General features: G+C 38.6%; 1 protein-coding gene and 1 pseudogene across 1 annotated transcript; both read left to right on the plus strand.

Moving 5' to 3' along the window:
- The first annotated feature begins 22,392 nt into the window (after positions 1 to 22,392).
- On the plus strand, positions 22,393 to 55,927 carry GC (GC vitamin D binding protein). The gene is made up of 13 exons (XM_011225364.3): positions 22,393 to 22,595; positions 34,203 to 34,272; positions 34,841 to 34,973; positions 37,237 to 37,448; positions 38,572 to 38,704; positions 39,217 to 39,311; positions 42,562 to 42,691; positions 43,580 to 43,782; positions 44,518 to 44,647; positions 45,106 to 45,203; positions 47,026 to 47,158; positions 52,671 to 52,727; positions 55,174 to 55,927. Exons 1-12 carry the CDS (start codon positions 22,538 to 22,540, stop codon positions 52,698 to 52,700), a joined length of 1,425 nt encoding a protein of 474 aa, XP_011223666.1. The 5' UTR covers positions 22,393 to 22,537; the 3' UTR covers positions 52,701 to 52,727; positions 55,174 to 55,927.
- Positions 30,394 to 34,193, plus strand: LOC117804427 (annotated as a pseudogene).
- Positions 55,928 to 72,089: the final 16,162 nt, after the last annotated feature.

Raw genomic sequence — 72,089 nt, forward strand, 5'->3', positions numbered from 1 at the left:
GTTGCCGTCTAGTTTCACCTCCAAGTAGTGTACTACCACAGTAATAGCTGGAATAGAAAGTGTGCTGAAAGATGGGCAGTCATCCAAGAGAGTCAGTCTACCACTTACACCACTCAGATCTACTTGTGCCCTTTATCAAATCCAATAGGTCACAGAGAAACAACCTACTGTCCTCACTGCTGTAACTCATCTCAAGACTAACACTGATATGTGTCTTCACCACACATTTTAGATTTCCCAAATCTTTGGGCAACAGTCCAGGAGCTCCAGATTTCTTATGCAGTGAGATAATGTAGGCCTCTGTGAGAAGTCAAAGCCTTCAGCTACTTCATGTGGTTCACCCATGATTGCCGCAATTACCAATCTACAGTCATGACTAGGCATAGAACCACCAAGATGCTTTCCTGGATTTTAGATGTACTTCTTGCCCCCAGTTTATAACATTTCTATTATGATAGAGATCTTCAAGATCAACCACTCCCACCCATACAGTAACTCCTTTAAAGGTTCAACAGCATTAAGAGTTAAAATGAGCCAACAGTAGTGGGGCTTCAGGTAATTTGAACCCTCACCTCTGATAGAAATATTTTCCTGGTGGGATCCAGGACCTCTATTCTAGCAGAGCCAAGGGACAGAAGCACAAATTCCCAAAGAGGGACACTTGGGGGGGAATATAAAGCGGGGGTCAACCCTCCCTGTAAACTTTGGTTCCCATTTCTATATGTTTTAGTTGTTGAGGATACAGCTTCATATATCACCGTCTGTAAACCACTGTTTTAGTGTGTATAGTGTATTCTGAAGGACAACCCACAAACCAGTGCTGTGCTGTGAGCTGGCTGCTTCTCAACGTCCTCTTTTGCTCTGGGCCCCATTCAAATCTAGCAAACTTTCAAGTCACTAATAAATGAATCAAAAAGTTTCCCAACTGCATAATATACCACTTTGAAAATTCAGAGGCTTACCGATTACAAAGTATTTTTTACAGGACTCTGAATGAACACTTTACTTGTAGACAGGCTCCTGAACCCTCCCAGAGTCTCTCTCTCATCCTCTGCCACTCTGGACATTAGAGTACATCCTAATTTCTATTTAACATATCCAATTAGCCTGATGTCAATAATATTAGTGAACTAGCATAATATTCCACAGAATATAAACATCGTCCTCAGACTATAGTATTATGAAGAACAGGAGAGTTAACATAACCCTGGGACCAGATAGTGATTATACAGTGACTACAAGAGATACAGCTCTCTGAATTCTGCCTTTCTGAAGTCTGGGCTTTCTGGATTTCACAGTGTGGTTTGAATTGATAAGTGGCAAAACAGAGCCCATCATTCTGTTTTTCAAAGTTTTCAAAGCAGTTAACAAAAAACAGCCAACTCTGTAATTATCACCACAATATTAATCAACACTGTTACCATATAAGCCAATGACTTATCTCCAGTATTCTTCTCAATCCATCATCAAAGTCTTAATTATACCAATGTTACTCCGCATGCCAGGGGTCATATCACCCTACCACACGGTGATCAGAGAATTACTTCTAGAGTCCCATCTTGAGATCTGCTAAAAATTAAAAAAATAAGTAAATTTATTTTAAATGCTAGAGTTATTTAGAGTACCAACTATTCTAGCCTGGGCTTCCCCTATAAGCAGAGACTGAGACAGGGCTTGCATATACGTATTTTATTTTGGGATATGCTCAGCCTCAAGAATGGTTCCCTCTGAGAAACCATTTAGATCCCTAAAATTCTCTGCCTGTGGATAGAAAAGAGTAACATTTATCTACCAACTCCTATCCCCATTGTCTTGCCTATCTCATGGGATGATAACTACCTCGTCCTCCCAGCTCTGAACATTCATCGCAATGACCGAGGATTTTCACAGGTGACCCATGCAGGTATGCTGGAGAAGAGCAGAGGTGGAAAATGAAGTCTCCAATGTAGCTGAAATGAGGTGTTGTCAGGCTATACCCATCCACACCAACTTTTTACAGCAATGTCTGAGGTGGTGGGGGGTGGTGGGAATGGGCTGAGAGGGTATGAGGTAAGGCACAAGCAGAGGCTGCCGCGTTCCTGGTAGGAAAGAAAGTCTGGAAATCCTGGTAGACACCAGTGTGGCGTACACAGACCCCATTAAATACATATTTAGGAGCACCGTCTGGCACTCCATGAGGCCAAGGACAGGATGTGTCTTACCTCTCACAGTAAGTGCTCAAATATCTGTCGAGTAAATGGCTAAAAGAATAAGTGAACGATGCTGCTTATCACTGCATTGTTAATGGAAGAACACTTGAAAGCACATCATCTTACCTCCTATATGTATAGAGGACTCCTCTTCAGTAACAGTGCACTGAAACTTTTGATAATGCTTCATAAAATACATACTATCAGGCACTCAGTATCCATCATGTCTTAATAGCAAACAGAGCTCTACAAAAAGCAGACTCACGTTTCTACAGGTTAAGTCAATCCATACTTACAGAACATAAGAAATTAAATGACTCCGTGACTGTCCTTTAACCCAAGTTAGCATGAAAGGTATTTGAAACGAAGTAGAGCTTCAGGTAGCTCACCAAAGTATGCATACGTAGTCAGGTTTTATTTTGGTTTTGAGAAATGTGTTCTGCTCTCTCCAGTAGCAAAGTGATGTGCTTGACTACCATAACCCAAGTGCCACATAGCTTTCTCCAGATCCCTACCTCATATGCACATTTTTAGGTGTTTTGTGGATTTACAGACAGGGAGACAGAAAGAGGAAAATAATAAGGTTTCAGCTTGCTCTCAATTGATTATAAAGAGCTGCCTTTCACGTCGAAATATTTCACAATTCATTTCATTTTGCAAATGATTTGAGTTGCCATTTCCATTACTATGCTCCGATTTCTCCCTTTTAAGACAAAAGCCTGCCCATCTAAGATGGCCAGTTATGATGAAACTATGGCCATAAAGAATTTTTCATGAGAATAGTACTAAAGGCTTAAGTTCTGAGCCAGGGACCCCAAAATACTGCCAATTTATACTATTATGGCTTCCAACTTCAAGTATGCAGACCCTTTTTAACTATCAAAAAAGGTATCAATATCTTCTGCTATACTACTCTTAATTCGGTTAAGTGAAATTGCATTTCGATAGTCAGACAAGTGGTAATATGATTGAAAGTAGCAGTAGTAGTAAGTCACTGCTTGCTTGTTGATAGTAGAGCACTGGTTGAGGGGTGACTCTGGGTCAAAATACTTGACTTGATCATCAGAGTCTGCTTACTAGAAAACTCTCTAAAACACAATTTTCTGATCTATAAAAAAGAATGAGGACTTACTTCATCTACTGTCATAAAGATTAAATGAGGAAATTGATGTAAACGCTTCCGCATAGCATTTGAGGGGAGAGGGTGCTAACAGTAAGAGAAAAGTTAAGCTCACTTCATGTTAACATTTTTAGTAGCATGCATATGAACCTACTTTTTTTTTCTTTTACAATGATATTGATCACTCCCCCCCAAAAAAATTGTGAGAATCACTTTTATTAATTAATCTAGCCAGGCCAGGTTACTGAGCAATGAACAATGAGACCACATAGCTGCAGTATAGAGATATTACTAGTAAGTGTCTATACAGTCTTGAAAATTTCTTGGTTAGCTCATTGGGAAGTTGTTTAAATGCCAATAGATTGTATTGGCATTTGACAACTTCAGAGTAAATTTAAGAATGACCCAAAACATGAGTTGATAATTAAAAGGAAAATTGTCTTTGAGAATAATCCTCACCACTTCTCCAGTTATACTACAAATCAGTAATCTTAGTAAGAACTCCAGATTCCTTATTTGTGAAGTTAACACACAATGTTCTGCCTACCAATGCATAGAACAACCCTTCTTTTAGATAACTCTGAAAATGTCAGTTTCTTAAATATTGTACACATCATAGATAGTACATTATGAAGGCTATACAACAGATGAAAGAAGGAAGTTAATAGCAAGAGAAAATGGTTAAGTGTTTTCTCTTACTAGCAGCATGCTCTCATCTCTCCAAGAAAGAGGAGTTGCTTGTTGTTTATACACTTTGTGGTAATTCCCTGTTGTTCTGTATGCTGCACAATCCCTGTGTGATTTTTTTGTTGCCCATAGCTGTTCTACTTTTTATTTCTGTGATTAAGTTAGAAATATTTTTTATTGACTTCAAGGTAAAAATGAACATAGCAGAATCTCAAGTTTAATTCTCCTTGGCATTCAGTGACTTTTTTAATAAAAAAGATACGAAGCTTTAAACAACAAATGGTATTAGGATGGGCTGCTCATTATAAAACAAATTTTCTTGGGCTATAGTGGCTCAAACATCCTTAAAGTTATATACTTGTATCTACTAGAAGACTGCATACCAGAATAGATATGCCACACACAATTTTTATTTCTTTAGCCCAACACAGGGCTTGAACTCACAACCCTGAGATCATGACCTGAGCTGCAATCAAGATTCAGACACTTAACTGAGCCACTCAGGCACCCTGCCACAAACAATTTAAAAGGACATGGGCTCCCCAGGTTTCTCCCAGTGTAAATTATCTGCATGAAGAGGGTTCACTAAAAACTTTTACATCAGAAAACAATTATCACTATCTAACACGTAACTATTTATTAAAATGTAATTATCTTTTCTATCCCACTAGAATTACATTCCATGAAGGCAAATATTTTTGTCTGTATTTTATCTTACCCTGTTTAGAACAGTGCCTGGATCAATAAAAGTTTCTTTGAATGAAGTAATGTGTTACTAATGCTAGTCAAATTACTATAATTAACAATATAAGAGTATGTTAGGAGTAATAGGCTACTATTATGCCACATGACTACAGGTTAAAAAGGTGGGGTTTTTTTTTATTTCTTCCTTTGACTTGTTATATCAGTCAACGTTTGTAGAATCAAAAACTTAAACACTCCTTATAAATTAGCCATGATTGAAAAAATGATGTAGTCTAAAAAAACAGAAGTTATATTATGTGTTTTGAATTCAAATGTTTAGGTTTGGTCAGATGTCTTAATTTTTCCATTTTAGCTGTTATCATTCAACTTGTATTATTGTATTAATCAAGGTTATTAAAGCTTGCACACAACTCTTTGTCTGTAACAACCAAAGTTCACACTCTTTGCACTGTTTAAGGGATTGCTTACTCCATCAAGAGAAAGCCATCTATCTTATCCACCAATGGTGATGATCTGGACTAATTCAATTAGCAAGAAACTCTCTGGTCTGGAGTCAAGTTTTGTATTTTAACCTCAAAGAATTTCAAGTACCATTGGTACTCTGAGCCTCAGCTTTCTTTTTTGTAAAGTTATTTATAATCTGACTACCAATGCATAAACTGCTGTCCAGAGCAAACGAAATAAGATATATAGGAAAGTGATTTACAACCTGTAACGCAATTGAAGTATACGATATGGCTGGTGTCAGCACTTATCTATACTCACTCATATGTCAAAGGTTGGTTTGTTTGTTTGTTTTTTAAGAGCTATGATTTTACACCAAATTTTATTTGGGGGAATGGAGTCCTGATATCTGAAGGGAACAAAAAAATAGAATAACAGAAATAGCCAGTGTTTGTATCCTGCATATTCCTTTATGTTTAACTGGACTCCTTTTTCAGAGCACATCTCACAAAGAATTCACATGGCAGTACTTTGAATAAAGCAGAACAGAAATAGGTAATTTATCACCATTCATTACATGTTAACCTGTTGAAAGTCTCCATATTTGAATCAGGAGGGAACTTTCTGATAGGTAATCAGATGCCTAAAAAAACAAAACAAAACAGATTGGTTCAGAAATAGAATGAGAATAAATTTCTGTTACTAGAAAACTTTTCTTTGCTAGTGCCTTTTATCCTCAACCAAATTAGAGTTTAGGTATGACATCAAACTAAGTTCATCAGATCCTTCTATCTTAGTCCCACATTTGAGGATTCCAAATGGTGGTTTCACTAAACTGGGCTGCAATTTGGCTGCTATCCAATCAATTCAATCAAAAGGATGTCTGAACAGCACTAATTAAACTCTGGGATATCAAGAATGAGAAAAGCAATGTGAAACAACTTGACGGTTCTGTACGGTTTGATTTTTTAATTCCCTATAACATCGCAAGTGCTAATTAGACTATGCTAAGGGTCTTGTTTTTCTGTTAAAGAACATATTGACCTAACCTAATCAGTGTAGGCACGGCTGTATGCAGAATGCCAATATGACCTTGCATGTGAATAATGCTAGAAAGTAAATAACATATATATATAGCTCAAACTTCAAACAAACATTAATTGCAACATTTAAAAGCACTAGAGAACCTAAGACTTTTGAAACAGTGAAGTGCTCATTGGAAGAGGTAAGAGTGAAAAATAATTAAGTATGTGTAGCTATCACAATAAAGGCTTATATCCAATACTTAGTCAAGACAAATAAAATCTACTTTCCAAAGAAAGGCATTATTCAAGACTACAATAAAATCAATTAGTTCAAAAAAATATTTTGCTCACTTCTACAAAGTTAAAAATTAAGTTGGTATTTTCAAACAGTTTTTCTAATACTAAGATTAATTTTCATCTCAAAATCAACTTTGAGAACAGGTAAAAAGAAGAAACTACCATGAAGTTATAGGAAAGTTGAATACAAATATCTAAAAATTAAAGACTAATCATTTAAAAATATGACAGTGATATTCTTAAATAGTTATTGTCAACACTTATAGGCAAAACTCTTATATTTTAGGTATTTGTAACTCTGTTTATGTGTAAAGAGCATTTCCTCTTCCAGGTAGGAAGGAATAACAGGAAAATCAAATACCACACTAGAGTTCCTGCTCTAAGAAACCATTAATGACTTACCTGCTTTCAGGCATTAGACAATAGTTAAGTTTGAATCCCTCTGAATGAGGAACCTCAGAAGGTAAGCCCCAAGGTTTCTCTGGCTCTCTATTTGTAGAAAATGTGCTGACCTCAACTGTAACAAGCTGCAATCCATGCAGAGCACAGTGGTCCCACTGAACTGAGGAATTTGCAGCATAGGGAATGGGGGTGGTGGAGGAGAATACGCATGGAGGCAGGAAATGTGCTCAGGAGACTATGAGCTTCCCCATATGATCTAGGACAAAGACTGGGCTGTTCATGCACAGGGCAAACACATATAAGCCTTGCTTATAATTTTTCTTTTTGATAATATCAGCTTTATTAAAATAAAATTCACACACCATGCAGTTCATCCATTTAAAATATTAGTTTATCCACAGATACATGCAATCATCAGCACAGTCAATTTTAGAACCTTTTCATCACCTCAAAAAGAAACACTGGGATGCCTGGATGGCTCAGCTGGTTGAGCGACCAACTCTTGGTTTCAGCTCAGGTCATGATCTTGGGGTCGAGGGATCAAGCCCAGCCTCAGGCACTACACTCAGAGGAGAATCTGCTTGAGATTCTCTTAAGATCTGCTTAAGATTCACTCCCCTCCATTTGTGTACATGTGCACTTTCTAAAATAAGTAAATCTTAAAAAAAAAAAGGAAAGAAAGAAATGTTCTACCCTTTAGCTATCACCCCACTGATTCCCCCATTTCCCTAAACCTAGGCAACCACTAAGCTATTTTGTCTCCATAGTTTTGCTTATTCTGAATATTTCTCATGAATACAATCATGTAATAGGTGGTCATTTAGCATAATGGTTTCAAGGTTCATCCACGTTAAGCATGTATCCATACTTCATTCCCAGTATTCCATATGGATATATCACATTTTGTTTATCATCAGCTGATGGGCAATTGGGTTGTTTCCACCATTGAGTTATTTGTACCATTTGGCTATTATGAGTTGTGCTGCTATAAACGTTTAAAAGTTTTTGTGTAGACGTAAGTTTTCATTTCTCTTGGGAAGAAATCTAGGAGTGGAACTCCTGGGTCACATAGTAACTATGTTTAACCATTTGAGGAATTCCCAGACCATTTTTCAAAGTGGCTGCACCATTTTATATCCCCCACAAGGAGTTGATGAGGGTTTTAATTTCTCCACATTCTCAACAATTATCCAACTTTGAGATTGTAGTCATCCAAGTGGATATGAAGTGATGCCTTACTGTGGTTTTGGTTTGCATTTCCCTGATGACTAATGAAGTCAAGCATCTTTGATGTGCTTATTGGCAGCTTATATGCTTTCCTTGGAAAAATGTCTGTTCAGATTCTTTATCTGCTCCCCCTCCCCTTTTAAAACTCAGTTGTCTTTTTGTTGTTGAGTTGTAAGAGTTCTTTCTATATATTTTGGATACAAGATCCTTATCAGATATGATTTGCAAATATTTTCTCCTACTCTAAGGGTTGTCTTTTCAAGCTCTTGGTAAAAACCCTTGCACTACAAATGACATCAGTTTGGATGAAGTCCGTCTATCTGTTTTCTCTTTTGTTGTTTATCATTCTGGTGTCATTTCTAGGAATCCATTATCATGAAGATTACCCCCATACTTTCTCCTAAGACATTAATAGTGAAATAGAACTGAGCACTCAGTGGAGGGAACAGGCATCAGCCCTGGGTCTCCTTGGTGTGTCTCTCTTGTCCTTGAGCTCCCGCCCACAAGCCAAAGCAAGGGCAGTTAGGGTTCAAGTTTCCTCAGTGATGCCATGCCCAAGTTTGAATCTATATTCCATGAGTGGGAGCTGAGCAGAAAAGGGGCACTTACTTTTCAGCCATACCTGGAGCTTAGCCTCAGTAACAGGCAGATAAAGGTAGGAGGAGAAATGCTGACATCCTGGCCGTCTGGTGGGGAGCCCTACCAACTGAGAGATGGGGGGAAAGGGAGCCCTATGTACTTAGTTATACTCGTCTTCCTGACCTGGGTGTGAAGAGTGAGTGGGTCTTATTTCAAATACCACAGACTGTCACTTTCCTTACAAACTTTAGATTGCCTTGGGGAAAAAAAGTTTCTTCATTTGTTATATACCCTTAGAACCATTTCCAGAGACTTTCACTAGTTTCCATGGGGGAGCAAGTCCATGGTGTTCCTCATACTGTCATACCAAAGGAACTACAAGATTTCTTCTTTGGGGTGATGAAAATGTTCTAAAATTGGATATGGTGATCGTTGCCTGACTATACTAAAAACAATTCAATCTTATACCTTAATCAGATGAACATTATGGAATTTAGATTACATCTCAGTAATTTTGCCATTAAAAAAGAATATATGAGGCTTACCAAACTGTGGCTAGAGAAGGGAAAAGAGAATAAAGGTCGAGCAGTGCTAGAACCTTCCAGGTCCCACACCCTGCTAGTGTAAAGACTTCATCGCCACCTTTTTAAACATCAAAACACCCAGAGAAGAGCTAAAAAGACTACCCTCTAGATATACAGACCTCGCTGGAGAGTAAGATCTACTCCAGATCCACCTGCAGAGCCTAATGTCCAAGTCCTTACAAGAGCGATAAAAGACAGAGTTTGGAGGGGTTCAGTCCCTCCAAATTATAGGGGCTTGGGAAACACTTTGTGCTTTTCACTCATCCACCCTAAGAAAAGACAAGATTAAGCTCACACAGGTTTAAGATGAAGTTAGCCAGTAATTGAAGTGCCAACTGAAAAAAAAAGGTCAGACTTTATAGGAATATAATGGAATGCAGGGTATTAATTTTGGGGGGTTTTTTGTCCAGTATGTAGTGAAAAAGTTACTACATATGGAAAGAAACAGAAAAATGTCGCTGATAATCCAGATAAAAATCAGTCAATAGAAACCAACTCTGAGATGGCCCACACATACCACTTAGTATACAAAGACTACAAAGCAGCTTATATTAATATGAAGGAAGATTTAAAGAATATGCTTAAAGAATTAAAAGCAAACATGGTCTTAAGTAAACAGAGGAACTTGGTAGCAAAATAGAAACTATAAAAAGAAATTTTAAAACTGAAAAAAGGGGCGCCTGGGTGGCTCAGTCGTTAAGTGTCTGCCTTCGGCTCAGGGCGTGATCCCGGCGTTTATGGGATTGACCCCACATCGGACTCCTCCGCTGGGAGCCTGCTTCTTCCTCTCCCACTCCCCCTGCTTGTGTTCCCTCTCTCGCTGGCTGTCTCTCTCTATGTCAAATAAATAAATAAATCTCTAAAAAAAAAAACTGAAAAAAATGCTAAATTCTTTAAATGAGATTGTAGATAAAAGAGTAATGAGCCTGAGGCTAATGAATTAGAATTATCCAAACTGAGGAGGAGAGAGAACAAAGGTTAAAAAAGCTGAATAGAACCTCGGGGACATATGCTCTGGGATAACATCGGATACTCTAATACACCACTAGGAGCATGTGCAATTATAGTCCCAGAGAAAAGAGTAAGGCAGAACAGTCCTTCAAAAATAATGGTCAAACATTCCACAAATTTGATGAACAACATTGATTTGAAGATATAAGTTCAATGAAACTTTAAGATAGATTTAAAAAGAACCACACAGGGGACGCCTGGGTGGCTCAGTGGGCTAAGCATCTGCCTTCAACTCAGGTAATGATCCCAGGGGCCTGGCAAGGAGCTCCATGTGGGGCTCCCTGCTTAGCGGGGTGTCTCCTTCTCCCCTCCCTCTGTCTCCAGCTTCCAGCTCATGCTCAAGCTCTGGCTCTCTGTTTCAAATAAATAAAATCTTAAAAAAAAAAAAAAGAAAGAAAGAAAAAGAAAAGAACCACACTGTGTGCAAAGGCTAGTGAAAACTAAAGGCAAAGTTCCAATGCTAAAAGCAAACAGACACACCATATACCAGATAGCAGCAAAAACTACTGCTGACTACTTATAAGAAGTTAATGAGAAAACATGTTTAAAGTGCTAAATAAGGCAAGAATAACTTCTAAAGAAAGGCTTATAAAACATGATCAAATATAAAGTATGACAAAAATAGTTAAAAAAAGGTGGTATGGGTAAATGGTATTATACTGGGTAACATTCTAAATGTATGAAATGGAAAGTGAAAATATGAAATGAGAAGTTGGAAAGTGGGAAATAAGAACTATCAGATGATAAATGGGAAGTGTGAAGTGTCAGATGTAAAACCAATAAGCTTTGATATATTAAAGATAATGTTAGTCCTAGAGCAACCACTGAAAAATAAAATAGCTAAGAAGCTTAATGATAAAAATATTAAACTGACATGAAAGAGGCAAGAACAGAACAAATATCAAAGAGAAAAATGAAAAATCCATTCAAGCACATAAAACAAATAAGATGGTAGATTCAAACTCAATCATGTCAATAACAAATGAACTAAACACCCCAATTAAAAGGAAAATATGTCTTAATTTTTTTTAAAAAAGTATGTAACTAAATGCCTTTCTCAAGAGAGTCACTTTAAGTACAAAGACAATAGTTTCCAAGTAAAAACATGGAAAAAGATAAACCATGTAAAGAGTAAGTATAAGAAAGATGTCATGGGGGCGCCTGGGTGGCACAGCGGTTAAGCGTCTGCCTCCGGCTCAGGGCGTGATCCCGGCGTTATGGGATCGAGCCCCACATCAGTCTCCTCTGTTATGAGCCTGCTTCTTCCTCTCCCACTCCCCCTGTTTGTGTTCCCACTCCCCCTGCTTGTGTTCCCTCTCTCGCTGGCTGTCTCTATCTCTGTCAAATAAATAAATAAAATCTTTAAAAAAAAAAAGATGTCATGGCTATATTAATATGAGACAAAAGAGACTTCAAGACAAAGTATTACATAAAGAAGGACATACTGAGAAAGGGGTAATTTATCAGAAGTAATAATTATAAGTCTACATAGAAAAGTTCTCAGAACTGAAGATAGTAACACCCTTGATTTCTTGCCTGCATTTTGGGGCTCATGTGCCCTTTCCATTATTGAAAGTCAACAATCATATCATTCCAATCTCTGCTTTCCTCCTCACATCTCTTCCTAATCTTTTCTAACCTTCTGCCTTATTCTTCCATGTTTAAGGAACTTTTGTGATTCCGTTGGGCCCACCCAGATAATCCAGAAAAATCTACTTATTTTACAGTAATCTGATTCACAACTTCAAAATCCCCTTCCCATGCAGCATAACCTGTTCACAGGTTCCAAGGATTAGGATGTGAGCATCGTGGTGGTGGGGAGGTAGAGAAAGGAGCATTATAAGCATACTGTGTTTTATTTTATTTACTTTTAGATTTTATTTATTGGACAGAGAGAGCATGCAAGCACAAGCAGGGGGAGCAGGAAAGGGGGAAGCAAGCTCCCCACTGAGCAGGGAGCCTGACAATACCGGGCTCCATCCCAGGTCCCCGGGAACAGAACCTGAGCCAAAAGCAGATGCTTAACTAACTGAGCCACCCAGGCACGCACCCCCACCATACATTGTTTTATTAAGCTTTATTTTACTGAGCTTCATGGATGCTGTTTTTGGTTTTCTGTAAACACAAATTGAAGGTTTGTGGCAACCCTGCATCTAGCAACTCTATCAGTCCCATTTTTCAAATGGCATTTTCTCACTTTGTGTCTCTGTGCCATATTTTGGTATTTCTCATAATCACTAATTTCAAACTTTTTCATTATCATTATATTTGCTATGGTGAGCCATGATCAGTGATTACAACCTGCTGAAAGCTCAGATGATTAACATTTTTTAGCAATAAAGTATGTTTTAGTTAAGGTATGTACATTTTTTAGACATAATGCTATTCTACACTTAACAGACTACACTATAATGTAAAATTACTCTTCTATGCTTTTGGAAAAAGTCATTTGACTTGTCTTATTGTGATATTTCCTTTATTGAGATGTGGGTCTGGAAACAAACCCATAATGTCTCAGAGGTATGCCTACATTCTGCCTATTATAATTAGTTTCTGAAAAGTTTCCTATTTCTCGACATTACAGCCCCCCTAAAAAGAAATTCATGAAAACCAATATAATCTAATAGATTCTACTTGGGGAAATACATTATCTTTTAATTGTTACAATATGATCATGGAAACGTTAAGCCTGTGTAATCCAATTTAAATATGAATTTCATTTAGTCAAATTGCCAGCCTTGCCTCTTTAGAGTCCTGCTTATTAGAGAATGCCTAGAAGGCAACATTAGAATCCCTTAATGAACATGCTATGAATATTGACATGTATTCTATTTTTGAAGACTTCATTCTTAGAAAGCATTTAAAAATGTGGAAAAGAAATATGTACATTTGGGACACATCAATTTGTACTGTTTATGATGTATATTTTACTATAAAAGGGCTTATTTTCTTTTTCATTTTTTTAAAAAGATTTCTTTTTTTTTTTTATGTTACGTTAGTCACCATATAGTACATCATTAGTTTTTGATGTAGTGTTCCATGATTCATTGTTTGCTTATAACACCTAGGGCTCCATGCAATACGTGCCCTCCTTAATACCCGTCACCGGGCTAACACATCCCCCACCCCTCCCCCCTCTAAAACCCTCAGTTTGTTTCCCAGTGTCCATAGTCTCTCATGGTTTGTCTCCCCCTCTGATTTCCCCCCTTCATTTTTCCCTTCCTTCTTCTAATGTCCTCCACGCTATTCCTTACATTCCACAAATAAGTGAAACTATACGATAATTGACTTTCTCTGCTTGACTTATTTCACTTAGCATAATCTCCTCCAGTTCCATCCATGTTGATGCAAATGGTGGGTAATCATCCTTTCTGATGGCTGAGTAATATTCCATTGTATATATATATGGACCACATCTTCTTTATCCATTCGTCTATTGAAGGGCATCTCGGTTCCTTCCACAGTTTGGCTATTGTGGACATTGCTGCTATGAACATTGGGGTGCATGTGCCCCTTTTCACTACATCTGTACCTTTGGGGTAAATACCCAGTAATGTAATTGCTGGGTCATAGGGTAGCTCTATTTTTAGCTTTTTGAGGAACCTCCACACTGTTTTCCAAAGTGGCCGTGCCAACTTGCATTCCCACCAACAGTTTAAGAGGGTTCCCCTGTCTCCACAACCTCTCCAACATTTGTTGTTTCTTGCCTTGTCAATTTTTGCCATTCTTACTGGTGTAATGTGGTATCTCAATGTGGTTTTGATTTGAATTTCCCTGATGGCTAATGACGTTGAAAACTTTTTCATGTGTCTGTTAGCCACTCGTACGTCTTCAGAGAAGTTTCTGTTCATGTCTTCTGCCCATTTTTTGACTTGATTGTTTTTTGGGTGTTGAGTTTGAGAAGTTCTTTATAGATCATGGATACCCGCCTTTTATCTGTAGCGTTATTTGCAAACATCTTCTCCCATTCTGTGGGTTGCCTCTTTGTTTTGTTGACTGTTTCCTTTGCAGAGCAGAATCTTTCTATCTTGATGAAGTCCCAAAAGTTCATATTCATTTTTGTTTCCCTTGCCTTTGGAGACATGTCTTGAAAGAAGTTGCTGTGGCCGATGTCAAAGAGGTTACTGCCTATGTTCTCCTCTATGATTTTGATGGGTTCCTATCTTACATTGAGGTCTTTCATCCATTTACAGTTTACCTTTGTGTATGGTGTAAGAGAATGGCCGAGTTTCATCCTTCTGTATATAGCTGTCTAATTTTCCTAGCACCATTTACCGAAGAGACCATCTTCTTTCCATTGGCTGGCAGTTCCCTAGTTAGAACTATAGCCAAAGCAGTGGTGACCACTGAATTGCTCATTCCTCCGAGTAAAAGAGGCACACAGAGTTGTAGCTACTTGTCTAAGGTTGAGGCAATCTCATATGAACCTTGTTCCTAGATTTTAAATTCCATTTTCTTTATCTTTGCTTTTCCATGCAGAGGACAAAATTGATTACTTCTAAATAAGCATTTCTCTTAAATATCTGATGTTCTCTTCAGTGAGGTTATTTCTTTATGAACACTGTTCTTGAGAAAGTTATGATTATTTGCCAATGTATATAAGACTTCTTAAACTACAGACTTAGTAGACGGAACCATGGTAGAAGTTAATTTATCTCTAATTTCAACACAAATTTTCCTTTTAAAATAAATGAAGCCATCTTGCTTAATAACCCATATGTATTTGTGAGATTTTCTAACTCCTGTACTTGTAGAATATATAAGAGCCTCTTGTTTAAAATACAAAATGAGTCATTTGTAGATTTGCATGAAAGTGTAAGTAAAATTTAGACGATTTGACTTGTTCATATTTTACCTGTATTTCAATGAGCAAAAACAAATTATAGAGTTCTATCATAGTCTTTAATTTTAAACACAGGGTTGGCAACCTCACTAGATATTTAAATTGCTCCATTGCACTATTATTGAGGATTTACAATGGTGAGTTTCTGTGCTAGCTGTTGTGAACACTTAGATGAACAAGTCTCAGCAGAGTAAGAGCACTGTGGGTGAACAGAGCACAGTGCAGGAAGACTCAGTGCAGCCTGGAAATTCATGTCTCTTCTGTACTCCAGAGTAGTAGATCCATGTGCCTACTCAGAGTTCCTCCTAACACAGCATCTTCCCCAAACTATCTCCTCCAGTGTATCCTATCATAGAAAATGGCATTAATAGTCACTTACTTGCTTAGGCCAGAAACCTGGGAGCTCACCTCTGTCTTTTTCTCCCTTCCAACATCTAGTCAATCACCCCTGATTCTGTCTCCTAAATAGAGTCTCCTCATCCTGTTGCCAGTACCACAGGCCAAGCAATGGTCATCCTTTGCCTGGACTCCTGAAGAAGCTTCAAACTGGCCTCCCTGTATCTACTCTGATCTCTTCTGCATTCTCCACATACTCGCCACTCAACACATTTGCTAGTTTTCATCATCTGCCTTCCTAACTAGACTAGAAGGTCCATGAGGACCATAGAGGTCTGCAAGCCATGGTAACACCAATAGCTTTGCATGATACCTGGCAAAAAGTGGTATGAATTAAATATATGTTAAATAAGTGAAAGGCTTCTTCTACCGAAAACTGAGAGAGCAGACACAAAATAGAGTAAGAGCTCTTTCAAGGAAAAACATGGAAACAAAGATCTTTGGAGACCCAGCAATGCCATGTGTCCAGTGAACCACAAGCAGTTCAGCTGTACCAAATGTTATTATGTAAGGCAAAGAGAACCTTCCAGAAGTGCATAAGATGTAGTCATGAACTTTAAACACAGGCAATTAACTAAGGTTTATGAGTAGGGAGGCAATAATATGGTCTCATGTACATTTTAGACAAAAGATAGCAACAGAAGGAAGATTGGTCTAACATATGTTATTTAGAAAGCCTTTAATTGCAAATGAGGGAACTGCAGCCTGAATAAAGTTAGATAAAAAGAGAAATTATAAGAATATTGGGATTTCTCACGGAAGTCAAGAACAGAAAAATGGTTGGGCTATAGAGAATACCCTGCAGGAAAAACAGAGAGCTTCCCCCCTAAGATCAGGTACAAAACAAGGATGCCCACTCTCACCACTTTTGTTCAACAACGTACTGGAAGTCCCAGTCACAGCAATCAGACAACAAAAAGAAATAAAAGGCATCCAAACCAGCGAGGAAGAAGTAAAACTTTCACTATTCACAGATGACACCATACTACATATAGAAAACCTGAAAGACTCCACCAAAAAAAAAAAAAAAACTAGAACTGATAAATTCAGCCAAGTCACAGGATAAAAATCAATGAACAGAAATCTGCTGCATTTCTATACACCAATAATGAAGCAGCAGAGAAGTTAAGAAAATCCCACTTACAACTGCAACAAAAACTATAATATACCTAGGAATAAACCTAAACAAAACAATGACAGACCCGTACTCTGAAAACTATAAAACACTGATGAAAGAAATCAAAGAGGACATAAAGAAATGGAGAAACATTCCACGTTCACGGATTGAAAGATTCTTGTCAAAATGTCTAGGCTACCCAAAGCAATTCACACATTTAATGCAATCCCTATCAAAATTCCATCAGCACTTTTCACAGAGATAGAACAAACAATCCCAAAGTTTGTGTAGAACCACAAAAGAACCAGAATAGCCAGAGTCGTTTTTAAAAAGAAAAGCCAAGCTGGACATATCAATTCTAGACTTCAAGTTACATTACAAAGCTATAGTGTTCAAAACAGTATGGTACTGGCACAAACAGACACATAGATCAATGGAAAAGATAGAAAACCCAGAAATAAGTCCACAATTATATGGTCAATTAATCTTTGACAAAGCAGGAAAGAATATCCAATGGGAAAAACAGTCTCTTCAACAAATGGTGTCAGGAAAACTGGACAGCTACATGCAAAAGAATGAAACTGGACCACTTTTCCTATACAAAAACTTAAAACAGATTAAAGACCTAAATGTGAGACCCAAAACCATAAAAATCCTAGAAAAGAGCACAGGCAGAAATGTCTCTGATATTAGCCATAGCAACATTTTCCCAGATATGGTTCCCGAGGCAAAGAAAATAAAAACAAAAGTAAGCTGTTGGGATCATCGAAAAAAAAAAGCTTTTGCACAGAAAAGGAAACAATCAATGAAACTAAAAGGCAACCCTCTGAATGGGAGAAAATATTTGCAAATGACACATCCAATAAAGAGTGAGTATCCAAAATATATAAAGAACTTATAAAACTCAACACCAAAAAAATAAAAATAAAAAATGGGCAGAAGACATGAACAGGCATTTCTCCAAAGAAGACCTACAGATGGCCACCAGACACATGATGAGTAATGTTGAGCGTCTGTTTCATCAGGGAAATGCAAATCAAAATTACAATGAGATATCACCTTACACCTGTCAGAAGGTGTAAAATAAAAAACACAAGAAACAACAGGTGTTGGCAAGGATGTGGAGAAAAAGGAACGCTCTTGCACTGTTGGTGGGAATGCAAACTGGTGCAGCCACTGTGGAAAACAGTATGGAGTTTCCTTGAAAAGTTAAAAATAGAACTACCCTACAATCCTGTAATTCCACCAGTGGATATTTACTCCCAAAATACAAAAACACTAATTCAAAAGGATACATGTACCCCTATGTTTATAGCAGCATTATTTACAATAGCTGGATTATGGAAGCAGCCCAAGAATCCATGGACAGATGGATAAAGAAGATGTGATGTATACATTTGAATATTATTCAGCCATAAAAAAGAATGAAATCTTGCCATTTGTAAGGAAATGGGTAGAGCTACAGAGTATAATGCTAAGCAAAATAAGTCAATCAGAGAAAGACAAATATCCTATGATTTCATTCATATGTGGAATTTAAGAAACAAGCAAAGTGGGGGGCGCCTGGGTGGCTCAGTCGTTAAGCGTCTGCCTTTGGCTCAGGGCATGATCCCAGGGTCCTGGGATCGAGCCCCACATCAGGCTCTTCCACTGCGAGTCTGCTTCTTCCTCTCCCACTCCCCCTGCTTGTGTTCCCTCTCTCGCTGGCTGTCTCGCTCTCTGTCAAATAAATAAAACAAGAAAGAAGAAAAGAAAAGAAAAGAAAAGAAAAGAAAAGAAAAGAAAAGAAGAAAAGAAAAGAAAAAAGAAAGAAAGAAAGAAAGAAACAAGCAAAGGGGGGGGGGAAGAAGACAAACCAAGAAACAGACTTTTAACTATAAAGAATAAACTGATAGTCACCAGAGGGACAGTGGGTAGGGTGGTGGGTGAAATAGGTGATGGGGATTAAGGAGTGCATTTCTGGAGATGGGCACTGGGTAATGTATGGAAGTGTTGAATCACTATATTGTACACTTGAAGCTAATATAACATTACATATTAACGATACTGGAATTAAAAGAATTAGGGGGAAAAAAAGTACCAGAGGTGGCCTGGATGGCTCAGTCAGTTAAACTTCTGATTTTGGCTCAGGTCATGATCTCAGGGTCCTGGAACTGAGCCCCACGTCCGGCTCCCCACTCAGTGGGGAGTCTGCTTCTCCTTCTCCCTTTGCCCCTCCCCCTGCTCATGAGCTCTCTCAAATAAATAAAATCTTGGGGGGAAAAAAAAGAGTTCCCTGCAACGTAGATCATGTTCTATTCCTGCTCTGCACATCAACTTTAAGGATAATACATACTTTATGCTACAAACATCCATCTCATCAAGTCATTCGTCAGGGCAAGGTACTGACTCTGCACTTCAATAGCATAAAGAGAATCTGAATGAGAAGAACATTCTGGCAAATGAAATCATTTTGAAGGTAATTTCTACTGTTACACTATAATGGAAGAGTTTCTAAGCAGCCTATAGCAGCATGGAAGTGTTCAAAATACAGCTTTGGTAAAGAGTATATGTTCTAAGAGTTACTAAAAGAAGAAAAACATAATAGGGAAAGAACTAGAGATGGGTTTTGTCTCACAATTTTGCCTAGAACCAGCCCTGCTTAGGTAAAAAACCTACATTTCTTCTAAAGTCAATGGCAAGATAAAGAGAAGACTACTTCAATTCTTTGGGTTTTTTTTTTTAAGATTTTATTTTTAAGTAATCTGTACACCCAACATGGGGCAGGAAATTGCAACCCTGAAATCCAGAGTTGCATGCTCTATCCACTGAGCCAGCCAAGAGCCCCAACTATTTCAATTCTTCACAGGCAAAACAACTCCTGTAAAATTCTACTGCTTAAATATTTAATAAAGAATTCTTTTTGAAAATCAATTTCAATAAGAAATTTAAGTTGCCATCACTGCAACCGTAACACTTCAGAGGTACCAGTCATTGCAACATGAGACTTCTCATTTCAGCCAGTTAGGATTATTTCTTCCCAAATTTCAAGCCATTGTAAGCAATCAACATTTGAAAGATTAAGGAAACTTACAGAAATACGATGGAGCAAAGTTTCATATATTTAGCTATTAGCATGTGAGAGCTAATTTTCAGTTAGAAAAAGATACTCGGGGCGCCTGGGTGGCACAGCGGTTAAGCGTCTGCCTTCGGCTCAGGGCATGATCCCAGCATTGTGGGATCGAGCCCCACATCAGGCTCCTCTGCTATGAGCCTGCTTCTTCCTCTCCCACTCCCCCTGCTTGTGTTCCCTCTCTCGCTGGCTGTCTCTATCTCTGTCAAATAAATAAATAAATAAATCTTTAAAAAAAAAAAAAAAAAGAAAAAGATACTCAACCAAGAGAATGCATTTGGCAGCTTGTGTAGAGATTTCTCAAGAGGACACCTCAATGAGATGTTGCAATTCTTGCTACATGTAGTTTGTCATTAAACAGAAATGGTAGAGGCTATTGCAAAAGCAGAGATAAAGTTATTTTTTTTTCAAGTGCAAGAACAGGCTGATCTTAAACCCTGTAGCAAATTTAATGGGAAACAATATACTCTAGCTTTGAATGAACTGATCAAAAGAGGACTAAAATACTGTTAAATTAAAAACTATAGGAGTACATATGTTGTGTTATCTTAAAAATGGAAACTAATCTGTCAGTTATTCTGAGCTCTGGGTTTCTTTATTTTTAAACTCTTTGGCCCTCATTTGGAGTTGATGTCCAAATAATTTACAACAAGACTAAAACATTTTTTAATTAACTTACAAAGTAAACTCCTAGTTTAGCCACAGGAAAAGTTTAGAAGATTTTTAGTAGACAGAAAGTTAATCTTTGAAGAGTATAGAGCTGGTTCTTAAACAGCAAGACTATCTTCCCATACAGCCTCTAGCAAGGTTTATTGTATCTTTTCATCTCCTTTACCACATAGATTTCCATTGGCCTTAGAGAGGTAACTAAACAGAAGCAAAGCAGGGATCTTTTTCCAACTAACTGGGCTCCATTTTCTGAAACTAAAACCCCACTATTTTCAAGACAGATGGAGGATCAGACTAAAAATCTAACCTCTTATTGTAGTTTACTAAGATTTGGATGGAATCTGCCCGTGCAATTAATCCTTAGCTGCTAAATAGATACTGAAATTCTACAGCATTTGTCTGTGATGGTCCTAAATCCAGGATACAGGGCTGGCTTTAAAATATTCCACTGAGCTCCAGTGATCTTCTTGGTTTGGAAAGCCAGTGAAGAAAGTGAACTAGAATAGGAGTAATAACTAACATTAACAACAGTAATAGATAACGTCAATGTCATCATGTGTTTGATATTACAGTAAACCCTGTGCATGTATTATCTTCATCAAGCTCACAATTTCGTGACAACAGTACTTGCGTTATCACCACTTTGCAAAGGAGAAAAATAAGGCTTAGACAAAACTTCCCAAGGTTACAGGCCCAATAAGCGCTGAGTAAGGATTTGGTTTCAGAGCTTGTGTACCAATCCTGACTTGACCCTGTTTCTGGAAAAGAGGGCTACTGCAAGACCCAGGCACTGACCCGATTCCAATGATGGGATGAAGGATAACTGTGCCTCTCTGGGAAAGTTACAAAACCTATCTGGAACTTGGTTCCTTCGTCTGTAAAATGCTCCCTCTTCTGCATTCCACAAGACCACTGTGAGCTCTCAAGTTATACTATCCCAAAATATACTAATTTTATAGAATTCATAGAAATATTTTTTAAAAATTTGAGAGAGAGAGAGAGAGAGAGAGAACACAAGCCAGGGGGAAGGGCAGAGGAGGAGGGAGAAGCAGACTCCCCACTGAGCAGGGACCTAACCCTTCCCCACCCCGCCATAGGGCTCAATCCCAAGACCCTGAGATCATGACCTGAGTCTAAGGCAGATACAACCAACCGAAGGACCCAGGCACGCCCACAGAAAGAACTTTAAAGAGCTCTGGGGAGTCCAAGATTTGCAACTAGCTTTTGTAATTTGGGGCAAGTCATTTACTACCACCACCCTAGTTATTTGCCTCACTTCAAGGGTTATTTTTAATATGTACTAAAATAGGGGCGCCTGGGTGGCTTTAGTCAGTTCAGTGTCTGACTTCAGCTCAGGTCATCATCTTGGGGTTCTGGGACAGAGTCCCGCATTTGGGTTCCTCACTCAGTGGAGAGTCTGTTTCCCCCTCTCCCTCTGCCCTTCTCCCTCTCATGCTCACTCTGTCTCTCTCATAAATAAATATCTTTAAAAATACATATTACAATATGTCAGTGTTTCAAAAAGTGTAATATAGCCCATGAAGTACTATCCCACCATCTTCAGTAAAATTTTGGAACATTAAGATTATGGAACTAGGCAACTGTAATAAGTTGGCTTCTCACCCCCTTGTACCTTAGGACTTCAAAATATCTAGTCTTCGATATTTTAGGGTAATCTTTATTTGTAGTAAATTTGAAGAAAGAAAAGCAGACCAATAGAGAGAAACCTCCAGGTTTCCATTTATATATGAGAAGGATAGGGAGGGTCCAGAGACACATAACCCTATAAGATGGGGGTGGGGGGAGAAGGGATATGTGCCAATTAATACATCAAGTAAATTTTAGAAAAAAGCAGCAGTGGGGGAAAAAAAAGTCGTATGTATTCCCTCTTTTGCAGTTTGGCAAAGTTAATGATTAAAATCTCCTACATTTTCCCCCAGAGTGTCTATTTGCCTTGATTGATATTATTTTATCTCTTGTGGGCCAAGGATGACCGCCCTTGATTCTGTGTAGAGATTAATAATTGATGAGTTCACAGTCAGGAATCTTAGTAAAAGGAAATTGGTTACTTTGGGCTGCTACTTTGTCAAGTACAGGAGACGGGGTGCTGCAGAACTTGCCGGCAGAAAAATGAAGAGGACCCTGGTTCTTCTGCTTGCTGTAGCATTTGTGCATGCTCTAGAAAGAGGTAAGACCTTCCAGGGGTGCGATCATTTATAAGAACTCTTACTAGTCTTATTTTCCATTATTATTTTTAAAAGTTCTACAAAAGGTGAAGAACAGAGTGTTGGTAAGCATGTTGGGGAGTAAGGGCAGAATCAAAGAGGCACCAATCTGAGCTCAAATGGGGCATATAGCATTGAATTGGAATGGTCAAGAAATCAAGAACCTCATAAAATAAAAAATTCATAATTTTTCAATTACCCTTCACTGCTTTTTTGAAAACCAACGTCTGGAGAGAATCACTTGAAATTATAAATTTTTTAGTTGTTAAAAGATAACGCAAATGGAATCTATGATCCATCACTGAGCATTTTCCCCACCCAGATTTCAAAGATTTATTGTCTTTGAGAGCATAATATACCATATCAATGATGCATGAAGTCAGCTAAGATCCTTGATCCTCTTCCAGGAATTCTGTGTATGTGTAATATTTGAAAATGCACCATAGTTTTTAAAAGATCCCACATGAAAGAATTTAGTAGACATGAAACATGACTATCAAATAATTAAGCTATATTTTTCATTAATATTCTTCAAATGATATCTTCATCTCTGAGCAATGTTTAAAACCTTTTGCAATGGTACAAGCTAAAATATGTGAAGCATACAACTTCATGAGAAGTTCCCAAGCTGCAAAATTCATAATCTGTCCCAAGAAACCCTGACAGCTTACTCCTTTGCCCAAGGCTTCCTTGGGGAAGATCTGAACCTGAAAAATCCTACTGAAATATATTCAGATCAAGATCTTCAAAACACAGAGGATCCAGGAGTGGCTAGGTACTAGGATTATGTGCGGACGCCATAGTTTGGGGCAGGAGTCATTTGGAACTGCTGACTCAGGAAGTGTATATTGGCTTCACCACAAAGGATTACAAATGTCCTCTGGAAAACAGTATTTGGCACCCTCTGTCTTAACATCATTCAGCACCGTCTCACGCTCTGGTGAAATGGATGCTAAAAACTACAATTCAGCTTCCTTAAAAGTCTGAACTTCCCAATCAACTTCAGTCAGATTACCTAGGTGCCACAGGCCAGATGATATCCCAAGATATAAAATACATTTGTAAGTAATACATGTCCAATATTTGGGAACAGTAGTCCTGACACATTAGTCCTCTATTCCATAGTACATGAGCAGGACCCAAATGACCAAGCCAACGATTTACCTGGAAGCTAGGTGTACAATCTCCTGGAATAAAGCTACAAAGCACAGAGATTAAAGGATTTGAGGGGAGGCTTGTGTGGTAGGGGAGGGGTTTGGGTTGCAGTTCTCTCTGCCTGTTGTAGTTCTAGGGAGCGGACCAACAATCCACAGCATGTATCTAGAACACCTTTTTGAAAGTGTTTTTCATTCAAGACTCCTCTTGGAGAAAAGTTTTTTATGGCTAAATACATGGGTGTTATGTGCAAATAATGAATCATGGAACATTGCATCAAAAACTGGGGATGTACTGTATGGTGACTAATATAACAAAATAAAAATTATTAAAAAAAAAGAAATAAGCCATACATCAGTCCTTCTTGGTCAGTTTATAATCAAGGTCTTTGTTATCCTAAAGATTCTGAGAAGTCATATAAGAAAGAAATCTTATTTAGCCCAGTTTCCCAAACACATGGGCTCATTCCTAAAATGCCTTTGGGGAAGAAAGTGTTCTTTGGGAAACGTCAGGTTTAAGATGGATACTGTTACAGCTCAACATGAATATCGGCTCTAGTCAGGCCAGTCTTCTCCTATCAAATGGCACTGGAGATTCAGTTCACAAGCCCTTGGGTACATCTTGGGAGAGAAGGGCTTTACCACATATGCCAATCTGAATGGAGTCATAAGGAAACACCCACTTTAGTTACCCCATGAGGCAAGAAGTCAGTGTGTGCCGATTGCCTCTCCACTCAGCTTCTTTACTCAGAACTGAAATCGAAAGTGTATCTTTCCCTGTTTGCAGGAAAGCAGCAGGAAGGCTGCTGACACAGCTACAGGATTACTGAGGAAATAATGCTGCAGGAAATAAACTTCTGCATTTTGTATGAGCTCTGGCAATAACAGGATATTTATTATGATTTTTTTTTTTTTTGCTTTAAGCAGCTCATTCTCAGCATATGTATTGTCACTAGACGGGATATCAAATAGCAGGAAGACAGTAAGTCCTTTGGTTGGTGGGTAAGCTGCATGTTTTCCTTCTCCCACTTGCCTGTCAGAACAGCCCTAGACAATATGGGTTATCCCTACCTCTCCACTCACCACTGAATCACTGTTTCTCTTCTCTACAAGTTGCCCCTTCCTCAGCAGCCAAACCAAAAACAAATTGTCCTAAGTTTTATTCAGGGACATAGCTGTACAGAAAGCAGGAGAAGTGGATATCTTCCCTATTTTCTCAGAGAGGTCTTTACATCCTCTCTGCAAAACCTATATAATGGTTGTTGAGGGGGTGACCTAGGATAGGAGACCTACCTGATGAGAAGGCAGCCATGCAAAGATCTAGAAGCGTGTTTCAAGCTGAAGGAATGGAAGTGTAAAAGTCCTAGGAACAAGCACGGCCTGATTCAAGTTCATAAAGCAGCCAGGGGTCAAAGCACAAAAAAGGCTTAGCCAGGAAGGAGGAGGAGGAGCTGAAGTCAGGGAGGTAACTAACTTCATCATCAAAGGCAATGTTAAGCTCCCTAGAAATCAACAGCAATGTGACACTGCACTGTTGTAAGTTGTAACACCAGGTATGCACTCATCACCATGTGTACAGTGTACGGATAAGTGTGCATGCTTTTAAAGGCCGTGAGATTAATCTATGAGTAAGAGATGAAGAATCTTTAAGAGGCATTGATCACCCTTCTCCCTGGGTATCTATGGCCACTTAGCCTCTTTATTCTGCCCACAGCTACCCTGCTCTGTTTTTGCCCAGTTGACTCTGCTTCAGCCAGAGACCTCCACACTCTCCCACATAGTACCTGTTCTGCACCCAGGGGCTTACACTACCTCCCCCCTCCTCTTAGAACACTGATCCCCCTGATATCCACGTGGCTCCCTTCCTCACCTCCTCCACGTGTCTGCTCCAAGTTCATGTACAGAAGAGGCTTCCCTGACCAACCTATCTCAAAAAGCGCTGATCACTTCATTTTTCTCTATCCCCTTACCCTGCTTTTCTTTTTAGTACTCATCACCTTACTCAGTCACCAGCTGTTCATTTGTTTATTATAACAAGTGTAAAATGTAGACCCTAAACTCCATGAGATCATTTTTTCCTTAATTCCCAGTTTTAGAATACTACGTGCCATGTAGTATGTGTTCAACAGATTTTTTGCGTAAAGTCACGAAGTTAGGATTGTTAGAGTACCAATCTCAGAAGGTAGTTTTGAGTATTTAAGGAAAATGAAATTTCAATTAGAATACCTAACAGACATCCTGGAAGTAGTAAACTCTGTAAGATAACTATAAAAATAAGATTTATGAAGTATCCACTGTGAAACATTGGTTTTAGAATCTATGCACTGAATAAAATAGACAATATTCACAATGTTCCCCCATGTTCAAGATCTTTTGAATAGATTTATTTCATCACTATAACACCCTGATCAACTCAGTACTCTTATCACCATTTTAAAAGTGAGAGTATCTGTAGGATGGAGAGGTAAATAGCTTATCTAAGAAAACTAAGCTAGTAAGTAGCAGAATGAGATTTTTACAGAGATGAGTTAGGTTTACAAAAAGAGTGCTCACAATGATGGCTTTGGTGCCTCTCACGGGACAGATACCTGAACAATCTTTCACTAATCTAAGAACAAGAGAGAAATCCAGTTCACTAGCACAAGTTTAGAGGGAATTAAATAAATTCTTGCTGCCTACTATGGTCATCCGTAACTGATCCAAACTCTAGCTCATCCATACTCCACGGATCTGGCTCTGTCTTCTAATTTCCCTATTTTTCCCAGTACTTTGGAATCGTTTATGTCCAATCCCATAGAGACTTCCTGGATTTTATTGTATCCATTTTTGCTATCTATAGTCAATCATTTCCACATTCTACCAATTTCAGACCCAAAATACACAGCCTTATACAGAACTTTCTACTACAGAAAGCTCCTCCATATTCCCTTTTGCTTCTCTCCTTTACCCTCCTACATGTATCTAGCTCAAGGCCTGTGAACACTAACTCATATCTACTACATTTCCACATACTGTCTTTGCCCAGACCCTTGTTTCCCTTCACCTGACTCTTGAATGGCCTCCTAATCAAATCCCTACCTCCCATATCTCCCCAATCAATTCATTTTAAGATACAATACAAAACCTGATAATCTGGTAACTGGAATCCAAAAGGTGAACTACATAAAAGTCAGGATCACTATGAGAGGTTAATGAACTGATGAGCTTTAGTGGGTACAAGTGGTGCTGGGATTCCAGGGTTCAGGCTGTCTGGTACAAACCCATTCCAGTTCTGGTCTCTGTTTAGAGCCACCTGATGGTGACTTGAGACTTAAATAGGAATATATGGTAAGCAGAATAAGGGCCTTCCAAAAAGGTCTACATCCTAAGGTCCAGAACCTGTGAATAGGGTAGGTTACATTGCAAAAGGGAATTAAGGTTGCAGATAAAAGAAGGAATCATTTGGCTTTCAAACAGAAAAATAATGCCAGGTTATCTGGGTGGGGTCAATGTAATCACAAGGTGCTTTAAGGTAGAAGAGAATCAGATCAGAGTCAGAGAAAGGTATGACTAAGGAAAAAAAGATATAAAAATTGCTTGCTTTGAAGATGGAGAGGGCCTGGACCCAAGAAATGTAGGCTGCCTCTAGAAGCTGGAAGAGGCAAGGAAACAGATGATCTCCTTGAGCCTCCAGGAAGAACAGTCCTCCTGACACTTTGATTTTAGCCCAAAGAGACCTCTGCCAACACTATAAGGTAGTAAATTTGTATTGACTAAACCATTAAATTTGTGGTAATTTTTTACAGTAGCAATAGAAGTCTAGTACAGTAGGTTTCTGGGTCCTGTGACAAGTTGAAACTTCCCAGAGAAAAGGAGCACTGAGCCAAGGCATCTCAGTGTTGACAGGCTACCATTTTATTTGCCACATCCAGTGAGAGCTGGCCAGGAGATGACTGAGGTACATGTTAACTCATTTCTCTGCTCTCTGGGAGTTTTCTATTTTTACCTTCACTTCCATAGTCTTACCAGAAAGTAATTTAACCTACCACCTGCAAGAAGGACTGGAACAAATCACAGGATATCCACATCGAAGGTTATAAAATATCTGGTAATGTAGATCATTGGATTTTGTTATAAAAAGTGGCTAACACGGGGTGTTTATCACATTAGGCAGGAGAGGTGCTAAGCATTTTTACTTAGATTAACATAGTTCATAGGACAGCCTTATGAAAAAGGTACTACTGACTATCTTCAAGATTATTCTTCCTTGAATTCCCCTACAGGAATATATTTCAAGGGATACCCCATTACCTAAAAAGTAAAACTTTGGCTCTCAAGCATGTGTTAAAGTCCACATTTCAGTTTCCTTTTTGGACTACTCATTTTTTCCCAAATACTATTTGTGATTTTCTAACTTCAGATCTCTCTTCGAGTTGTTCTCGCCACTTAAAATACATCTCCCAATTGATTTACTCCTTTTAAAATCCTGCCCATTATTCATGATCCACTTCAAGTAATAGTTTCTTTCAGGAGGTTTTCTAAAAACCCTCTTCATTATGAGGTTTTGTAATGCTTTGTTTCAATCTCCCCTATGGCAATGAGCACTATTGGTGTTATGTGCTTATCTCTACTATCAGACTTCAGTTCCTTAGGTATTGGTGGCTTCAGAGTTTCTTGCATAGCACCTTTTTATTCTTATATTGCTTAAAAACTAAGTCCCACAATGCATTCTAAATTTCTAAGTCAAGATGTGGTAGATATCACTCTCATACATCCCAAAGGTAGGAGAATGAAAGTTGCTCCCTGATCTTCACCCCTGCAAAATCATTTGTAGATAACAAGATGCCCAACCTATGAAGGGAAGGTGAGGAGGGGGTGAGATATATGAAGAATGCCTCTTTTGAGACTTTGGTGGGTGTAGCATCTATATAGGTGACAGCCCAAGGTGAACACCCAAGGATGTTAAATTTGAATGAGTCTATGAGGTCATTCTCTACTGCAATTGTAGTTTTTGGGCAAGTGACTCCCTGTATCTCCTACTGCTTTTTTAATTTTCAAAGTCTAAAATGAAGCTTTACTTGTTCCTCTGATGGCATCCTTGGAGGTACATTTAATTTCCTCTAGATGGATTAATATATAAGTTTATGTGTATGTGTGTGTGTATGTAAATATAAATCTATAAATGGATTGAATTTCTCTCTATTGACTCAAACCCAGAAAACTGCATACCTATCTCCAATAATTATCAATATGAAAAACCAGATCAATGCTTTATGATGAAAAATGTCAGTAGAAAGAAGAACCATAAAAAGCCTGAAAAATGAAATAAAGTATTATTTTGCCACTTTTTCATTGACAGTGTTTTCGGTAATAAATCAATTTTCTTTAGCTCCAAAAATTGGGCAGCTTCCTAAGCCAGTCCAGCAGTGTTCAATTTCTCAAGTAAAACCACTACCCTGAAATCAACATCTAATCTGACTAGTTTGAATAAACACTACAAACCGTATTTTTAAGTTAAACCACACACACACACACACACACACACACACACACACACACACTACAAATACACTGACCTTTTCTGACAGATGAGTCTATCGATGTACAATAGAAATGAAAATGGCAAAGGAATGAAATTACCAAAAATACAGAATGCCCAACAAACTCTGAAAGCCCATGATTCTCCAGAACAAAATAGGAAAATAGCAATGTAATGCAGTTTCTAGCATTCTATGTAAGCATTTGTTCAATTCAATGTTATTTAGGATACAGCCATCACTCCTGGTATACAAACAGCTTTTATAAGGGACCAAAATGGTTTTAGAGAAATATTCTAACAGTAGTTAAAGCATTCAAAATACACTTTTTAACCAAGATGGTAGTATCTTATTGTCTATCCCCACTAGATTGAAAGTTCCATGAAGACAGAAATAGGTCTATTTTGCTCTCCATTATATATTCAATACTGAACCCAATACCTGGTACAGAGTAGGTCTTCAAAACTTACCTGTTGCATGTATGAATATTATTCACTGTATTGAGAGAGAGGAGGTACATGGGGCAATAAACATTTCCTGAAAATAAGTTTTCAAAAGTCTAGAATTAGATAGGACTTAGCAGAATATTTCACAATACAGATAGAAATGGGACAGGCTATTGCAAAAAGCAAAACTGTTAATGAAATTTGTAAACATTTAGTGCCAAGGGGTCACTTGATGTGAAAGTGATTTCACCAGAGTCACTGAGAATATGCCAATATTTACTGGGGCTATATCAAAGTTCAGATTGCCTTCTTTATAACCACATAGAACATTAAAGAACAGACTATGTCATTTATAATTTATTCTAGATAGGATTTAATTATATGAATCAAAGGGAGTTCAACTGGTATGAAAACATTTAGCAGTACTCCATGGAATAACGAATCAATTTGTAATGATCACATTGCAAATTAACTTCAGTATTTGTTTTTTAGACCATGAGAAAATGATTAACCTATTTGCTTATGCTTAGAAGCTATAGATCTCTGTAGATAAATAAGTGAAAAAAATTTTATTCAGAAACATATTTTGAGTAATCTACCTGAAAGATACATAGTACAACAGCTTCCTCCACAGGTTATTTAAGAGCTTTTTACCCTTATATTTTAATTCTAGACTTTCTCAATGACTCTTTGAGCTGTTTTCCTTGCTTCTGTCAAGCCCAAGCCTGAATTTTCAGCAAAAATGGTTCCCAAACCATTTTAAGGCCTTAGTTGGTCGAGTTTCCCCATGTTGTCATTGTTATTTTGCATTCTAATTAAAGCAGTACCCAACACCTGTGGAACTAGTGCATTTTAGTGCAAACACTAGTTGATTTAATTAAAGCTATTGACCAGGGGATAGTCTGTGGTATCTACTTATACTACATTCACACATACTCTCATTCCCATAACACTGAAACTTCCTTTTTGGTGAAGTAAGAAATCTGAATCTGGAAGGCTAGAAACAAAGTATTTCTTTAAATGTTCATCAGAGGTGCACCATTTGAATACAGGCTCTCACTTTTCACGTTATTGAGTGTTTGCAACCAAAGTAACAAAAATGACCTCTATTTTTATAGGGAAAGTTTATTAAACAGAGTTAGCTCCTCTGCATTAAAAAGAAAAGTTCTTATTGGAGCTATTTTTTTGTGGTTTAAAACACAGTAAGCCTTTGGGGGGGGGGGGCTCCATATAATTTCTTACTATTTCTTGAAGGAATTATTTCATAAAACTTAGGATGTGATCTCAGATCATGAGGATATAATCTTGTACTAAATTCAGGAATCTTTAATACTCATGATTATTGAAATTCCACTTGATTGTTTCTAGGGCAAAACAAACTCACCTCTTCAGAAAGCAGCATCATTTATTAGTCACGGCTATAATAAAGCTCTCGCCCACTGAACTAACATCTACTGCCAGCTATTTCTCCTAGTTGTACCTTAGGAACAACATAAAACAATTCTATGAACACCCTAATGGTACATTCTTCACTATAGGAGGACAGCTCCCCCCTCAATTCTTTCCCCCATGCCCTAGTCGCTGTTCTCATTGAATACCGTTAATCATTAATGGAAGTTTTAAGCACTGTTTTGACCTTCTGAAACTATGACGGTATCCAACCTTGTAAACCAGTCAATACATTTCAGAAGATATACGAGATGTGAAGGTCCTCTGCTGTAACAGGTTCACTGCAAGTAGCTTTATATACTCCAGCTAATTTTATCAATCCTACTGTCTTATCCTGATTTCCAAGATAACATAAGATTTGAGCATGCTGTTTCTTTCCCATCCTTTAGGATTTTGATGGAAGTTGTAATAAGGGGCTCAAACAATGGGCTGCTTAGGAATGTCCTTGTTGGCTGAGACCTAGAGCTAAAGCTGGGAGACTGAGAAAATGCAGACCACCGGGGCACTACTCATTTCTCCGGCTCTGATCCACAGTTGTACAAGGGATATAATCAGGCCTGTGTCTGCCTTCCTCTTGAGCAGGCCAGAGATCCCATCTAAAGAGCCATCCTACAGCAGCTCTCCACGCCAGGTGGCCTGATGGGAGTTCCAGACCAGTGTCGTCTCCTGGGACATTGACACAGCAGCCAAGTTTATCAGTGTTGGGGTTGCCACAGTTGGTGTGGCTGGTTCAAGGGCTGCATTGGGACAGTGTTTGGCAGCTTGATCATTGGCTATGCCAGGAACCTGTCTCTCAAACAGCAGCTCTTCTCCCATGCCATTTTGGGCTTTGCCCTGTCCGAGGCTATGGGGCTCTTCTGTTTGATGGCTGCCTTCCTCATCCTCTTCGCCATGTAAGGTTCCATAAGGGTCACCTGCCCATCCCTGCTGCTTCGACTTCAGTCCATGCCTGGTGCTGGAGAGTGCTAAGCTTTACCATTAAACACGATGTTTCTCTTTAAAAAAAAAAGGAATATCTTTGCCCCTCAATTCTGACTCTTCCCCCTGCAGTTCATACTTTGAGCAGTCCCCCTGAAAGATACAGGGCAACAGCTTCCTCTACAGAAGGTTTTTGCCATTAAGCCTAACACATCCTAAAGAGAACCTGCTCGGAAAAAAAAAAAAAAGCAAGATTGAGAACAAAAACTTCTCCCCAGCCTGTATCCAAGTGCCACCACCTCCACTCCAAAACATCCAAAACCACTTTCTACCCTGGCTTCCTTATGTTCATGCTTTCAAAGCTGTAACTGAGAGACAAGGACATGTAGGAGGGTCAAAGTCATGATAGAAGTTGCCATTGTAACACCAGAGTGGGTTGCTCAATATTTAAAATTCAGGAGGAAAACAAAACACAAACTTACTAAACCTTAACACACTTAGAAACTGGGCCATTTATATACTTCTTACATTTTCCCCCCAAAAGCTGTATCATGAAATGTTGGACTGTTTCCTAGACTTACTTGCATAAACGAGGCATCAGGAAATAACCCCATGGATGGCTTCCACGCATCCAGCCTACTGTATTATGCAGTGGAGATGTTGAAAAGTGGGTCTTAATCAGTCAAGAACTCATCTTCTCCTGTGGGAACGAGCTCTTCCCAACCATCCGAATGGACCTAAGAGTAGGTTCGATGATTTTTCTGTTCACTCATAGAGGTCCTTTGGTCCTTTTGAACCTCAGAATAACTACCTCCTAAAAGTCTGGTTTAATAGTCAAACATTTGTAAGTTCTTTTGAAGTTGAAGCTACTCTCCCCAGAGCAGTCCTGTTTCAGTCCTGTTGCCTATGGCGGCAACAAGAGACATGTACACTTTTCTTCTCTGCCTGTTCTCTCCTCCTTCCTCCCATTCTCTAGACTGTTTTTTTAACCTGTTCCAAGGTTAACATAGGGAAGGGAGAAGCTAGCAGGAGGGGTAAGCAGCAGGAACATTAATTCAATGGACAGTTTTGTGAGACACTGCTTCCACTGGTTATGGGAGATATTCCAAGTTGACATTTTTTCTTTATGGGTTCTATGGAGTGCTCTTTCCCATCATTTCTGGGATCTCTTACATCCAACCAGCACCTTAAGACTTTTCAAGTTGTCCCCTCTGCACAGAGATGTCCACTGTTGGCAGCCCATTGCCCTGTTGATAGCTTATCCCCACCCCCAAAATTAAGACAACTCCAGGCCGCCTTGCTCTCCTGCTTGATCTACATCAGGTCCACAGGTCACAGTACAGCTTCCCACTGAAAGCCCTTTCCTTTGTTGCCCCAGGCCATATTCACCAGGCCCTCTCTCCCTCTAGCATTCTCTAGTCTGAATCAGACACCTGTATCGTGCCCCAAACTCCAGGAGTCACCTATCAAGGTCTGAGTGTTTTCCTTTAAGCCTTTCCCTGTGCTTGAAATGAGGGGAAGCACTGGCCACTCATTCCTCCAAACCCACCACACAAATTATTTTTTGAGAAAGTGCTCAAATTTCCATTTTCCCCCCTCAGCTGAGTTCCTAGCATTCCTGGATAGAATTTGGAAGTGGATAATGGAGTTATGGTGGCAACACCACCTCACATAACTCCGTAAAGTCCTGCATTTGTGGGGCTAGTTCTCCACTACATATGTATGTAGACATACTCTCCATTTATTTTTTTTGTTCTTTTTTCTTTCAATGCCTTTGGTGAAATGGAGACAAAGAAGGGAAGGATGAAAGTTCCATCTTAGCATTAATGTAAAGGGTCCCACAAGGATTGCCGTATCAATAGGTTCTGACATCATTTGACTGATGTGCTTTTAGTATCAGTGCATTTGTTTATAGCAGACCATAAAATTCACTGTAAGAAAACAGCTAGTAAGGCATCCAAAGATGAAATTGTATATAGAGAAAAATGCTACTTTCACCTTAGATGAATCCTGCAGAACGCATACACATATAACATAACATTCATTAAAAAGGAAAAGATACAGGTTTTTCTGTTTCTGGTCCCTAGGCCGAGATTATGAGAAGGATAAAGTTTGCAAGGAACTTGCCAATCTGGGAAAAGAGGACTTCACATCTTTGTAAGTATGAGGTACTCCCTCATGCTCCTGGTTACTGGACCTTGGATGAAGCCACATCGGAGGGAACTTCAAGTCAGCATGCTGAACCACTCTGCACACTGTAAAAGGATAGGACCCAAGGTTGATGTGGGCATGGACATCAGGCAGTGGAGGACGTCCAAAGATTCCAGTTGAATTATTATTATCAGGGTCTAAGAATTTGTTAGCTGTAAGTTTATTAATAGAGTTAAGAGAAGCAGCACAGGTATTTCTAAGGTAAATTAGAATCCAAAGAGTATATAGAGGGACCACGGCAAACAAAGACAAAATACAGGACAGGTCCTACTGGAGAAGCTTGAGAGAGGAAAGAACAGGAGGCTGCTCAGAATAAAACCCCAAATCCAATTTCCATTTTACAAGAGAATTTTGCCTGGAACAAAAACTAAGTTTTAAAAGTCAACCTCCTGTTCTTTTCACTAATCAAGGTGTGCAATATGCTTAAGACTGAACAGATTTCATATTTTAATTTGTGCAAATGTGAAATTTTTAAAAATTCTATATATATTGACCTGCTGTTTTCCCTCCTCAGATCAATGGTCTTATACAGCAGAAAGTTTCCCAGCAGCACATTCGAACAGATCAGTCACCTTGTGAATGAAGTTGTCTCCTTGACAGAAGCCTGCTGTGCTGAAGGGGCCGATCCCGAATGCTATGACCTCAGGGTAGGTTCACGTGGCTGGCCATGTCCACAGTGGCCCAGAGAAAGAAGCCAGGATAGGCTTTTATGCCATATTTTGGAGAAATCTTAGACAGCAACTCCACCTACTCTAAGTTTGGGAGACTTAGGAAGCCCATTACCTCCAGAGCCCAGACTTACTCTAGCACAATGAATCAGTTTTGCCCACCAGTCCTACAAGGTTCAAATGAGAAAACTGGGACATATATTAATTCATGAACCTCTTGTCATAATATATTCTGCGTTTCTTAAAATCCATGATAAATACATATGTATTTATCATGTTAAGACTGGTACCAACGGCCCCAGAATAATTTAGTGTTCACCTCAAATTATTTGCAGGTTCAAATGTTGCCCTATAACCATATACCAGGTTCTCCCTTGACGTATATATGCAGAAGTTAAAATGCTGACGTGACAGGGTTCAAAATGCAAACAGGAGCTGAAAAAGGTTAAAAGACGGGTTTCTAGCAATTTACTAATGCAGTCATCAGGCCTCATGCAAAGGACATTTAGAAGCATCTTGATAAAGGCCTTCACAGACAAATATCTGCTTGCTAAAGCCTGCAGAAACCATGCTCCAAAGATCTGATTAGAATATGTCCTATACAATGATAATTCTTACCCATTAATTGCTTCATCTGGCCCTTATGTATCCTCTAAGAATTGTAATCCCTTTCTCCCATCACCAACTCTGTAAATATCCATAATTACAACCTGACCTTCTGCACCACCTTAAACTACCATGACCACTAACAGAACACATTTTTATTTACATTTTATTTCATGTATTTCCTAAGTGATCCCTTGACCAGAGATAAGCTCCAGGTTTGTAGAGACAGATCATAACAAAACAGAGATGGTATTGCCTTTTTTTTTTAAATACCTTCTTCTTTCTCCTGTTTGTTCAAAGCATTTTTAAAAATGTGTTGACTCTTCGAACTTTTTTTTTTGAAAGGAGGTAATTTGAAAGAAAAAGGAAGGAAAGGAAGGAAAGAAAAACAGGAGATTTGCCAGGGAAAGAAATGGAAAAAGGAATTCACTGGAAAAAGAGATATGGATAAAGAGTTCCTAAGAATTCCTAAGTTCTGAGAGTCTGATGGAAAATAGGTGTGGGAGAGAAGGAGAGGTTTACTATTGGTTTACGTTAACTAATTCATCATGTTGCTCTCCTTCATTTATAGGAAAGATCCTTAGAAGTTTTGTTTTTTAAAAAATGACTAACTTCTGAAATAAATATAAACATGTCAAGGCACTTTTGCCCTATTAAATCCCCAGATAATTTTTATATAGGGATGATCTCAATTCTACATTTATTCCAAATATCAAATTCTTTCCAAAAGAACATTTTGCTGTTGAAGTTGCTTTGGTAGTGCCCTTAGCATGGGCTTCACCTGCCCACAGGTTACCAGTGCACCTGTGGTTTTCAAGCCATCCACGTCAGAATAAAAGTTTGGGGCTTTGGGAAACAGCTCCTTAAAAGCCTCCTCTTTGACTTAATGAATCAGAATTTCTGCATCGTACAGCCCAGGCACCTAAATTTATATACTCTGATGCTGGTGCAAAAGCAGGCTCAGGAGCCAGTGAGTAAGAGAATGCCAACAAATGTAGAAGACTAATGCAGTCAAGAATTAAGAGTCTGGGGGGCGCCTGGGTGGCACAGCGGTTAAGCGTCTGCCTTCAGCTCAGGGCGTGGTCCCGGCGTTATGGGATCGAGCCCCACGTCAGGCTCTTCTGCTATGAGCCTGCTTCTTTCTCCCACTCCTCCTGCTTGTGTTCCCTCTCTCGCTGGCTGTCTCTATCTCTATCGAATAAATAAATAAAATCTTTAAAAAAAAAAAAAGAATTAAGAGTCTGTCAAGAGTCTGCTCATTTAATAGGAGGAGGTGCTTCTTCTCACTGGGGTATCTGCAGCAGAAAGCAGGTGGGAGATCATAGCAGAATCACCAGTGGAGCTTTTTCAAATGACCTCACTTACTATCTCCCCAAAGCAACACAGAGCTAAAGGACGCAAACACAGTCTAAGGTTCTGTTTTTATCCTAGTGAGTCCTTTATTAATGCAAGACCCTGTATTTGCCTGTAACTATGCAAATTGTCATGTGGACAAGACATTCAATGAAGCTTTTGGCATGGACGGTTTGTTACTAATGAGAATTTTTAAACTTAAGACTAAGGTATATTGAATGGTGAACTAAGAGCCTGGAAACTTCCGTATAGGAGTTGACTTATTTCTCTTCTCTCATTCTAGACCTCAGCATTGTCTGCTAGGTCCTGTGAAAAGGACTCTCCATTCCCAGTACACCCAGGAACTGCTGAGTGCTGTACCAGAGAGGGCCTTGAACGGAAACTCTGTATGGCTGCCCTGAAGCACAAGCCACAAGAGTTTCCTACCTACGTAGAGCCCACAAATGATGAAATCTGTGAGGCATTCCGGAAAGATCCCAAAGACTTTGCTGAGCAGTAAGCTGCTTTCATCTTAAGTAAAACTTCAGGGCATAAAATACCAGAAGTGGGTCGAATCTAACCCCCTCCTCTATACAAACACCTCGTCTATAGCCACCTGGACAATTTCCAATAAGAACTTCACTCCTCCCCAAGACTTCTCATCTCCGTCAGTGTTAATTATTGTAAATGCCTTTCTCAGACAGAGATGAAGTCAACTTTCTAAAACTGCCAAACGGTTCTATTGTCTGAAGCGGAATCACTTGGATTCCCTCTCTATGTGACATTTTCAAATATTTGACAGCTATTGGGATTCTCCTTATGCAAGGGATCCTTGCACACTCCATCATATAGATTTCCCCCTCATTTTTGTTAGTTTTTGTGATCTTCCAATGCTAATATTAGAATATATAATCTGACTACTAATAAATGTTAAACAATGAGATGGTCAAAGTTACATGTTCACTTATGTGGTATAACAGGTCACATTCACAACTGTTTCTAGGGATGTAGGAATAAAAAAAAACTTAAGCTTTTCTGAACATTAAACATTTAAAATGTGTACAGCAATACAATTCTGTTTATGATAATAGCAAAATACACATGCAAAAGTCAAATGCAATGTCACTCAAATTGGCTTTAGAAATTTGAAGTTAAGGTCATGATTTTATAAAAATTCATTGGCTTTCTCATCCTGGAAAATTTTCAGAGAGGATTTTGCCCAAGATTTCAGAGTATCCTACAGACCCTTAAGGGCTTATGCTCCTAAAAATTAAAGATTTCAGCAAATAAGCAAGCAATTGTCAAGAATAAACTGTGATAAATCATGAAAGGTAAATGTATCTCATTTTAATTTGTTCAATCAACAGTAAGCAATTACCAGGAGCCATGCAGCTGGTAGACACTAACTACAAAGAGACAAATAGCCTTTCCTCTCAAGTAATCCATATGGAAATTTAAGGAATTAATGAAAATACTGGTTAAAAGTGACTAGTATTATAACCCATTCTTTAAATCCTTAGTGCTTTTTATATAATAAAACTAAGCTAATGCAAAACATACTTTTTCCATCAAAATACTTATGAAAAAGTAGATTCTGCTTCCCACAAATGTTTTGACCAATCTTATTTTCCCCCCACAGATTTATGTATGAATATTCCATTAATTATGGACAAGCCCCTCTATCACTCTTAGTCAGTTATACCAAGAGTTATCTCTCTATGGTAGGATCCTGCTGTACCTCACCAAGCCCAACAGTATGCTTTTTGAAAGAGGTAGGTATTATTTTATTATGTAGTTATGTTCTATTTTTTCCTCTATTAATGCCATTCAATTTAAATAGTGGGAGTTCAGATTCCATAATCAGTAAACCTTTCTAAAATGCCTCCTTTATGGGGCGCCTGGGTGGCACAGCGGTTAAGCGTCTGCCTTCGGCTCAGGGCGTGATCCCAGCGTTGTGGGATCGAGCCCCACATCAGGGTCCTCCTCTATGAGCCTGCTTCTTCCTCTCCCACTCCCCCTACTTGTGTTCCCTCTCTCACTGGCTGTCTCTATCTCTGTCAAATAAATAAATAAAATCTATTAAAAAAATGCCTCCTTTACATTTCATTCATTGGAAAAACAAACATAACCACCTCTAGGAAAGGAATATCAGTAAGTTTATTTGGTCAGAATTCAGTTTTATAGTAAAAAATAATAGGTTTTTTGTTTGTTTGTTTTGCCATTCCTGAACACTGCTTTCAATGGATCTTGACCATCTAATAGGATTCTCTCATTTACTTCCTAGAGACTCCAGATGAAACATTTATCACTTCTCACCACTATGTCAAATAGAATCTGTTCACAGTATGCTGCTTATGGGAAGGAGAAATCAAGGCTCAGGTAAAGATTAAGCACCATCAGTATGTTTAGCTGTTTGCTTCTACACTACCCATGATATTAGGATTCTCTAAGGAAATATTTGTAATAGAATATATGCGCTACAGTCTTATGTTCCTGTAATTCACAAAAATACAGCCTAGTTCTTTTTCTCTACATAAAATATGAATAAGTAAGGCTATGTTGTAAAACATGAGATTTACTTTTAATCAACCTTTTCTACATACTCATGGGAAAACTGGTAGACCACTAGAAATTGTTTCTTCAGTATTCATGTTAGTATGTATTATAAACACAAAAACAAAAAATAATTTTTTTGTTCATCACCTGTTATTTCCTTTGCCTTTTTTTTCCCCTTGGGATGTGACTTCCTGAATTCTTATTTGTTCTATGAAGTTTTGTGCTATATATGATGTATATCTCTTAAGCTTTTTGAATGTATTCTAATCACTTAATTTGTAACCTTCACTTTGATTTTTGTGTGGCTACTGTTACACTGTATTTTGACAGTTTCTATGTTAACAGAATTTGCAAATTTATCTTTCCAGTATCTACAGTCTAATTCTTTTTACTCTGATCCACAAGCTTTTCCCCCCTCTAATGATAATGAAAAAAAAAAGTTTTGTGCTGGCATCAGGTCCTAAGGTTCTCTCATGGTAATAGAAACAATTTTCTTGAGTTCTTTAAAAATAATATTCCAATAGAAATACTCAAATACTAAACAACATTTTCTCTAGACCTTCCCTTTAATTTTCCTTCTGCATTAAGATGGTGTATTTGGCAAATAGAACATAAGGATTTAGAATACAAAACCACCTATAAAATATATATAAGTATCTTAATCATTAATTTATACTTGCATTAGTGTCTGGAAATTTATCCCAGGGAAATAGCATTGAATGTGAACAAAGATTTAGCTAATACATTATTGCTGCACCATTTCTTTTTAAATATGAAAAAATTAGAGTCTTTCTAAATTTCCCTAGAATGGAGAATTCTTCTATCAGTTATAGTATATCCATATGAGATATACTATATGCCATATGGTTTGTTATAATGCTATGTAAAAAGATATTTAATGAAAACTATAAAATATTGGCAAAAGAAACCGAAGAAGATACAAATAAATAGAAAGACGTTCTGTACTCATTGAATGGAAGAATATTGTTAAAATGCTCATACTATTCAAAGCAAGGTACAGATCTAGTGCAATCACTATCGATATCCCAATGGTATTTATTGCAGCAATAGAAAAAAGCATGCTAAAATTCATATAGAATGTCAAGGGACTCTATATAGCCCTAACAATCTTGAAAAAGAAAAACGAAGTTTGAGGCCTCACACTTTAGGATTTCAATACATACTACATAGCAATATCAATCAAGATGCTATGGGACTGGCATTTTAAAAACATATAGACTAATGGAACAGAGAGCTCAGAAATACACTCTTACATATCTGGCCAAATGAATTTCAACAAAGGTGCTGGGACTACACAATGAGGAAAGGACAGTGTCTTCAACAAATCGTGCTGGAAAAACTGGATATCCAAGAACGAAATTGAACCTTACCTTATACATATATTAAAATTCGAAATGGATTGAACCTAAACATAAGACCTAAGACTGTAAGACTCTCAGAAGTCAACAAAAGGGAAAACTTTGGAACATTAGATTTGGCAATGATTTCTTATAAAAAAATCAAGAATGGACAACAAAAGCAAAAATAGACAAATGGGACATCAAACTTAAACTTCCACGTGTAAAAACACAGCCTACAGAATGAGAAAATATTGGCGAGTATATCTAACAAGGGTTTAATATCCAGAATGTAAGGAACTTCCATAACTCAATAAGAAAGTATTCAACACTGTTTCATTGAGTTGTTTAAACAATTATCCAAGAGATATATAAAAGGCCAAGCATATGAAAGGATGTTCACCATCTCTAATCATAAGAGAAATGCAAACCAAAACCACAAAGAGATGTCATCTCACATCCATTAGGATGGCCACTACCAAAACAGAAAATGAATATTAACAAGAATGTGGAGAATTTGAAATTCTTGCGCACTATTAATGGGAAAGGAAAATGATACAGCCGTTATGAAAAACAGTATGGACGTTCCTCAAATATTTAAAAATAGAATCCTATGATCCAACAGTCCTACTTTTGCATTCAAAGTAGGACCTCAGAGAGATATTTGCACACCCATGTTCATTGCAGCATATTCACAATAGCCAAGAGGTAGAAGAAATCCAAATATCTATTGATAGATGAATAAAACAAAAGTAGTATACATAGAATTGGAATATTATGCAGCCTTGAAAAAATCCTGTCACATGCTACAACAGGGATGAATGCTAAGGACATTATGCTAAGCAAAATAAGCAGTCACAGGAGGACAAATACTGTGATTCCACTTCTGTGTAGTATCTAAAGTAGTGAAAAATCATAGAAACAAAGTAAAAAGGTAGCTGCCAAAGACTTGGGGGGAGGCTGTCAGTGTTTAATGGGCATACAGCTCCAGTTCAGCAAGATAAAAAGATTCTGGAGATCTTTTATATTTACAGATATTTACTTACAGTAAATAAATTTAACAGTACTGAACTATACACTTTAATAGTTAAGACGGCAAACTTAAGGTTAAGCATTGTACCACAATTTAAAAAGAATACTTAAGAGAGAAAATATCCCTGATATATTAAGTGAAACAAGGCAAATGTATGAATAGTTTGGCAGAGTATAATCCCTTATGAAATATTTAATACTTGATAAACCTTATAAAATGCTCCAGGGTTATACAGCAAAATATCAACATTTATTAGTTCTGTGATCTAGGGCTATAGGTATTTTTTTAAATCTCCAGTTTCTAAATTCTAAAATCCATAAACCATTTTTGAAAGGACAATGAAGGGGCCACAAAAATAGGACATTAGCCTTATGAATAGGGACATCAGTGCCTTATTGCTCTTTTAGAACTCACATTTTAAGGTCATGCTGCAAGTAGTAGATCTGGCAAGAAGAAAAGGGCCATATCAGTATTAAAATACAAAATGGTTGCTGGGGGATGGCTGAATTTTGAATAGCGGCTCTAGCACATAGGGTCCATCATATACACAGCAGATGTGTTCCATGCAGCCATTGAGGACAAAGAGTTGAAACTATGGTATTATTCCTCCAGAGTGTAGGTTCATAATGAAACCAAGAAAACGGAATGCGGCTGAGCTAACAATTCATTTTTAACTATTTAGCCATCTCATAAAACTAGCCCAGAAAGTGCCAACTGCTGAACTGGAGGATGTTTTGCCACTAGCTGAAGAGATCAACACAATCCTCTCCAAGTGCTGTGAGTCTACCTCTGAGGACTGCATGGCCAAGGAGGTAAGAGAATCCTCATCCTGGACCATGTACTGAGTGGCGGGCACTCTAGGTTGATTTTTACATACATCAGCTCAATGAATCCTTGTGAAATTTAAGAGTATTGCTAACTCCATTTTATAGATAAGGAAACAAGATCAACCACGATGAATAATTTGAAGTCTTACAACTAGTAAGTGGCAAAGTACACACACGAGGACAAGATCATCTAACTCCTGAGACCTTATTCTACCTGCACAGCCCAATGCAGTTTAATTATAATTAAACTTAAGTTATTTAACTTAATTATAATATCTAAAACTTAATATTTAAACTTCAACTCCTTGGTAATACCAGCCACATTTTAAAATTTCTTTTTAAAATTAATTTAAGTCATCTCTATACCCAGCATGGGGCTGGAACTCATGACCCTGAGATCAAGAGCCCCATGCTGTACCAACTGAGCCAGCAGGTGCCCCACGAACCACATTTCAAATGTTCATTAGTATTGGACAGTATAGATACAAATCATTTCATCACAAAGTTCTATTGAACAATATTGCAACCATTAGATTATTGGAAACTGCTCATGTTTATACCTGTTATAACTTGGTCAATTTTTCCCCACAATTTTTTCATTTAAATAATCCTTTCCAGTGGATATGAATTTGAACAGTTGCTTTACCTAAAGGTTACTCCAAGTCTGTGGACCTCTTTAGAAATAGGTATGTTGTCTTGCCTGGTCTTTTTCCACTAAGAAAACAGGTCCGTGTTATAGATGTTTTTCAACAACCTGACTTAGAACCTTTCATATACACCGTGCCAGAGCTTGTAAGCCTACCTAAGCCTTCCTTATTTTCAATGAGGCCAACCAGATACTAACGATGCACAAACTCACAATTGCTTTTATAGCTGCCTGAATATACAGTAAAAATCTGTGACAACTTATCCACAAAGAATTCTAAGTTTAAGGACTGTTGTCAAGAAAAAACACCCATGGACGTGTTTGTGTGCACTTACTTCATGCCAGCTGCTCCCACACCTGAGCTTCCAGCCGTTGAGCTGCCCACGAGTACCGACGTATGTGATAAAGGGAATACCAAAGCCATAGATCAGTAAGTAGAGTTGATCGGACTAATTTTTTCTTGACAGTATTGATATTCACTAGCATTAAAAGACAAAGAAATTAAAGGTTTACCATTTCTTCCCATTCATCTGTTTTCATCCAATGGGGAACTAAAATACGCCATATGTTCATAGACCATGAGCTGCATAAGCTACAAGTATATGCATATCCATGGCATAGAAATATTTCACAAATAAGTTGGATTAACAGGTCGGAAAACTACCAATATTAGAATTTAGGCTAACTTTAGACTAATTTATATTTGTCTAAATATTTTCCTAAATGCATAGAGAACAAAGGAATAAGACAATGGAAGGAGTTACACAAATCTACTTTCACAGAAAAGCCACTCAAGGTGCCTACTTGATGCTTTATGTAGGGTGCATTGTATTATAGTTCCACAAAAGCTAGTTCCATATGCATTTGAAATAGATATGTTTATATAGAATATATACATATGTGTATGTATAGTACACACAGTTTTAATTCAGTATTAACTAATCAGAATGGCTCCAAAGCAACTACTAATAATTTGCATTTCAATGAGAATGTTAATCCCAAACCTGTTGATTTGGAGTCAGTTTTACCTAAATCTTTTATTTTTAATGAACAGGCAGGAGCCAGGTGATCAGCCTTTATAATAGAGGTCCGATTTCAGACACGACACACATACACAAAATCTACTCATGTTAAAGAGTATTCTCTCCTTTCCCTCTCATGCCAGGTATACATTTGAACTAAGTAGGAGAACACATCTTCCAGAAGTATTCCTCAGTAAAATACTTGAGCCAACCCTGAAAAGCCTTGCCGAATGCTGTGACTCTGAAGATTCTACTGGTTGTATGAATGCTCAGGTACCACTCACTTCATTTTCTTTACCAACCTTGGTAGAAGTCAAGGGTTGGAAAACTGCAGCTCATGGGCCGAATCTGACCCACCGCCTGTGTTTATATGGCCTGTGAGCGAAGAATGGGCTTATATTTTTAAAAGTTTTTAATTTTATGACAAAAAATGTGAAAGTCAAAAGTCAATGTTCATGAAGCTTCACTACAACACAGCCTTCCTCCTTGTTTACACATTGTTTATGGCTGTTTTTGTGCCATATTGGCAGAGTTGAGTAATTACAAAAGAGACTATATATAGTTTACAAAACCTAAAATATTTACTATCTGGCCTGATGTAGAAAATGTTTGCCAATGTGTGGTATAAGTAAGAAACACACATACTAATACATTAAATGGAATTCTGATTTGATGTCTTCTAGAACAATGCTTCAAGACAAATAATTTTGTACGTAATTGTTTTCTTACAGGGCCCTCAACTGAAAAAGGAGTTATCTTCTTTCATTGACAAAGGACAAAAACTATGTGCAGATTATTCAGAAAACACTTTTACTGAGTATAAGAAAAAGTAAGGCACTTTTCTGGCTGTTTTCTCTACGTTTTATCAATAATAGTTTGGTATTGTGACTTGCAAGTACAGTTGAAGATTAATATGTGCTAAGTGAGCAATAGAAAGAAGAGGTGCTATCAAGGGTTTTAAAAAGTGGAATCTAGTATCTGTGTAGGAAGAAATGGAGTTCTTTTCAGAGGGGAAAAAGGTCATGTGTATCAGGTGAGAGGTCAATTAGGACAGAGCCACAGAAGTATAAATTGCAAGACCTGCAGGAACTGGATTCAAAAAATACCAAATTAGCCCAGAGTTCATCAATATTCTTGCCCTAAAGCTTATGTAAATGTCGCTACACATAACTGGGGAACTGTAAAACTGCCAAAAAAGGTTACCTAACTTCATTGCATGTTGTGTCCGACAAGCCAAGCCAAACTTTCAATCAAGTGTAGTACCACCTACTACCAGCATGAGTTCCCTATAAACCAAAAATAACTCATCATTAGTAATGTTGTACAACAGACAATAGTCACGTTTCTCAAGTACGAAAGGCCATACTAGTGAAACAAATTTTACTGGGTTCCTAAACACCCATGGCATTCCCAACTTCAGTAAGTAGATTTCTTAGATCCATTCCAAATCATCTTGATCAGCATGAGCCAAAAGCAAGCATGAATAGAACTCCACAAAGAGACCTAAGAATCCCAAAAGTAGGTCACTTCCTTCAATGACGCCCATGAAGCCTACTTTAGCAAAGCTCTATAAGAAAATGAAAAATTATGAAAGCCTTAAGTCAGAATGCTTATTTTCCAATTATCAGAGAACAGTATACAATAACATTAAGCAGATAACACAAGTTTTTTACTCCAGTGTTGCATTGGGCAACTAACAATTTATAGAATCTCAATACATGAAAAATAGCAATGGAATAGAATTGACATTTGAGGTTATGAAATCAAAGCCCATAACAACTGCATCCAGGTATTTGAAATCCTGCACATATACATACCCACACTTGTTCTTTCTCCATTCTCTGAGTTCCTTCTGGTCTGACTTGCCTCCCCTTCCAACTGGGACCTACTCCTTTCAGTAATGTTTTTATGAGCAAACTAGTCCCTCTCACCCTCTCGTCCTTTCCCAGCATCTACCTTACCCCGAGATAAATTTGGGTTTCTACCACCTCTCATTTCCCACAAGTAGGCTGGCAAGTAGTTCCTGGAGAAGGTCATAAAAACAGGCTGAGTTGCCCATTATAAGCGTAGAGAGATACCAAGATAATATAGACCATTCAAATTGGGAGAGAATACAGAGAACAAGTCCTAGCACCATCTTGAAAGCTAGATGGAAATTTAACTTATAATAGAGCTAAAAACAAGAGCCAAAGTTTCTGACCTTCTTTGTGTTTTACAACATAGCCAGTTGAGAAGTAGGCACACTGAGGGGGAAATTGTATAAAATGAGAGAAGAGAAAAAGGATCAAGGTGACAAAGTCCCATGAGGGAAATACTCTTTAAGGAGCTTGAAATCTAGCACTGGAGAGAAGATGAAAAGTCAGGAATAGGAGAGGAAGTGGTCCATATAAATATAATTGAGCAAATGAAAGGGGGAAGATGGGAATTCAAATCCAGCAAGAAATTTTAAGATTACTTTTAAGAGCTTAAAAGAGATGGAGATTTCACTTTCTTACCTCAAATTGAGTCACTGAAAATCACTCCACAGATCTGATATTTAAGAGCAACTATTTCCATTTTTTTAATTGTAAAAGACCTGAAGTGGATTATCTTGCATCAGAAAGGTTTATAAAATACATCTAGTAAAACCTTACATAAATATGGTCTTTCAGACTAGCAGAGCAATTAAAAGCTCAAATGCCTGATGCCAGCTCCATGGATCTCCAAGGGCTGATTGACAGGCGCTCAGATTTTGCCTCCAAGTGCTGTTCCATCAACTCACCTCCTCTCTATTGTGATTCAGAGGTAAGAAAATTTAACCCTCTACTTAGCAGTGCACAGTATTTTAGGAACTTCTGTACTCAGACTTACTCATTCCTTTGTTACTGAAACGCCTATGTGGCAGGCTTTTCCTGACACTTTCATCAAAAAGACAAAATGATTACTGTTTCCTTGTTAATGCTAATTTAAAAGCAAATTGAGACAGTTGCAAAACTCTGTTGCCTATATTCATGAACCCTTGTGTTAAAGTATACTGCTGTGTTTTTCAAACTGAAAGTTTTAACATGTTAACAGCTTTTCAAAATGAAAAAAATATGGTAGAAAGAGTCCATCTCACACAGTGAGGGTAAATATTTTGTGAATTTACTTCATGTATGTACATGCATATAGGTATCAGTAGATAGAAATACTTTTAGAAACCTGGATCACACACCTTCGCTCTTCATTATAAAAACTTAATTTTGTTTTAGGAAAAAAATGCAACTGAAAATTAATGGTCACTAATGTCTAAAAGTTAAGATGGAGTCATTTTTAATTATAAAAAAAATTTTAGACACTATCAATTTCCTTCCAAACTTTAAAAGCTAAAGAAATTAGAACTCACACATCTTCCAATTGCCCTCCCCACTCCTCCCACGAATCTGGGAGTTCTTGGGTTCATTTTTCTTTAAATGTTCATAATTTAAATTCCTGCTCCTCCATTCCCTTTCCCCCATCCCCCTCCTCTCTAGCTTTCCTTCTGTCGCTTAAATGTAATTTGTGTAATTTGTGTAGATGCCAGATTTTTTTTTTAACCTTGTGCATATAGAGGCATTTCCAGCCAGACCTTTTTTCTGTAGTCCCTTAGTGTACCCTTTTCTGAGCCTCCTGCTGTTTTCCTATAAGCCAGTGAGAGGCAGGTACTTAGCGTACTACCTTTACAGCAGGCTGAAGGTATAGAAGAGGGGGGAGAGCCCAGTTTAGGCCACGTGGGCCCGCTGCAGGTAGATCTGGTCGTGCTCTGAGATTTTGTTAAATGTTTTAAGCTAGGATGTCCTCCACCAAATCAGTATCTACCCTATTCCATGGGGAGAGGTTCTCTCGGCCTTTTTCAGCTACAGTAAGCCCATTCGCATCCTCCATCTGACTTGTTCCTCCCCAGCAGTCATTTCAACTATTTAGAAGAGTCAAAAAGACAACCGTTCATTCACTTTACTGCTAGTTTGGAGGTATTAGTGATAATTCCAAGAACAGTGTTGTCCCATCCGTTCCACTTCTGGAATAGAGAGGCAGGGTAAAGAGCAACTCTATGCCAAACCAGAATATCTTCTTCCTTTGCTCACCTCTTTATGAAGCTCATGATATTAAATTATACCCCTTTCTGACTCTGGCAGTGGCTGTTGAGATTTGACTGATTTTACTATTGTTTATTTTGTCATGTGTTGGAGAAGAAGCATTTATGATCCATTCTTGAAACATTTTTGTGTTTTTACATAAAAAATTTAACTATAGTGTAAGTCAATATTTAGGCTAATAATTTAATGTCAATTAGAAGTCCTCTTCTATGAGTTGGACAAAAGCATATAAATTCTTAAAAGATTTTCATTTAAACCATGAAAGTGATGAAAGCTTGGTTTCACCTTATTATTCTATTATTTTTTCTATTTCTAGTATTCTGTTTGAGCACATTTGAAAATATCTGAGAACTTAATAGAAATTACAAAAGTTCAAGGTCAGAAAAAACTATAAAGTTCATCTAGTATAATTTTTCACTCCATTAATTCCTTCCAGAGGTCATTCAGTCTATATTTAAATGTCTATATTCAATTTATTTTCTCCTAGAGGTGGCCTATTTCACTGCGGGGTGGCCTCATTTCTGAGAGCTTTCTTCTACAAGTTAAGCCACGGTATTACCCTCATGATTTCCACTGACTGGTCTGGTTTTCTTTCCCAGCTAGAAAATGTCTCTTTTCTCAATAGCAGCTTTTATACTTAAAATGGCTTTTTAAAAGTTAGCCAAGTCTTAAATGATACATCTGATAAAGGATTAATATCCAAAATACCTAAAGAACTTATAAAACACCACCCCAAAATTGAATGATCCAATTAAAAAATTGAAAAAATGTCTTTTCATGTCTTCTGCCTAAGCAGTCATATAGATGGCCAACAGACATATGAAAAGATGCTCAACATCACTGAGTATCAGGAAAATGCAAATCAAAACTAAACTACAAGGAGATACCACCCCACACCTGTCAAAATGGCTAAAATCAACAATACAAAAAACATGTATTGGCAAGGATGCCAAGAAAGGGGAACACTCTTACACTGTTGGTGGGAACGCAAACTGGTACAGCCACTCTGGAAAACAGTATGGTGGTTCCTCAAAAGGTTAAAAATAGAACTACCCTAGGACCCAGCAATTGCACTACTAGGCATTTACCCAAAGGATAAAAAATACTGATTTGAAGGTGCACATGCACCCCTATGCTTATAAGGGCATTATCTATAATAGCCAAATTATGGAAACAGCCCAAGGATCCACTGACTGATGAATGGGTAAAGAAGAGGTGGCATATATACACAATGGAATGTTACTGAGCCATAAAAAAAGAATGAAATCTTGCCATTTGCGACAACATGTTGGAGCTGAAATCACGATGTTGAATTTAAGAAATAAAACAAATGAGCAAAGGGGGGGGAGAGGCAAACCAAGAAACAGACTCTTAACTCTAGCAAACAAACTGATGGTCACCAGAGGGGAGTTGGGTGGGGGGATGGGTTAAACAGGTGTTGGGGATTAAGGAGTACTATGTGATGAGCACTGGGTGATGTGTGGAAGTGCTGAATCACTGTGTTGCACACCTGAAACTAATATCACACTGCACGTTAACTGGAATTTAAAAACTTAAAAGCCAGGCACGTCTGGGCTCTGAGTATTAACATTTTAGTGAAGTTTTGTTTGTTTTGACTGTATTGCACCTGACAAAGTCCTAATTAGTTTGCCAAACTGAGCTACGGCACCTTGTTTTTCTGCTTAATACCCTGGGAGATTCTGATTTCTCTTCGAATTTCTACATTCACACCCTAGGGCCAAACCTGTTAGCCCATCTTGTTTGTAGCAATTTATAAAGTTAGAACTGCAGAGGAAGAATGAAAGCCTGTTCTTTAAATTCTTCTGAGAAATAGACCATGTTCACCTTCACGAAAATTCAGGCCAAGTGAGGTTCTAAACATAAAAATTGGAGGAGTGGCTTGCTGGATTGCTAGAATATTTTGATCATTTTCAGCACAAAAACGCTCAGCATAAAACAACTGACAAGTCCCTTTCTTTACTACTGACCTACAACAGCTGAATTAGGTTGCTTTATCCCAGAAAAATAAAACTACCTCACCTAGAAGTTGTTTCCAGCAGATTTTGCTGAAAGTCTCACTCAGTTATTAAAAGGACTAAGTATTTTTTTTTACATTCTGTCAAAAAGCATCAGTTTTTTACCCCTTTCCTACTCTTTGTTATGTTTATCCATATGCACACTTTCCTTTTTGACATCATACAAGATAAACTGAACAATTGCACACAAATGTTTCCTTCAATTCTAGTGCTTTTCATTTTTTTGAGTTGTTTTTCAGATTTTTTATTGTAACATACTGCCATTTAAAAACGTTGTATTTTCAATTACGATGATGAAAAGGCAGGCTTATAACGATTTTCTTGCTTTATAACCAGCAAATGTAGAACAGTGCTGCTGAATAGCCAATCTTTCAGTAATTGCTAGAGAAGAGGGAGACAGATGGAGTTGAGACACTTGCGCACATGTGATTGTCTGAAGCACTGGGATAGTAGGCCCTCTGCTGTTTGCATTAGCCCTTTAGATGGTCTTTCTACACTAATCTCACAGCTGGGTTAATGAGCTGGCCTCTGGGACTTCACGTTACAACAACAGTCACTTTGATTCTCAATGCTTGGTGTAAATATTTGTCCTGTCACCCTGTAATATTTGGGATATAATTTATTAAACCTCCTTGCCCTTTATTTGCTTGACAGATTTTTTCCTTAAAAATAATGCCCATCTACTACATTGACTCCAAGTCATTTATATCCAGAGATCCACCTCTATCTACCATTCTAAATATACTTGGCACAGCCGCTGGAAGAATGGCAAAAGGCACTTCTGAACCAGACAAAATCAGTGTTTCATTATGTGGTGATCTATCCGTACCCCTCATCCTGATCTTCAAATGAAGAGCCAATAGAACCAGTAGTGTAATTCTCAGTCCTTACCAGCCTTCTCTACAGAAACACTTGATACCCACAACTATCCCTTCCTCCTTGAAACAATTTCTTTGGTATCTATATTATCATTTTCTACCTTTTGTCCTTCTAGGATTCTTCCCTTCTTCTATTTCATATTGTCCTCTTCTAGCCATCCTTTAATTTCCTCTTTTCCAGAGTTTTTTTTCCTTGCTCTTTTTCATTATATTACATTTTTCCTGAGTGTTCTCAGCCATGGGCATGCCTTAAATATCCAAATCTCTTCCTTTAGCCAGGATCTCTTCCTTCCCAACCAAGCATTTTATCCAACTTTTCATGGGGTTCTCTCATCCCACAAGAAATTTAATTGCAACATGCCCAAAATCTTCCCCTTAAAACATCCTCGTTTCCTAAATTTATGAATATCACCACCATTCACCCGTTGTCTAAGATAACAAGTGATCCTTGATTTCACATTATACACACACACACACACACACGCACACACACACACACACGTCTCCAAATCCCAAAACCTATCAGTTCTAACACCTTAGTATCTCTATCTCCCCACTTACTTCTACATTACTGGTACTTAAATTCAGGCAACCTTTTGCCTGAATTACAATGTCCCGATTGGTCTCTCATCTCCAGTCCCCCCACCTTCCATGCCTCACACCCAACCTCATCTCTATACAGAGGTCAAAATAACCTTTGGAAAACACAAAATAGTACATTCCTCTATCTCCATTGCATCTAAAGTTTTGTTTTGTAATAGAGACTGGACCCTTGACTTCCTTTCCAGTCGGATCTACCATTACTTCTTGTTCCCCCTGCTTTGGTTCTCCTGAACTACTTGCAATTTTTCAAGTATATTCAGCTTGCTCTTACCTCAGGGATTTTGCACATAATGACTCATCCCAGATAGCCTAATGCTCACTCCAACCTGGCTATATCTTTCGTCAAGTCTCAGGATTCAATTTAGGCTTCACCTACCTCCTTTGGGAATCCTTCCCTGGCACTAAAGCTCTTCGTTAGCCCTTATATTATTCTGTGCACACCCAGTAATTGGCACTTACTAACTATTGTCATTTCTTTCTTGTCTATTTTTCCTGGAACACTGTAAATTCTAAGGGCAAGGACAGTATAAAAACAAATAAATGTGAATGATGGCTAATAAAGAGTTTAATATAAAGCTATGTTTTGACAAGAATCTTTTCCCCTAAGCAAGTTTCGAATTTGTGTATACCTTCTGCAACAGTCTATGAAATACTTTATGACTTAGAAGACATTTTTTTGTTTCAGATTGATGTTGAAATGAAAAATATGCTATAGTCCTGATGCATGTGTGTGTGGTCTTAGGTAAGTATAGTTTTTAAAGGCAGCAAAGAACCCAGATTTGTATTTTTAAAATTCAAGAACAATTTTAATAGTCTCCTTTCTAACTATCATCTATTTAAACTCATTTTATAGTGAAAACATTAAACATATGGAAAAGTTAAGAAGCTTATACGCCTATACACAACCAACTTCTGACTATTTAGGCCTCGAATTCAGGTCCCCAGCTAGGTACTATATCCATTACAAGCTCACATCTAAGATAATAACAACATGGAGATCATTTCAGGAATTTTTATGCATTCAAAGTTTAAAGACTCCGTTTAAAGACAGAGTCCATCAAATCTTAAAGACAACAGGGTTCTTAAGAGGAAAGAAGCATTTTTCAAATTCAAACAACATGTTTGAAGTATTATCACTTGCTTATTTTAGATATTACACTTTCACCCATTAAAAAATGCATGACGATGTTAAGAGCATAGAGTAGAACCCCATACCTTAAACTGAAGGGGACCTCAACTCTGCACAGTAATAAAATTATTCTCTCCAGATTTAACTGTATTCATTTTAAAGATATTACTTGAGATCAAAAATGATGAAAACAGGGACGCCTGGGTAGCGCAGTCGTTAAGCGTCTGCCTTTGGCTCAGGGCGTGATCCCGGCGTTCCAGGATCGAGTCCCACATCAGCCTCCTCCGCTGAGCCTGCTTCTTCCTCTCCCACTCCCCGGCTGTGTTCCCTCTCTCGCTGGCTGTCTGTCACATAAATAAATAAAATCTTTTAAAAAATGATGAAAACAATCATTTTGGTTTATTTCAGACCTTCATTGAATGGAGGCTTTTTAAGGCTCTAAGATGGTTATTTTGCTGATTTATTGACAACATTCCTCAAAATGATTTGGAAGCAAAGACCATTGACTAAGGAAATTAAATCATTCCATCACATCCAGGCTTTCAATATAAACTCTTTGACTATAAAACAGTAAAATAGAAAACTAATATCCTGAGAGGCCGGACAATGGGGGTGGTCACAGAAACTTTTGAAATTACCCACTCTACATTAGAATCTATCTTTGTGAGCAAGTTATTATACTCCCTAAAGCTCAGTTTCCTTTTTTTGTGAAGAAAATATTACAATATCTATCTCTCAGCATTGTTGTAATGATGAAGGGGGGATGTATAGAAAATGCCTAGGAAATGCCAGTCCTACCAGCAAAGTTGCTGCCACTTCCGCTACATAAAATGTGAATCTAAACTCTAACAAGCTTCCCTCCAGATAGATCAGTCTTTTCATATTTTAAATTGCTCTGGAATAGATTCACTTTCTTCTGAGTTTTCTCTTACAAGAACATGTGAGCTCTCCTGTGACAGAAGGGGCACGCACTGTCTGTTCAGTATGAAGCAGTTCCTAAAACCGTTAAACCAACTGTGGTTGCCTACGCCTTCTATCTCAACGAAAGCCTGTGTTTCGTCAGATAGAGGAGCTGAAGCCTTGATCTCCAGGTGTTCTCATTCTTAAGTACACCTACAATTCAGGGCTTCCAGCCAACAGTGTGATGCAATTTCATTCTTAACTAAAATCATGTTATAAACCTGAGTTGCCCTCTTGACCATTATTGGTCCCCTTGACCGCTTTCTTTCTTCAAGCCCAAAAATTGATTGTGACATGCCTCACTAGAGAGAGAATTATGGTCTCCTGATAAATCCCACGAAGCCAGTTAGCTTTGTTCTTCAGCTTCGGAAATAGTGTTCCCTGGGCCGCCAACAGATAAAGGAATAGGCTCCCATTACAGATTCAAGTTGGTTAGAAAACAGTACCAGAATCACACTCAGCACAGCCAGGTGCTTACACCATGTGAGAAACCAGTGAGGAAAGCACAAATGGGTCTCCCTCTCATCCTCAAAGGCATAAACTCAGGACAAGAAAGATGGAATTTCTTGCACTGTGCAAATAGAAATATGGTATAACTCCGCGGTCGTGTCTTGAAGGGCTTGGTAACCAAGGTGGGGGGTATATTTGCCTCATTACAAAGTAGAGGGGGATTTGATAAAAACTTACACTAAGTGTTTTAGTAAAAAAACAAACAAAAACAAACAAACAAACAAAAAAAACCTATTATCTCAATCCCATGACTGGGGAGTCTCATGTGCTGCTGGTTGCTGCATTTTTTGTTTCAGCCATAACCATTCATTCTGTGAGCACAAAGTCACACACAACATTCATTCAAAGAAAAAAAGAAGAGCTATGATGCACCTTGACATAACAACAGTGATGGCCTTATATACAGGTCTTTGGAATTTCTTATATTTTTATTCTGGACCCATCAGGTCATAGTGGATAACATGGGTCATGCTAGACAGCTCTCTCTTTAAACATAAAGATAACTGGCCCTTATAAACATCTGCTGAGCAGTATTATGATTGTCGCCCATTAGCTGTTTTTCTAACATTTATTTTCATTCCTCTTATAGATCTGGTGTTGGAACCACCTGGGAACATCTGATGGCCTAACCTAAGCAAAACCAGAGCTCCTGGGGAGACCAGTAGAATACTCCCTGCTTTTTATCAGCTACAGTATCTTTATACAATGATAAGATTGATAATTTGCTAAAAAAATAAATATGAAGCAGGCCGTAAATGTTACCGAGGATAATGTTACAATGTTGATCTTCAGTTCTGTCCCTGCGATTTTCACAAAGATGCTGCAATAGGCAGGCCCAAGCTCATGAGCCCCTGCTTTTTTCTAGCTCTCTGCTCTGTCTTTCTAGAAGATTCACAGTATTAAGTATCCACTTTCAAATTCCCAACACACTAAGCTCCATTTCTTGATTACTTCTCAGGCTTAATAGGCACCATTAAGGAAAAGTTAGCCAGACTTCTATCATCAATAGCCTGGGATTGCTCCCTTCTTAAAGATCCACCACCGCCACCTTCCTGAGAACACGTTTGTGCTCCCAGCTGCTGGTTGTGTGGCAACATCTCCCTTGCACAAAAATCTCTGTGGTCTGAACCTTTTTATCTTTGCTAAAGACAACTACTCAGAGCTATTTATTGGGTGAAAATTCTAAAAACCTGATTTCAGCTTAATTCAATTTACCATGTGTACTCTGTATAGGATATTTCTAGGTGCTTTCTTTGCTCAGGGAAAAATGAATGTCCTAATTCAACAGGTTTTATTTTGAAAAAATGATCATACTTTTAGAATAAATGCCTCTCTGAAACCAATACAAGCCAAGGAAACGTTCTATATTTATAACTAACTGCCTGAAGGCATGTGCATTTATCTCATGGTAGATGTGGAGTTATATGGTAGAGATGAAGCAGGTTTTATAGCCAATATAAGTGGAGTCACATTAACCAAAATCATCCCTGGTCATGCCTCAAGATTCTAAGTCTTAGCAGGAAGAATTTTATTAACTAAGCCAAGGTCAAATGCTCAAGACTTTAGCGGCCAGTAACCGGGAAATAAAATGCCTGTCCCCTTGCAGCTTCTGTAGAAGGCTCCAGTCTTACCTCCCACAAAGATTCCAAAATGGGAAATTAACCTCAAATAGAAAGTTCTTCAGATACCATGAAGGAAAAAAAAAAAAAGACAACAAACTATATACTACATAATCAGGCAGGGTTTTAGATTTCTTAAAGTTCTTTCTCACTTCCAAAAGTACCTTGCTGAAGCTTGAAAACCAACTCTGAGACGTAAACGTCATTGATAAAAATGAGAGTGAAACACCAAAAAGGCCCATGGTAACAGTGAAGAACAAAGGAAAAACTTAGCCTTTAAGTCCAGTATGCCATACAAAATTAATGGGCATACTGGAGAATGCTTTCCCCAATGAAATTAGTTCTAGATACAATATATCTCCCTCGAAGAGTCACAAGTAACTGTGTACAACTTAGTATTCCCTAAATTTAACCACTGACCCCTTCCTCTTTGGATATCGCCCAGAAATATTGCTCTGTAAAATTAATCTTGGAAAATTCTGCTCCGTTCTTGAGAAATCACAAATTGTTCATTAACCACTATAAACGAGCCCGTTTTGGTCAAGCATTTTTATGCCTGACCAAGCAGAACAGAGTGTTTTTTGTCACTAAGTATTCGATAAATGTTACATGATGGGTTGAAGTAGTGTTTTCATCGTTTCCCGAATGTATTTTCCAGCAAACTCTGAACTTTCATCGGTTTCTTTTATATTAAGGAGCTCTGACCCAAATATGCCATCATTCTAATACAAGTTTTAATTTTAGACTTATATACATAATTATCCCTGCTTTTATTCCACTTTATGGGAAGCAGAGATCTTTTCAGAAGATATTGCCAAAATCTACACTCACTTCCTAGGTGTTTCTCATCATTAAAGAGATGATTTTGAGTTTCCATCTACTGTCAACTGTAGCTGATCTTACTTGTGTCTATTATATATAAATAATGCTCCATTTTTTAAGCATTACCTATCACCTTCTTCCAAAAACGAGGTACTCACCATGACAGAAACAAACAAAATTCTTTGTTTCTAAACATGGCACTCACAAACAATATCAATAAGGGTTCTCCAAGCAAATAGAACTAAAAGGAGATAGAGAAATGGAGAAATTTTACAGAATTGGCTTACACAGTCACGGAGCTGGCGAGTTCGAAGTCCACACAGCAGGCCAACAGTCTGGAAACTCACACAGGGCTCCTATGTTGCAGCCTCGAGGTAGACTTGTACTCTCGGTAGAGTTTGGCTTTTAAGGCCTTTGATTGGATGAGGCCTATCCACATCGTCAAGGGTAGTAATCTCCTTTACTTAGAGTGAGCTGGTGGTTAATGTTAATCACATCTACAAAATACCTTTATAGCAACATCTAGACTAACATTTGACTGAACAAATGGCCACCATAGACTAGCCAAGTTGACTCATAAAGTTTAGCCATCACACAAAACTTCTGTAAGTTGCATTGTCCTTTACAAGACTTAATGTCTTTCAAATTGTAGTACTAATCCCCTGTGTTTTTCTAGATGCCTACATCATTCCACAAGTGATTCTTAAACCATCACCTGAGAACCATCACCTTCGGTGGTCTACACAGGATTAGTATATTAATACCTTTTTCTGGAAATTCGTAAAAGAAACAACGCTCCTTTTTATGGAGATTTTAATTTAAAAACATAATAAGGGGAAAGCCTTTCTATTATGTCATTTAATTCAACAGCAATATGCTCTAACGAAACAAGAACTGAGTCAACTTGACCGTTTACCCAATTTTCAAATCGCTAAAAATAAACAAGAAGACTTAGAAGCTTGTGTTTTTATGACTCCGGTCTTCCTTCTGTGTACCTCTCCCCACCACCAAAGCCTCACCTTCACCCAATCTATAGACCAGCGATTCTCAGAGATTGGGGTTTAATCAGGCTTGAATGGAACCTGTTGTGCAAAAGCCTCTAATTCGCTGCTTTAGAAGCTTGGCACCTGGGGCACCTGGGTGACTCAGTGGATTAAGCATCTGCCTTCTGCTCCATTCATGATCTCAGGGTCCTGGGATCAAGAGGGGCAGGGAGCAGGGGAGTGTCTGCTCAGCAGGGGTCTGCTTCTCCCTCTCACTCTCCCTCTGTTCACTGTCACGCTCTCTCTCTCTCTCAAATAAATAAAAACTTAAAAAAAAAAAAAGGCTTGGCACCCTCACCCAAATTAGAAAAAGGGAAGCATCAGAAATCAACCAATAAAGGACCTGATGTCTAAATGGTTATACTCGGCAAGGGTGAATTTCTAATATCACTTTCTCTCAGTCTGCCATTGCATTATGAAAATGCTGTCGATTGCGGAATGAAATTTTTGTCTCCCATTAAAGAAAACCCAGTCATAGAAAATCAAGTCAAAAGATGACCTTTCCCAGAGGCTATTTCTTCCTTGTCCATTTCTTCCAGGATCTGAGATAGTTTCCCCATTAGGCCAAGAAAGTACCCAACTATTCCTTCCACTACACGCACCACTACAAGTCTCATTTTATAGCTAATGCTTTTCGGCAAATTCTAGTTTGCAATTAACAATGGTACCTACTTACCCATCCACAGATGAGGGGTTTGGAATCCCTATATTGCTTCTGCCCCAGTAAAAAAGTTTCCAACAATGAATTAGGTGTCTTTTCTCATGCTACAATCCCAGAAAATGATCTTTGCAACCCTGTATGCTGCACCATGAAAAATCTCTGGAGGACATGCCTGCTTCAAATAAAAATATCTTTGCCTCCACCTTGTGGTTGACAGGGCTAAATGCAGATATTTGTGCAGAAATCTATTCTGAAATCAGATTTTCATAAAGTGGATGATACCTGATCCCCCGGAATATGCTTACTTTGTGTACAGCTCCACTCAGAACAACATGAAAAGCCAAGTTAGCAAGATACAGAATTTTCAACCTTTATTCTCAGCGAACTGTGTAAATTTGGCAACTTTGTACACAATAGACCAAATGATCTGCCTAAATTTTTCATTTAGTTCCTGAGACTGTTTAAAATTTTGAGAAAAAAAAAATGTAACCCATTTTTCTCTCTTAAAAGATAGCGTTACTGATGGAAGAGGAGTATCTTCTCAATGTTAAACTCTCACTAAAATTAGGTAAGAAAATATAAAAAAAAAATAGTACAATACTTCACTTTTTACACACTGTGTTGTTGTCGATAAACGTCTGTGCTTCCGGGCCGAACTACACTGGAAGACAGAGTTTGGGATAAAGAGGAGCAATAGCTTTATTGTTTTGCCGAGAAAAGGAGGATGCAGCAGGCTATGGCCTTCAGAAACTGCAAGCCTGGGCACCTGGGTGGCTCAGTGGGTGAAGCGTTTGCCACCACCCCCCCACCCCCGCTGCAGTCATGATCCAGGGTCCTGGGATACTGCGTCCTGGGAGCATAGGCTCCCTGCTCAGCCCGGAGACTGCTTCTCCCTCTCCTCCCTGCTTCTGCTCTCTCTCTCTCAAATAAATAAATAAAATCTTTAAAAAACAAAACAAACAAACAACAACAATACTGCAAGCCCTCCCAGAGCAAGGGGCTGGGGGGTTTATGGGGAAACAAAGGATCCAGCGGTTTCAACACGAACAGTATATGCACTGCCAGCCTTAGTCGCTTTCAGTGTGGTACCAGGTTCCTGAAACAAAAGGCTAAGAAAGGAGGAGGGGAGTTTTTCAGAAAAGAGGAGAAAGGTTACTTTAAAATAGAGCTTCCCTGAGCGCCTAGGTGGCTCAGTCCGTTGAGCTCCAACTCTTTATTTCTGCTCAGGTCAGGATCGGGGTCTTGGGTTCAGCTCCGCCCTGAGCACGGAGTCTGCTGGAGATGCTTTCCCTCTCCCTCCGCCCATCCCTGCGATAGTTCTCTAAATTAACAAACAAACAAATAAAACCTTTTTTTTTTTTTTAATATCGAGCTTCGCTGGAGCATTGGTGCAGCCGTTTTGATTTTTGTTCAACTTTATGCTTTTAAGCGATTTCAGTATGACTTTTTCAACAACTTTCCCATCTTATCTCGTCCAATCTTCATCACATTTGCGTGAGGCAGATAATCTGGGTCCTGATATATCTAATTCACAGGTAAAATCGGTTCAGGGAGATGAACACACGCTGACCGCAGAGACTGACCGAACAATGCGGAACGTTTGCGAAGCGCTTTCCGAAAGTCAGGCGGAGCAAGTGCTGCTTGGCGACTGTGCCGCTGATCTATTGCTCAGGAAAACGCCACCCTGACAGAGCCGCTGAGAACAACAGCAAGCACTAAAAATGTGCCCACGCCTATCAGTGTTGACGGAGCTCGGGGTTTCTCATGCAGCTGTAGTCACGCCGTGGCTGGGTCAGTCCTCGAAGCGTTTTCATTCACCGAAGCTGCACTGGGCTGGAAGCAACGACCCCTGGGGCCCCTTGAGCATCCGTCTCCTGGCGCTCTATTCACGTGGTCTCAGCAGGCAGCCTCAGGGCAGCCAGCCCTTTCCTGCGGTGGCTGCAGATTTCGGAGTTTCCCAAGATAGAACAGCGGAAGCTGTCCTTTCTAATCAACCCTCGGAAGTCAGGCAGCATCCTTCCCACTGCGTTCTAGCCAACAGGCGGTGCGAAGACCCCACCAGCTTCCAGAGGAGGGGAGGTAGACTGCAGATTTTGATCAATGGAGTATCAAATAATTTGCAAACGTTTTAAAACCACCGTCAGTACCAAATTGTTAGATCAACGTATTTGTTGGTAGCGGCGATGCAGAATATGACGAAGCACTCGCAAGGCTGGGGAAATGAGGCAAATAGGAGTCTAATCCAAATATAGAGTTGCTGAACAGAAAGAAAATCAACATTTTTAAAAAATCACTTTCTATATCAGTAATCTGAATAATTCACAGAAGAAATTTAGATATAAAACTTGTCAGATGAAAATAAGAAACTAATATAAACTCAGAATAAGGCCAATATTGCTACAAACTTAACATCAAAAAAAGTGAATTCCAGTCTCCAATGAGTTTTTCTCATCCAGTTTATCATATTTGGCTCCTTGTCATTCCTATGTTCCCAATTATGACGTCTAATACGCTCAAGTTAAACCAACAAATATACTCAGCTGTTACTCTAATTTCTAATGGATTGTCTCTGTAAGAAGCAGAGAATTACATAGTGATGCATCGCCAGTTATTAACTCAAAGACGGCAATGATGAAACCTGTGATTAATTTTGATTCAAACAAAATCAATACTCTTATCAATTGGCAATTATATATAGTCATTTATATAATTTTTAATTAGCGTGACTGTACTTCAAAATGGTTGCTCTAAGCATTTCCATGTAACCATGGAAACACTGAGTAAATATAATGCACACATTGAGTAAAATTGTCTGACATGTTAAAAATTTTAGAACTGCATTATCATTGCCATAAATATAGGATAGATCATCATTCCTGAAAATAGACCTCTCAGGCCTTTCTTCTATTTCTTAGCTACTCCTGAAAAACAATCATGAAGCCAGGTTTCATATTTAACTAAGAAGAAGAGACAGTTCTCTGGAGAGCACCTGTCTGTGAGACTGGTCACTGCCTCCACTTCCCTGCAGAAATTTATGAGCAGAATATGGAAAACACGAAAGGACTGGACTTCCACCCAGAAACTCAGCCTAACAGAGCATACCAGCTGCAAGACCTGGATCCACCCACACCTCTGTTCATGCTCCAACGGCAACAAGGTCATCACTATTTATCATTCATCTCCTTCATGAAGATTTGAGACACAGAAAGGATGAGAAATAACCAGTCATTTGAATGCCCCTGTCTCTCTGACTTGCATACGTACTAGATTTGATTCTTTTCTGCTACTTTATACAAAATACAGTACCACTGACCCCTCTCAATCACAGATTGATGTGTGACTCTGTCAGTCCAGAACACAATCTTCACAAAATAGAAACAAGGATTGTATCTTACCCTCTTCACTGCCCCCCCTTAATAAAAGACTCTTCTCTCATTAAGTAAAATGCTAAGAACATCAGTGATGTGGACTTTTCAGGACTGAGCCCCTTTTTCTATGCACAGATAATTAAGAAAACACATGATTTGATTTTAAACCCAGCCACAGCACACCTTTAAAACAACTACACTGTCCACACTTAGTGAAGTTTCGTTAAAAAAGGCATGCTTTCCCCAGTCACCATCCACACTTCCAGCCTCTGTTTAAAGTCACTCCATTCTCTTTTAATAGCCAGGCTAGGGGCCCCTGGGTGGCTCGGTCAGTTAAGCATCTGCCTTCAGCTTAGGCTCAGGTCATGATCCTGGAATCCTAGGATCCAGCCCTGCTTTGGGCTCCCTACTCAGTTGGGAGTCTGCTTGTCTCTCTCCCTCTGCCCCTCCCCATGCTCATGCTCTCTCAGTCCCTCTCAAATAAATAAATAAAATCTTAAAAGAAAAAAAAGCCAGGCTAAGAGGGAACTTGTGGTTCATATCTACATTATGCAGGCAGAACAGAAAGAAGAGGGATTTGGGGGAAGATGTCTCTCTTCTCATAATCCATACTTCATTTCACCCCCAAAATGGAAAGCTCTCCCCTGCATCAGGGGGTTAGGCAACAACTGCCTCTTCAGAATTTAAATGTAATGGATGATACTTCTTTCTTCAAAGCCTAAAAGAAGCAATAGTAGTTGACCAGTACCTCTCTTGGGCCCCGGCACACAGAGCTCCAGCTCTGGGCACCATACTTTAGGGCACTCTGTTCTCACCTTTGTTCAACCAGGACCCTCCCCCTGGGGCCAGGCATCCATGGAGCCAAAGGGACATGCCCACCCTAAAATCTACTCTCCCTCCTTCCAGACCTCATTCTAGTACCCAGGATGCCAGAATTCCATTCCATCCCAGCATCTGTCCAGGCCTCCTCTCTAGGGAGACCACACGGTTGGTGGGCCAAGAGGCAGTTGTTTGTAGAGGGTGTGGACAGGGTTTAGACAGGTGGACCAAGGTCTGCACATGCATGCATATGAGGTCATCACAGAGGTGGACGGAGTTGGATCTGGGAGGGAAACAGAGACAGGCCACGGAGTAGAGGTGGGCTTCCTGCATTTTGCTGGAGTGTTCTGTTACAGAATTTAGAGGGATCTAAGAATTTTAGGCCTACACCTGGATTTCCAGGTTGTTATAAAATTATGTTTGCCAAACAAGGAGGATAGAACATATTTTATTTATTTAACAGTTTGTCAGATGTATTTCAAACCGTCAAACGTTTAGACACATGTTATGTGGCCTCTACCTGTGCGCTTCCACCTGGGCTCGCAGTTCCAGGTCAGGTCCGTACTTTACGGGTACCGAAATGCATCAGGGAGGTGACTTCTTCCCTTTCTCTCCCACCCCCCACAAAAACAATACCTACCCTCATTCACACAGGCTGAACAACAAACTGCAGCCAGGCTCTTCAGCATGGTGACTTAAAGCAAGCTGATGGCACTCTTTCCTCCAAGCCTATAAAACTGTAAATGTGAAGGGAAACTAAAATGACTTGAAGAACTGACAACCATAATTACAATGAGAATCTTTGGAGAGTCTGAAGGTTGGGGAATTCCCTAAAGGCCTTCTTGATCTTGGGAACATAGTGGGGGAGAGGTTGATGGGAGCGGATTCAGCCTTGGGCAGAGTAAGCAGAAGAGAGTTTTCTAAAATCTGCTCAGGCATTCAGAAAAGTTTAAAACGCTAATAAAATCATAGAAGATGGGCTGAATAAGTGAGAGGACAGTCCATGCTCTTGAAGTTTATGATTCACTATCACAAAAATAGCAATCCTCCTCAAATTTACCTATCAATTAAATGCAATCCCCCATTAAAATTCCAGGTGAATTTTTAAAAAGTTCATTCAAAATCCTTATTTGAAAGCGTATGTAGAAATTTAAAATTCTACAACAAAGAAGCCTAAAAAAAGAAGAGTAACGTGTGGGAATGTGCATAAGCAGATAGTAAGATATAATGCAAAGCCATACAAATAATAAACAATATAATAACATACAAATAACTAAGTAAAATAGAATAGAAATCCAGGAATATATGGGAACTTAAAAGTATAGTAATGGCATCATAAATCAATGTGAAAAGATTGGATTATTTTGTTGATGCAGTGGAATTTTTCTTCAATGTATAGAAAAATTAAACTGGAATGCTATCAAACAGCATATGTGAAGTTACAAATGGACTAAAGTCTTTAAGGTAAAATTAGAATACTTTGGAGTTAATAGAGAAAAATGTAAGTAAACATATTCATAACATGGGGTCAGAAACAGCCTACTTAAAAAAAATCAAAAAGGACAAATCATAAGCAAAATAGTGATATATTTGTGATTCTAAAACTCATGAGGCATTAAAATTTAGAAAATAGAACAAAATCCACAAATCAAAAAGTAAAATGCATCAATCAAATAGCCAGGGGAACCACAGGGGATCTTTAGGGTAGTGAAGCTATTCTGCATGACTCTGTGATGCTGGACAAATGACGTTATACGTTTGTCAAAACCCACAGAACTGTAAAACCCAAATAGTGAACCTTAATGTGTGCAACTTTAAAGCAGTTAAATTGTCCAGTTCAGGACAATTTTGAGCTTCTTTTTTTTTTTTTTAAGATTTTATTTATTTATTTGACAGAGAGAAACAGCCAGTGAGAGAGGGAACACAAGCAGGGGGAGTGGGAGAGGAAGAAGTAGGCTCATAGCAGAGGAGCCTGATGTGGGGCTCGATCCCAGAACACCAGGATCACATCCTGAGCCTAAGGCAGATGCTTAAAGACTGTGCCACCCAGGCGCCCCAATGTATGCAACTTTAAAAACATCATTTATGAGGTCAAAGATCACAGGAAAGAATGCAGACTGTGAGAAGAGAATTTAACTGTATTACAAATGTATGCAACAACTTCACCAGAAGGGTTAGGGGAAATGGTGTCAACCCACATAACATTAGAAACAAATCAAGTCTGGAAGACTAAGGGCAAAAGGAATTGTGCGTAAGCGCTGCGCTCCAGTTGATAAAGTTATTTCCCGTGGGGGTACTTGTTAACAACTCTGATACTGCTACACATGCGTACTGGAATTGAACAATTAGTAAGTGGATGGAAGATAACAGGAGCCAGGTTTCTCACTGTTGGAATGGACACCTACAAATAAGTGAGGGGAGGGGACTGAAATGATCCACATGATAATGGAGTAGAGTTGGAGACATTGGTAAGAACCATTGTTTAACTTAAGATAGCTACAGATAATTACACACAGAAATATTTATGGGTGTGTGTATACATACAAGTTTAGTATACAAACATGCATGGGCTTGCTCTGTCAGCAGAGAAGGCCTAAAAGAAATGATAACTCAGAAGCAGGGATCATACCTAGCACTCTGACCTTAGTTTCTAATACCATTCTCACCAATAAAAGGAGCTAGGGAACCTTGGAGAAATGGCTATCGTATAACTAGGGAAGAAAATAATCAAAATGAGCCTAGAGTATATTGTAGTATCAGGAAGAATAGAAGTGCTCAAAAAGGGGGAAAAAAACCCCACGAAGATTGGGGTAAGTTAGGGGGACACAGGAGCTAATGTAATGAGTTCCCACTGGTCAAAGCTGGAACAAAATAGATACAGTAGTATTGGATTAAAACCCAAAGTATAAATAAATGTCCATGAGTTAGTCCATACTAATATAAATAAATGCATAAATTAATAAATGAGAGAAAAGAGACAAAAGTTCCCTGCGAAAGCATTATAAATGAATTATGCAAATATTTCCCCCCTAAAAGAGAGGGAGCATAAGTCCCTACTCCTTCTGTGTGGATATTGCATAGTGACTTTCTTCCAAAGAGTAGATTATGTGAAAAAGGTGGGAAAAAGAGATTTTACAGGAGAGAAACCTGAAAAACACTGCTTCGACCAAGTAATCAAAATCAACACCAACAATCATAAATCATGTTGATAGAATGTACCCTTGATATGATGGAATGAAAATGAAACTTGACTTCTGTGGTCTTCCTCCTAAAAATCTGTAAACTCAGTTTATTAATGAGAAAAACATGAGACAAATTCCAATAGAAGGACATTCTACAAAAAACCCGGGCCAGTACTCCTCAAACATCTGTCAAGGTCATCGAAAACAAGAAAAGTCTGAGAAACCATCACATCGAAAGGAGCCCAAGGAGACATGAAGACTAAATATAATGTGATACTCTGTTTGGGATCCTGGACCAAGACAGGGTATTAGGTAAAACTATGGAAATCTAAATAAACTATGATTCATTAATTGTAACAAATGTATCATACAAATGTAAGATGTTAATAGGGAAAACTATGCAGGAGTGGGGGAGGAAGTACGGGAACTGTACTATGGGCTCAACTTTTCTCTAAATCTAAAACTGCTCTAAAAAATAAAGCCTATTAGTTTAAAAAAATGCAATTTACAGATGAGGAAACTCGAAAGACTGAAGAGCATATAAAGAGATAATCAAACTCGTTAATTATCAGAGAAATGCTAATTAAAACAACGAGATATTACTCTAACTCTGTGAAACTGAGTAAACTTGGAAAGCTGTGTAAAGCCCAGAGTTGGTGGAGATTTGGGGACACAGGTCCCCTCATGCACTGCTGGTTGGAGTGCAGTCTGGTCTACATGTTCTGCGAGGAATCTAGAAGCTCTTAGTCAATTACACATACACATAAACTCTGACCCTATGTTCTGCGCCTGGAGATAGATACATAAATATATAAATACATAACAAATTCTCACACGGTCCACAAGAGAACATGTAGGAGGATGCTTTTGTAGCACTGCTCGTGGAGGCAGAGAGTCAAACAAAAACTGACTACCCAGCCCTAGCCGAGAAGAATAAACAGGTAGAATATAATGGATGCACGCCATGGAATATTACACAGACGTTAAATACAGCAAACAATGTACATATAGCAACATGGATGCATATTATAATCATAGTGCTGCAAAAAAAATACAAAACACAATGACATTTTTACACAAGACCATCTATTTCAATTAAAAATACATACAAAACGAAATTTTTATTTCGTTAAACAGCTAGAATGAGAGTATACATAGGAAGCACATAGAATGATCACTTATAGGCAGAGGGAAATGGGGTATGAGGAATGGGGGTCAATTAAACAAGAGCTGAGCCTTCCGTGAACCAAAGATGATAATGTGCATGAGCTGAAGGGTAGGATTAACATCATTAACTAACCATCTGCACTTGAGATCCAACAAGAAAAAAAGTTTTCAACTCAGATATGGAACTGAGGCCTAAGGACTTCATCATTCCTATAATTGAGGTATAGTCCAGCTCCACACTGTCCACGACTTTCCCAAGACCTCTCCCGCGGTCTGTGATACCAGCTGAGGGAGATGAGGAGGATATTGTGTGATACCCAAAAAAAATTCTCCAGTGTAAACATCTAGGGCTCCAATACCCATGTCTCCTTGGCACAGGCCCAACCTGTCATAAAGATGTCACTCTCAGAGATCAGGTGCGCCTGTAGTCTCCTGCCCAGGGACCAGTAAATCCAGGCATAGGCCAAACTTAGCATCTCCCATGTGTTGTTGAAGAGTAGCCTACATTGTCATTGACACTTGTAATACCAACCAATTCTAACAATTGTTGAGAAAGAAAAGGGACGATGGCTCCCTGAGTTGGGGTCCTGCTGTAGTATCATAACCCCCACATTGTACAGAGTGGAGCCAGATTTAACACATTCTGAGGAAACTGATTTTTTCAAGACATTGGAGAACAAGTCTCCAAGGAACAGAATTTGTTCTAAGTGGCTAAAACAGAGATTGGTTCAGGGGAAATATTATCTGATACATGATTCCACTGAGTTAAGGCTAGACTTTAATCCCTTCAAGATCTCTAACTGGAGCCATTAATAACAATTATTTTAATAGCTGAAAATTAGTGTTTACTATGTGCCAACCATTGTTCAAAACACTTTAACTGCACTATCTCATTCCAGCACACACACACAAAGCTCTATGAAATAGCTACAGTAATTATGCCAATTTAATAAAGCAGAAAATTGACAACATAGGAGATTAAGTGACTGGCTGAAGGCTTCCCATTAGTAAATGGTGGTGGAGCCAGGATTCATGTGGGCAGGCTGACCTCAGAGCCATGTACTCAACTCCTGTACCTCACTGTCTCTGCCCACTGGGCTTAGCAATTAAGAAAAAAGTAGCTTCTCTAAATTATGCCGAAGTTACGACAGAAGAAACTTTTCATGGTTTGGTCAGGAAAGAATTTTCTACCCATATATTCTAATAGCCAGCTTCATTTCATATATTTTTGTCTGGGTCTGAAGATTTTAAAGTTTCCTTCTTCTCTCCCTTCCTTCTTGCCTCTCTGGTACTGTCATAGAATTGCTAAAGATATGGCAGAATTTTTAATATGTGTCCAGCATTTTGCAAAATTGAAGATGATAACAACTGGTAAGACACTTGATGATGGTGGTTTCTATCTATTGGAGAATTAGATATAGAACATATAGAAAAGAGGTAAAAACCAAGAAAAATCTCTAAAATCTCCCCTATGGCTGAGATCATCCAAAAAAAAGACAAGAACTGCTTTTTCCTGATAGAAGTATATGTTTCTCTCTGTCCCAGCTCCCATGCTATTTTTCAAATCACCACCACCAAATGGAACAGTTTTTACCTCCCAGATACTCAGTACATTGTTTTAGGTAAAAGAACTGAAGAAACAAACTAGTAAATGTGACAAATAGAGTAGGAGACACCATTTTAAGTTACTGTCTATTTCATGCATAGATTCAACAAACCTGGTCTTAACGAATAGTTGAGATCTTGTATGGTCCCTGATAGGCAAAATAAATTTATCAGAAGTAGAAATAAAAATCTATTTTTGAAATAAACATCTTTGAAACTTGCTATAAAAGTCCTGCTGCTAAGACTATAATGGCATAAAGTATATTTTATTGATATATAATGTATATTCTACTATGTATACTCTATTAACCTTTTTTAATCTCATTAACATTTTTAAAAATATTTATTTATTGATGCGAGGGGGAGGGGCAAAAGGAGAGAGAGAGAGAATCTCAGGCAGACGCTGCGCTGAGTGTGGAGCCCAATGCAGGACTTGTTCTCAAACCCCTGAGATCATGACCTGAGCTGAAATCAAGAGTCAGACGTTCAACCGACGGAGCCACCCAGGCGCCCTAATCTCATTAACTTTTTAAAAAATGCTAACCAGCAGTCTACTCACATCCAGTGTATTTGAAGGCTGTCATAAGTAACCAAGTGCCCAAGAAATGGAAATTTATTCTAGTGTTGGCTTTAAAAAAAAAATTACAGATCTAGAGCAAGGTAGAGACACAGCCATAAAATATATACATAGAGACATAGATAGATGTATGTCCATACTACACACACCAGTTTTCCCTTCCATTAATATAACTAAGAACTGACTGTCAAAATAGAAAGTTGAGTGATACTGCGTGTGCTGAAAACCTCACAGTACCTCAGGCAAATACACTGATTTTGGAGTCTGTGAGTGGAAAGGAACTTTTGTTTCCCATCAGTGGAGTAACAGATGAAAACAGCACTGAATTGAACAAAAGTGGAGACCAGAGTTTTAGCTCAGTCTCACGATTACACTGTGTGACTGTGGAAACTTCACTCAATAATAATTAAATATAAATAAATAAACACACACACACACATATATAATAAACTCCCCAATCTCTGCAACTCCCATCTGCACAACAGTGCCAGTACACTAAATAACCTCTCCAATTCCTTCTCCTCCTTGTATCCCTGACAATATAGTGTGTGTGGCGCGGCTCCATGGCCTTTCTGAAACTTTTTGAAAATATTACTCACTTGTCCCACTAGATGGCAGAAGAATCCTGGTTACTGTATGATTGCAAGCAGCCAATTCCCCTTTCCTATCGTTCTGAATCCCACTATCGAAAGGTTAACAGGAGGACTTTGCCTTGGTTGTCGAGAGATGAGTTTCGTTCTCAGCTCTGCTATTTATTAACTGTACGATCTTGGGCAAATGAGCGTGTTGCGGTTTCTGATTACCTACCACAGCATCAAAGGACATCGTCCAGATCTAACGCTATGATTGAATATGGTTGCCATAGCAAGAACATGATATGTTTCAATAGTCATGTCCTCTTTTTCTCCCTTAAGCCATTCAAACCATCTGCATTTGGCACAGAGAAAAATTCCATTTTCTCTGTAAGACCTTGGGTAATCAACAATATTTTTGTTTCCTCATCTGTAAAATGGGAAAAATAATAGTATCTCTAAGCAGTGTTATAATGAGTAAGTAGATATGACAAGTAAAGCAGTTCATAAATGTTAGCCATAATAATTTTTTATTATTATGGTTTAGTTCCATGGTATTTGGCCTTTCACAGACCATTATTCCTACCACCCCTTTCTCCTGATATTTGAGGGTATACGCCAGTGGCTTGAGGCTGACTCTCTCTTACAGCCTCAGAGTCTGTGCAGAACAGCACACAGGTCCAGAAATTCCTCAGACGATCCTCCCTACTAGAAGTTGCTACACAACGTTCCAGGCCTTGGAAATCTAAGTCCTGAAGGGATCTAGCTGTTCTGCCTCAATCAATTCTCACTAAAGCTCCTTGAAAGAGCCCTCTAAAGGTCCTCTGATGTGGAGCTATAACCCATAGCCTTGTGGATTCCTCCTTAAGGAATGCAGAGTCGACCTGAAGCCAGCAGGTAAGGCTGGCAAGCTTCCCATCTCAGCCAAGCACTGCAGAGACTAGTAACAGACAGAGACCTATAACCCAGATCGCGGAAACCACCGTATCCAGTTCCTCCTTAAACTTGCTCTCTTGATTCACCACAGTCACCCATTATATTACTTCTAAGTTAACACATTCTGTTATATATTATGTGACAAGAGTTGTCACATTCTCTCAGGTATTGGTTTAAAGCCTTGAATCCATAGAATACTAAAGATGCCAAAGGCATCAAGTCATTGAAACAGAATTCTTAGGGGTCACCGTGCTTTCTGACCTCATCAGCTCTCATCGCTTTGAGAATGTTGGGTGTTATAACCTAGCTAAATTAAGCAAAGCAAAACTGGCTGTAGTCACTACCAGGAACCATCCCTTACTACCTCATCTCTTTTTCCAAAATACTACACTGCAACAAATTTCTTTTTTTTTCTTTAATTCTATGTTTACTATATACTTTATTTAGCAGTAATATAGATGTATGTTGATAACTTGTTCTGTGTAACCGGATGAGTCCAGTCACAATATCTGTGCCGACAGGCAGTGATGAATCAGAGACCATGGCCCAAATGCCCCAGATCAGAGCAGGTGATGAGAAAGCAGAACAAGGGATGAGCTGGGTCTAGAACACCCAGCACCCTTGACACGCCAGCAGGGATGAGCATAAGAACCTAAAGACTTCAGAGGCGCCTGGGTGGCACAGCAGTTAAGCGTCTGCCTTCGGCTCAGGGCGTGATCCCGGCATTATGGGATCGAGCCCCACGTCAGGCTCCTCTGCTATAAGCCTGCTTCTTCCTCTCCCACTCCCCCCTGCTTGTGTTCCCTCTCTCGCTGGCTGTCTCTATCTCTGTCGAATAAATAAATAAAATCTTTAAAAAAAAAAAAAAGAACCTAAAGACCTCAGAGCGTTGGGAAATCTGAGGCTGCTGAGGTCTTGAAGAAACCAGACAAAGCTGTGATTACCCCTCTGATGAGGCCGTATTAATAATCTGCTTATACCCCTGATTCTTAATTCGCCAAGGATGTCCAAGGGCCTTCCAAAAGGCAGGTAAGATTAAAATAGTTCCTCTGTGCATATCTCCCCTTTAGAAAGAATAATGAATGCACAATAGAAGAAAGGGGGAGGGGGAAGGCCAACCTCCAATTATGTATT

Source organism: Ailuropoda melanoleuca, chromosome 11 (genome assembly GCF_002007445.2).
Source record: "Ailuropoda melanoleuca isolate Jingjing chromosome 11, ASM200744v2, whole genome shotgun sequence".
In the NCBI taxonomy this organism is placed as follows: domain Eukaryota; kingdom Metazoa; phylum Chordata; class Mammalia; order Carnivora; family Ursidae; genus Ailuropoda; species Ailuropoda melanoleuca.

What these genes read in the sequence shown, in the direction of transcription:
- GC (XM_011225364.3), top strand. Translation starts at nt 22,538, where the DNA reads ATGAAGAGGACCCTGGTTCTTCTGCTTGCTGTAGCATTTGTGCATGCT. An exon ending in AGGACTGCATGGCCAAGGAG is followed by an intron (nt 42,692 to 43,579) that starts GTAAGAGAATCC and finishes TTGCTTTTATAG; the next exon opens with CTGCCTGAATATACAGTAAA. An exon ending in TTTACTGAGTATAAGAAAAA is followed by an intron (nt 45,204 to 47,025) that starts GTAAGGCACTTT and finishes ATGGTCTTTCAG; the next exon opens with ACTAGCAGAGCAATTAAAAG.